Raw genomic sequence first — 72,089 nt, 5'->3', positions numbered from 1 at the left:
AATTTTCATATCAAAATTTTCATTTGACCTTCCTATCGTGATACCAACCATAAAATAAAATAAAATAATTTTTATTTTAACTAAGATTTATGGTCCCAAAACCACTGTTCTGACGTTATCGAAATTGGGCTATCACAGAATGTTCCACTCTGAACATTAATTTTCATTCGTGCGATGCTGAAAAATTGTCTCTCAAGTAGAATATTAGAAGAATTAGTCGAGTTGTTGTCCTCTATGTCAATGATGTAAAAATATACACGAAATATTAGTTTATTTACTTTAATGAGGACATCCTCCAACACCCATTCCGGACACACAATTGACCTATCCGCCAACTGAATGATCACCTCTGTTTTTTTTCAAAAGACCCATGTTTCATAGTTTATAAATAGATAGATGCATGACAATAATAGATGGACCTAAATTACACATAGTATTTTTTTTATGCCAAACTTACCCATTTTGAAAGATATAGCAAACATACCTTGGTCCTTACACATAGGCAGAATTTTCTTTTGCAAAATTGCATAGATATTTTCTCCTACACTTATCTTTTTGTTACCCAGGAGCTTCTTCTTGGTAATACATAATTATTTTAAGAATTTTACATAGTGAGAAACCTATTTTATTGCATTGAGTAGAGGAATGTTAATTTTAACCTTTCAGAATGTCTCTAGGATTTCTTTTTCTTCTGTTTCATTTTTACATTTGATGAACCTTCTAGGGAATGGAGGTGGTACCATGAAAGGCTTTTATGGTGCCGATTCTGTAGTAGTTGTTGGATCAAGTTTTTGTTATTTCTGCCTAGTGTCATGGTCACGACTCATGCTAGGCTCAAAAATCATTCCTCTTTGTAAGGTGATAGTACTTGCACTTTGTCATGGATTCAGTTCTGTTTGAGATGACAACTTTCCTTGAGAGTCCAAACGATTGACCAAATGCACAAGCTTACTCATTTGTTTATCTAGTTCTTATAGCATTTCAGTCTTCTATTGGAATTTTTTGGTACTAACAACTAGTATCCCTTCTATGGCCTCAAGAGACGACTATAGAGGTTGAAATTGTTGAGGCGAAGGTGGTTGTAATAACCTGATTTAGGGCCTAGTCAGAGCAGTGGTTTTGAGACTATGAATTTGACATAGTATAACTTGTTGTAATTACATTTTTATGGTATTGGAATGATTTCGTGAAAATTTTGTTCAAAAATTTTGACGTTTGAGCACTCAATTTAGCAAAAAGGACTAAATTGTAAAAAGTGCAAAAGTTGAGTTCTACATGCTAGAGGTGTCTAATTGTTATGAAATTTTAAATTGAAGGTCTTTATATGGTAATTAGACCATTTGTTAAGTTAATAGACAAAAATGGACATGAAGTAAGAGAAATTTTATGTTTTCAGTTAGGGGCATTTTGGTCATTTGGCTAATAAATGAATTAAAAATCAAATTAAAAGCCAATTTTTTTTCCATATTCTTCCCATGGCCGAAATTCTTAATGGGAACCATAGCTAGGGTTTGTTCATCTTCTAAGTTCGATTGTAAGTCAGTTCTAGCCCCCTTTTTAATGATTTTTATGTTTTGGAGATCCTTGTAACCTAATCTAGCTATTTCAAGGACTAATTTGAAAGAAAATCGAAGTCTAAAATTTTACCCATGAAGAATGTTTGTGCATTTTGATGCCTAATGGTAGAAAATGTATGTTAGATGTAAGATAAACAACTTTTGCTAGGTGATTTTTGATGAAAATGTCAAAAGGACCAATTTGTAAAAAGGTTATAAAATGTGTGTAAAAGAGTGATTAAATGAAAAATTTGGGTTGTTATATGCATAAAAGAGGTTTGAATAGGCTTGGGAATCAAAGAAATTGAATCTATTTCAAATTACGAGCCTAGGGACCGAAGTGTAAAAATGTCAAAGTTTAGGGGGAAAATGTAATTTTTCCATAATGTGATTTTTAAAATGATTTTGAGTAATGTGAATAATAAATGAGTTAAATTTACTATTATAGATCTAGAGAAACGAGTTTTACACCTAGATCGGAGGAAAAACAAGGTGTTTGACAAGTAGGTCCTTTTTCTACTATTTTTGTACCGAGGTAAGTTCTTATTGTAACAGCCTAATTTAAGGCCTAGTCGGAATAGTAGTCTCGGGACCACAAATCCAGAGTCGAATAAATTATTTTATAATTACTTAGATGTTATAGCATGTTTTTAGGAGTGCATGAAAAATTTGGTGAGTTAATTGTGACGTTTGTGAGCCCAATTGTGAAAAAGGACTAAATCGCATACAATGCAAAAGTCCTATTTTGATTTCTAAAAGTGCCCAATAGCTAGAGAACTTAAATTGGAGGTCTTTAAAGGGTAATTAGGCCTTTAGGGAGGCATGGTCGACCATAGGAGACAAAGGTAGTCAAAATTTTCAAAATTTAGTAGGATAGGTGGCTTATTTTGACTAGAATAGGGGTAATTGAAAGAAAGATGATATCATCCCTTTTTCATCTTCTTTTTCCACCAAAAATCAGCCATTGAAGGGGGTTTGAAAGCTTAAAAATGTCAGCAACTTTAAGCCTTCACAAGTAAGTGATTTTCGAACCCATTGTTGAATATTTTTGAACTTTTGAGACCCTTGAAGCATGAGCTTTCAAAGGAGGGTACTATTTTGCAAAATGATTAAGAGTGTAGGGTTTTTCCATGAAAATATTTGTCATGTTTTCTGATTTTCTATGGAAGAAAATAAGTTTTGGGTGTATTATGAACAATTCTTGTGAAAGGTGTTAGCATGAAAATACCTAGAAGGACTATATTGTATAAGTTGTAAAATAGATGTTAAGTATGTGAAATAGTGAGAATTTGGAGTTGCTATAAGAGTAGAAAGGGTTCGGCTAGGCTTAAGATACGAAGAAATTAGATAAAAATTGATTTTCGGGCTTAGGAGTAAAATGGTCATTTTGTAAAACTCTAGGGGAGAATTGGTCATTTTGCCCAATTATGAATTGTAGAGTGCCTAGATTGATAAAGTGACTAAATAAGTGCATTTTATTATTATAGATCAAGAAATACTGAATCCGAACCTAGACTAGGGGAAAGCCAAGCAAAGCCACTACATCGACTAGTTGCCACATTTTGTAATCCGACGTAAGTTGTATGTAAATAATACAACTACATTGATAATATATACGTTTGAATCGCATTGAAATTATTATAGTATGAATTGCTTGATTATGGAAATAAGAGAATATGATGAGAATAGAGATAGTAGAATTCCCAAATGAACCTTAGGAAATAAATCGGATAATCATGCCATGATGTTTGGGTCACTTGCGTGAGCTAGTGTAAGACATGTCTGGGACATGCATCGGCCACATTATGAGAACCAGTGTAAGACCATGTCTGGGACATGGTATCGACATCGAGACGAGTGCTAGTGTAAGACATGTTTGGGACATGCATCGGCCTTGAGATATAAGCCAGTGTAAGACATGTTTGGGACATGCATCGACTACGAGATGTGTCAGTGTAAGACCATGTCTGAGACATAGAATCAGTGCAGATATGCTAGAGCTAGTGTAAGACCATGTTTGGGACATGGCATTGACACCTACACCCATGTTTGAGGCTAAATGAGTATCCGGTAATGTTCCAGATGGTTCAACAGTAGAAGTATGATTTCAAGTTAACAAGGAAAGTATAACCATGTTGTGAGTGACACAGGTACCTATATGGTATGTATGAAATGTGAGCTCAATACATGCTAGATAAGGTGTATTAAATATTGATAAGTAAGTTTTGCTCATGCCTATTGTGTATTATGATACTTGTGGATGGATGGTAAAGTTATGTTGTATATTTAATTACGTGCAACTTACTAAGCTTTATACTTACTCCCTCTCATTTTTCAGTTTCTTATAGTGCCGCCTATCTAGCTTAAGGGCCAAAGGAAGTTAGAGATATCGATCACACTATCAATCAAAGTATTTGGTATAGTTTGATTTATATTTTTGAATATGGCATGTATAGGGCTTAGATATCACTAATTTTTGTGCCATTGAGAACGGGCAAAAATGTGTTGGCTTGGGTTGGAAACCCTCCATTTTGTATTAAGCCTTGAATGATGGCTATTATTCATTTTGATTTATATGAAAAGATGTTATTTTCATGGATGAGTAAAATGCACAAATGGAATGTTGTTTATTGTGGCTGATTTGGTTGTATGAGATAGCCTTATATTGGTTTTGGTTGCCATTGAGCAGGTTGTGTAAATAAGGGTGGCTAAAAGGCTTGGTAAATAGCCTTATATTGTCCACACGGGTGGACACACAGGTGTGTGTCTAGGCCGTGTGTGACACACGGTCTACCTTATGGGCGTGTGGCCCGGCTGTGTGTTCCCTGCACATAAAAATTTCAAGTCAGTATGCATGATAGTAAACACGCAGGCACGATTGTGTGTCTCAGCCGTGTAGGGAACACGGCCTAGCACATGGACGGGTGCCTTGGCCGTGTGACATTTTGGGGACGTTGACACCGGAAACAAAATGTCTATGTTTTTGCACACGGGCTAGGACACGAGCGTGTCATGGTCGTGTGAAGGACACATGCCAGGGACACGAGCGTGTGCCAGGCCGTGTGAAAACCCCTGTAGGTGTGCATTTAGAATTAATGGCTACACGGGCATGTTGCCCTTCTACACGGGCGTGTGCCCTGTTCTAGAGCCAAATTTTCTATAGATGGTTTAAGGACCCCGGTTGATCCTGAATAGTTTTAAATGGTCAATTTGGGGCTCGTATGGCCATAATAAGAAGTTTAAAGTAGGGATTGAAAAGTTATAAAGTGGATCAAGTCTTGACAACTTGGAGAACGTTTAAGTACATGAGATCGAATTAGGTAATGCCTCGTATTCCGCTTCGGAGTGGGTTACGAGTATGGGGTGTTACACTTATGTAAATAATGTAGTGTTTTAATTATGTTTTAAATACTTTACTATTGTATGAACTATGATTGACTATTGAGCGTGTTCGACAAAGTTACGACAAGAGTGAAATCCCGATTCAACCTTAAGAATAGATATGATACAAATGTCATGACATTAGGGTTACTAAGACTATATGTAAGACCATATATGGGATATGGCATCTATATGAGACTTCGTGTAAGACCATATTTGGGATATGGCATCAATATGGGACTTGGTGTATGACCATAGCTGGGCTATTGGTATCGATACGAGATTACATGTAACACCATATCTGGGATATGGCATTGGTATGGTACCGTGTGTACGGAACTCCCGAGTATCCTTTAGTATTCCAAGTGGTTAAACGGGTAATTTAATGAGAATGTTAAAGATGAATTGTAGGTAAATCCAATTCGAGATGACTCAGATATGTACGAAAAACTCATACATAATGAGCTCGTTATGTGATGAACCCTTGGTAAGGTTATGATTGAGTAAGTTATGATTATAAAGTCTTAATGATATTTAATCCAATTATCACCATGTTGATTGTATGTTAAATGTTGGTTTATGATGCCTATTATTTGCATGGGAACATACTAAGCTATATAGCTTACTCCCTTTCTTTTCCCTTGTCATTTAGTGTCACCGAGCTAGCTCAGGGATCAAAGACTGTCAGAGATCCACTTACACTATCAACTGATTATTCTGGGTACCAATGAATTTGACATTTTGAGTTATGGCATGTATAGGGAATTGGTTATTTTGTTATGTGTCATAATTAAATTGGCCTAATGTGTTGGCCTATATTGATTGATAACTCATTTTGTAAATGGCCATTGAAATTGGCTAATATTGGTTTAAGTATATATGCATATGATGATGTTTTCATGGATGTGGAAGTTTGCGTGGTTTAAGTTGATAAGTATGTGATGTTTGTATGTGATAAATGGTAGTATGTGAACAATGTGTGAATGCCTTGATTGTGGCTGAATTGGTTGAATGTAGTTGCTTGGATTGGTGTTATGTTTTGTTGTGTAGGTGTTTGCATGAAAGGGTGACAAAATGGCTTGGTAAATATCCTTATTTTCGTCCACATGGGTAGACACACAGGCATGTGTTGCCCCAAGGGTGTGTGTCTAGACCATGTGTCCCCTGCACCTTAATTGTTGCAAAACAGAATGCTCAGAATTGAGCACACGAGCAGAGACACAAGCATGTGTCTCAGCCGTGTGGGTGACACGGCCTCAGGCACCGGCGTGTGAGGCACGGGAGTGTGTCTTGGGAGTGTGAAGTCTGCATCTATTTTATGAAAAATCATAAATTTTAATTCGACCACATGGCCTAGCACACGGGCGTGTGACTTGGCCGTGTGTCTTCAATTTGTTCTTGGGTGACAAAGAGAGAATTACACGGGTTAGAGATACGGGAGTGTGTGACCACACGGTTTACCTACACGGGCGTGTTCTAAGCCACATGGGCATGTGGCTCTTAAAACATGAAAAATTTTCTAAAGTTCTTGGTTTAGTCCCGAACTGCTTCCAATGCATGTTTCGGACCTCGTAGGTTCATTTTAGGGACGATATGAATCTTTGTGAAAATTTTTAAATTTGGATGGAAATTTACGTCTCAGTTTTGTGTGAGTGCTTGCGTAAAAGTCTGGTAATACTTCGTACCCTATTCTGGCATCGAATACGGGTAAGGGGTGTTATAGTGGTCTTGGTTGATACAGTTGGTTGTATTAAGGATTCGATCCATAGCTCAGATTTGGGCGATCTCTCCACCCTGTATTGTAAGTATTTGAAAGTTGATCATAACGCCTTTGAGGTGACCCCAAAAAGTTCCCAACAATATCCACTTGTGCTATTGTATCCTCATGTAAAACCAGACACGAATCTGTTGGATGATTAGGTACGACACTAATCTTGCACAACTGAGTTGGGTTCTATTTTCCTGCAAGTAAAGTTTGAACTACATTAGTGAGCTTGTCAATTTTATCCTACAAAAATGGAGTACTTAGCCCATGAACCCATCTCGTAGGTTCTGTAGTTGGTTGAAATTGTTGGGAATTTGTAGCCATGGTTGAAATTAATTCCCTTGCTCTTTGAGGGGTGATGTTAACAAGTGCCCCTCTATTGGCAGCATCAATCATCTTCATTTATATGGGGAGTAACCCCTCATAAAAATATTGAAGAAGTGATTGCTCAGTTAGGTCATGTTGTGGGTAGCTTGCACACAACTTCTTGTATTGCTCTCAGTGGCCATAGAGCGGTTTGGTCTCCTTTCATTGTATTCAGATAATATCTCTCCTTAATTTGGTTGCTCGTGCTACTGGAAAGAACCTGCTAAGAAATAAGTGAGTTATGTTAGACCATGTCTTAACTGATCCTTAAGGTAAATAAAACAACCACTCTTTAGCAGAGTCGGCTAACGAGAAAGAAAAAGACCAAAATTTAATTTGATCTTCAGTTACTCCTTGAGGTTTCATGCTCAAGCAAACCATGTGAAACTCTTGAAGATAAGTGTGGGGATTCTTCTTTTATAAACCTTGAAAAGTAGGCAATAAATGAAATAAGCCCGATTTCAACTTAAATGGTGTTCCTTCAATGGAATAAGTTATGCACAACAGCTGTTGCTCATCTTGTGCCACAGCGAGCTGTCGAATGGTTTGATTCACCATTTCTTCAGTATCATCAACTTCTTCCATGTTAGGCAATATTTCGTATTTGGGCTCTTTCACTTGTGGTTGTTTTTTGTATCAAATAGCTTATCTTGGAAATAATAGAGCTAGCTTCTCAATTTTAAGTTTAAACTCAAGGGTTCTTGGTTCTGACCTGGTCATAAATACAAAAAACCAAAAATTAAAATTATTTTCTAGGTCCTCGACAATGGCGCCAAATTTTGATGGTTGTCGAGGCCTTCGAATATAAATTTCCTATGCTCTAACTAAATAAAGAGTAGTACAAAGAGCAAGGTTAATCCCATAGGGATTGGGACTCCTAATAACATTTTTGTTTGACCAGATTTTAACAGTGGTAGCTGTTGTGCCCACAACTTGTCACGTGCTGTGGTGAAAATAAAATGAAGGGGTTTTAGTTTATTAGGATTAAAAATATCAAAATAAATAGAATAAAATAATAGTTGAATTATAAATGTGAAAAATAAAATTAAATAACCAAAATTAAATTAGATAATCAAATATGAGAATTTTTAGCCTTAGACTCGGTGTATTCCAGACTCAAATCGATCCTCGAAGATTGATTTTCCTTTCCAAATGATAAGTTGGCTATAGCAATCAAGGACCCCTTCACCGCCAACTCTTCCTTGTGTAGTTGATTCTGGGATGCCTTGCAAGCCAACCCTTATCAAGTGTTTAACCGTGTGACACGTGTCTGCAATTTAAGATCTTGGTAACCTTGCGGACTAGAAGAGCCCAACTCGAATCAATGGCCTCAACCACGTGGGTCATTAAAATCCAATCATCATCTCTCTTGACAGAATCCAATTGAACTTCTCCACTTGTACATGCCAATTTGTTTGAGAGAACTTGAATGTGGTAGTCGACCGATCCATTTTCCTAATTGAACGTCAAACAATTGCCAACCCATCGGTCCCTTTCTGAGTTGAAATTGAATTAACTTAAAGAGACGATTATACCCATCCCATATTTTGGAGAGATAATGAATACTATGTTGAAGTTTTTTAATGCGAGTTCATTTATCATGATTCTTAGTTGGATTGATTACTTGTCTAAAGCTAAGCGGGGATTAGGTGAACATGAATTTGGTAATGCTTAATGAAATTTTTGAAGTTTAGATAGAATGCAAGGTTATAAAAGTAAATTGAGGGGACTTGTGGAGCAAATTCATCAAAATATAAAAAAAAATACGGCAGCAAATTTCAAGATGTTATTAACACAAATTCTAAAATAAATTCCCAACTTCCGCCCCTCCTCTGAATGCCCAATTAGAACCCTTTTTATACTAGTTCTTAAGGAACCAAATCTCACAATTTATGCCTAAATTCTTGGTAACAACTAAGCACTAACCAATGTTTAAGTAAAAATCAGATTTTTTAAGACTTTTTTTAAACAAAATATTTGAATCCTTCAAAGTCAACATCTGATTTTTTTCAGCAAGCCAAACTATTCTGAATTTGTTCTTTAGCCCTCAAATTCGCTTTTCGCCTCAATTAAGCCAGTATTTGCTTTTTTTTTAAACTTTGACACTCCAACTGGATCCCTAATAAAATTTAAGTAATAAATCAAAAACTTAGTAACATTTTATTCAAAAATGACCAAATTTAGGTACATTAAACATATAAAATTAACTTGCTATCACACGTAGATGGTTATAGATAATGTTAATCTTTTCTTCCATATCGCGAATTAAATCAAGCCCAACCAAATTGCTTTCACTTAATTCTATCCAGCAAACTGTAGACTTACATTTTCTTCCACATAGGGTTTCAAAAGGAGACATGCCGAGACTAGAATGATAACTATTGTTTTAGGAAAACTTCACCAAAAAAGAAGTTATCTATAAAGTCAAGCACACAACCCTACAACATATCTTCCAATACTTGTATCACTCTCTTGGACTGGCTGTCAGTTTGAGGGTGGAAAGTTATGTTAAAATAGAGCTTAGTTCCAAGGGATTCTTGTAATTGCTTCCAGAATCTGGATGTGAACCTTGGATCTCTATCTAACATGATGGATGAAGGAATCCTTTGAAAGTGTACTATCTAAACAATATAAAGCCCTGCTAGTTTCTTCAAGGAATAATCCATGCGGATTGCAACAAAGGGAGTTTATTTGGTGAGTCTATCCACAACTACCCAAACAACATCCTTCCATGATAGTGGGTAGTAAAATAGAAAGAAAACCCATTGTAGTTTTCTCCCACTTCTATTTTAGTATCTTTAAGGGATATAACATTACGGATGGAACTTGATGCTGAACCTTGATTCGTTGATAAGTTAAACATCCCGTGACAAACTCTAATATTTCCCTCTTCATTCTGATCCAGCAAAATAGTTTCTAGAGCTCTCGATAATAAGTGAAAATGATCCCTGATGAGTTTCCTTCAAGATTACCTACCTAAGGTTTCCTCCTTCAAGAACATACAACCTCCCCATATAGCGTAACTTGCCATTTTTTCTGAGGCTAAAATTTTTCGTATCTTCTGCTCAAGTTTGATTTATCCATTCTTTACAGTTTTGATCTTCTAACTAAAACTTAAACTTTTGGAGATAGGTGATTCGCACATTCAATTCTATTAAGAGGGATTTGTGCATTTCTAAATTAATCTGAGCTCTTAAAGATGCTAAAACAACCATTTATTTTTTGCTTAAAGCATCAACTACCACGTTTGCCTTTCCCAGGTGAAATTTGCTTTTCAAATCATAATTTTCCAGTAACTCCATCCAATGACGTTGCCGTAAATTTAAGTCCTTCTGAGAGAGAAGATATTTTAAACTCTTATGGTTTGTGAAGCTATGACATTTCTCACCATACAAGTAATGTCTTTAAATTTTTAATGCCAACATAATTATGACCAATTCAAGATCATGGGTGGGGGAATTTCTTTCATGTGGCTTGAGCTGATGAGACGTGTATGCTATCACCTTCCCAGTTCTCATGAGTACACAACCAAGGCCATTACGTGAGGCGTTCATATATACTACATACTCAAGCCCGAGAACAGGTTGTGATAAGATAAGTGTTTCAATTGAAACAGTGTTTAATTTGTCAAAATGTCTTTGACAAGCTTCAGACCATACAAATTTCTCATCTTTTTGGAGAAGTCGAGTCATAGGTGCGGCTATCATTGAAAAACCCTTCACAAATATTTTGTAATACCCTGCCAATCCCAAGAAGCTATGCACTTTTGTGAAATTACTTGGCAACTTCCACTCCACAACAACTTTTAGTTTTTCAGGATCCACCTTGATTCCATCCACAGAGTTAACATGGCCTAGAAAATTTATTTCTTTCAACCAAAATTCAAATTTTCTAAATTTAACGTAAAATCGATTCTCGCTTAAAATACTTAATAGCACCATTAAATAATCCACATGCTTTGATTCACTTATTGAGTAGACCAATATATCATCCATAAATACTACTACAAACTTGTCTAAGTAAGGTTCAAGTACCCAATTCACCAAGTCCATGAATACCGTTGACATATTAGTTAATCCAAATGGCATCTTTAGAAATTCATAATGTCCATAGCGGGTTTGGAAAGCAGTTTTAGGGATATCATCACGTTTTATCTTTACTTGATAATAGTTAGATCGAAGATAGATCTTAGAGAACACCCTTGTACCACCCAATTGATCAAATATGTATTCAATTCTAAGTAGAGGGTATTTATTTTTATTGGTCACCCTATTCAAATGGTAGTAATCTATGCATAATCGTATCGAGTCGTCCTTCTTCTTTACAAAAAGAATTGGTGCACCCCATAGTGAGATGCTTGGGCAGATAAATCCCTTTTCTAATAGTTCTTGCAACTAGGCCTTCAACTCTTTCAATTCCAAGGGCGTCATTCGATATGAAGCACACAAGATAGGAGCAGTCATTGGAGAAATCTCAATAGGACCCTCCACCTCTCGATCTAACAACACCTTTAGAAGTTCGTCTAGAAAGACATCTCGAAATTGACTCACAATCGACACTTGCTCTAAATCCTTTTGTACCACCGTAGTATTCATTATATATATTAAATAAGCATACACAACTTACAAAACAAGATTTCTTGTCGAGACTGCCAAGACCAATTTATACTTCATGTCATGCCTTGTTCCAGGGATCAATACAAATTCACTAGAATCTGCTAATAACTGCACCTCTCTAGCACATCAATCCAAAACTACGTTGTGCCTAGATAACCAATCCAATACCAAATTTGCATCGAATTCATGAAATTCAAACAAAATTAAATCAGCAGCAAGAACAAAATCCTAAAACTTCAGTGGCCAATCCTTAGCCACTTTATCTACAGCTGTACTCTAACCAAGAGGATTCATAACTAATTCCTTCATTTCTGTGGACTCAACACTTAAACATCCTTCATTGATTAATCTATTACAAATTTATGAGTGCACCGATCCAGATTCAATCAATGTATGGATATTAATGTCAAATAAAAAGAAGTTACCCGTAATAACATCTAGAGCCTTAGCATCTTTCTTGGCATGCATCACATATGCGCAAGCCATGGCTATAGATCTTGATTCGCCAATAGTCATTCTTGCATTTTCCACTTTAGGATTTGATCTCAAGGTAACTCTCGATCTCAACCCTTGTCTTCCAACCCGATTCACTCGTGTGGATTGTATCGTGCCTTCAAATTCTCGTTTTGCACAATCTTTGATCATATGGCCATATTCTTGACATCCAAAACAGGTACCCGTCACTTTCAAGCATGTACCTGTAACACCCTTCAATTCACATCATATACCCTTATCAAGATTCAAACAACATCATTATACATATAAATTTTTTAGCTCAATCACATATACAACCGCAATTGTTTACACTTTCATTTCAAACCATTTTATATCCTATATCTAAACCATATACATTATTTTGCCAACATTTGACATATCATTACCTTTTCATTTAGAATTTTTATGCGATGAAACTTTGTAAAAGAACTCAATACACAGGTGCAAATAATTTTTTATACTCATCCGAGATAATCATATACGTCGATATCAGGTTACCCACCCGAGCTAAGCCTTTAACGACATAGTAAATAGCCTAGCCATTGTTGTATATACATGTAAGGTTACCAGTTTAAGCTAAACCTTTAAAATGAAAATAGACTACCAGTCTAGGCTAAATCTGCGTCACATGTATCTTCGAGTCTGGAAAAATCTAGAGCTCGGTACCATCGGAAATGAACCTGTACCTTTGTGTACGAGATTTTTACTAAGTTCATCGGGATTTAACCTTAACATTTCCATTTTGTATCAACCCATTTCAATTAAATTAAATCCTCAATTTATGTAACAGTTCATATACAATTCAAAATATTAATAAAACATTAATATACATTCAGATGTAATTCAACAACAATTTAAACTTATTTATACTGTGTAGACTTAGCTCACAAAACTGTAGCAATTTAACTAATAGAGACTATTCGGTAATTTTCCATTTCTCGCCTAAGTAAAAAACTTGATCTATATAATAGTTAAGATTCAAAATATCAATACCAATCTCATAATAATACTGAAATTCATGCTTATAATATTTTAATTTCATTTTACACAATTTTCCTAAACTTTTACATTTTATTCAATTTAGTCCGTACAATCAAACTTATCATAAATTCCTAATTTGGACTTCAAACTATAAACCAACTTAAAATACATTCAATTACAACCACCTGTTATAAAATTTTTTGAAAATTACATATCAATTGAAAGATATTAACAATTTAGTCCTTATGTTCGAAATTAACAAAAATCACTTTATGAAATAGTCTTAAACATTTCATAGCTTCCAAATATACCATTTTCTATCAAAAACATCTAAGATTCATTAATGGCAAGTTTTAAAATCTTTAACAATTTTGAAATATGACATACGAGTTAGTTGGAGCTAGTTGCAATGATCTCAAAAACATAAAAATCACAAGAAACGAAATTAATTTGCTTACCATGCAAGAGGGCTGAAGGTTTGATAACTTGAAGCTTTTCATTCTTGTTAACAATGGTGGAAATTCAGGGATGGATCAAAAATGAGAATAAATATCTTTTGTCTTTTCCTTTTGTTTTGTAATTTAACATGTTTTTAAATAATAAAAATTTAAATATTAATAACATAATCATATAAAATGAGCAGAAACCGTTCATTACCAAATAAAAGTGGTTATTTGCCACCTTAGACCTTCAACATTTACCTTTTGAACCCTCAAAACTATTAAAAATCAAATATGATTAACTTTTATAATTTTTACGATTTAGTCCTTTTTCCTTATTTAACTATGAAATCACTAAAATTTTCGAGCCAAACTTCAATAAACCTATATAGTAACTTCGTAAATATTTTTATTAAATATTTACGGACTTAGTTTAAAGAAATGAGGTCTCGATACCTCATTTCCCAAAACCATTTGACTTTAGAGACAACCCATTTGTACTTAACTAATTATCAAATTAAATAAAATTTTCAAGTATAAAATTCACTATATCGTAATACTTGACTTGTAAATATTAAATAATAATATTTACGTACTCACTCATCAGAATTTTGGTCTCAAAACTTGTAAAACCCCTAACCGTATCCATCGCCGGAAAAAGGGTTTCTGAGCATTACCAGAACATTCAGAAACATTTATGAATAACTTAATAAATTACTATTCATATACCGAGATTATTCATAACGTCCCTTGATTGGGCCCTCGAGGCCCAATATGAGCATTAGAATCGAGTCGGGACTTAATCGAAACCTTTAAGAAATTTTCACAAAATTACAAAATTTTTCCAAGGTGCAGGGCTCACACGCCTGTGTGTTCCAAGGGACACACCCGTGTGACCCTAGGACACCCCCGTGTTGGAGGCTGTGTTTGATCCCATGTAACTCTCTGACTTGCACACATGGCTATGCCACACGCACGTGTGCTAGGCCGTGTGGTTAATTAATTCAATTAGAAAATAGGTGCAGGTTTCACACGGCCAAGACACACGCTCGTGTTCTAGGCCGTGTGGCACACATGGCTGAGAGACACGCCCATGTCTCCACCTGTGTTCCCAATTCTGAGCATTCTGTTTCTCAAAATTAGGGTGTAGGGGACACACGGCCTAAGCACATGCTCATGTTACTAGGCTGTGTGTAACACACGGTTTAGAACACGCCTATATGGACAAAATGAAGCCATTTGTAGCTTCATTTCTCACCCAACATTTCACCTAAGACATGCACTTGAAACACACATCCAACACCAACCAATCGAAGCATTCAACTTAAGCAAATTTCATCATTCCCAAGGCATATCACTACAAGCATACATGATCACATATTCTTAACATAACACATTTATATATATGTGTCATAATAATCTACTTAGTAATACCAAAATGAACCATTACTAGCCATTCCAATGGCTAGGTTACAAAACATCATTATCAAGCTACTATTGGTCAAGTTCTCCTATACATGCCATTATACCAAAATGATTTTACTAAGTATACCCAAAATGACTAGTTGATAGTGTGACGATGCTCTAATGATCTCTAACCTTTACGAGCTTCCGAGCACTATAAAATGGGGAAAAAATAAAACAAAGTAAGTAATACATGCTTAGTAAGTTCGTATAATAGAAACTAAACATACCAATCATGTTTATTAAATCTAAGCATACAATGTCATGTTTCCATCCATTTGGCTAAACTGCCTAATCACATACATTCAATCAAACATGTTAGTCTCCAAAATCTTCATATCAATCAAGTAACATAGATGAGCTCATGATGCAATACTCTTTAGTCTCCAAAATCTTCATATCAATCAAGTAACATAGATGAGCTCATGATGCAATACTCTTTCAAGACATTATCAATTTGGATTACCCCTTAGGGCACTTAACCAAGAAACACTCTCTCGAGCCACTTATCGTATAACAGGATTATCAGTCTAGACCAAATCCTTTATATAATGTATGCTCAGAGGAGATCGATTAGGATTACCAGTCCAGGCTAAATCCTAATCATAACGTATGCTCGAGAGGTATTATATCAATATTACCCGTCCAGGCTAAATCCTTTCTATAACAAGGTCAATGGGATTGCTCGTCTGAGCTAACTCCTGTCCGCAACAAATACAGGACCTTATTAGTTTCATGAAAGCACATATAATCATCGGAATTCAGTATTCAATCGGGACCTAACCCTTTATCACCATTTCAAGCATGTATTCAAATTTTCCATTATAGCATACAAGTAAAGCACATCAATATAAATCACATTACATACAAACACAACATTCAATTAACATAATTACATGCTCGATTAAGTTACACGAACTTACCACAATACTTGTTCTCGTTAGAAATTTACTAATCCGAAACCTTTTCTTTTCCTCAATCACCTTGAATTAGTGTTGTTCGAATCTATATAAATGAATTTAATCATCCATTTCACACATTTCATATTAAAATGGACTCAATTTACGTCCTAGGAAAAATTACCATTTTACCCCTAACTTTTCCATAAATTTCAATTTTGTCCTTAGGCTCGAAAAATAAAACTTGTGAAAATTACTCCATATTCCAAGCCTAACCAAAGCCCTATTACAAATTTTACAGCACATGTATTCATAAAATTTCTAAATTTTTCATCAAATTTTACAACTTTTCATTTTAGTCCCTAAATCATGTTTTCATCAAAAATCACTTTGTAAAAGTTGTTTATCTATCAATAATCTTTCATTTTTTACTGTAAATTTCTAATTTCCAACATATACATCCATGACCCATTTTTCATACCTTGGTAACTTTTCAAATTAATCCCTCAAATAGAGAGATTGAGCTATCCCGATTTCAAAAATATCAAAATTACTAAAAACGGGACAATGAAACTTACCCAATTGGTCCTTGCCCTTTTTCTATATTTCCATGGATGAGTCACCAAGAAAAATCTACATACTTTTCTTAATGGTCTAATTACCATAAAAGGAACTTAAGTTTTGAATTTCATACCTGTTTAATCCTTATAACTACTAGAATTAAACTTTCACATTTTATGCGATTTAGGCCTTCTCGTAATTAAAAACTTAATTGATAAAATTTTTGTATCAAAATTTTCGCACGACATGCCTATTATAATACATACCATATAATGAAAAAAAAAATAAACCTTATTTTTGGGTCAAATTTGTGGTCTCGAAACCATTATTTCGATTTCACTGAAAAATAGACTGTTACAAAACTACTATTTCTGACACAACTGAAAAATGAGCTGTTACAGTGCCTGTATGATTATTCCTACATTGTTTGCAAGGAGGGTTGATCACTCTCCTAGAACTCCCTGTGCCTGTATAACAACTCATTTTCGGTAGTGTCAAAAATAGTGGTTTTGGGTCCACAATTTCGATAAGTGAGTCAATATTTTATTATTTATTTAATTCTTATAGTGTTAGTATAGGATCGTATTAAAATTTGGTTAGAAAATTTTAGTGTTTAATTAGTTAATTAAGTAAAAAGGGTTAAATCGTAAATGTTGCAAAAGTTAGTCTCTTTTTGATAATGTGTTAAATAGCTACAAAAAAGGTACATTGATGGACTTAAATGGTAAATACACCATATAGATAAATAGTGGATGATTATGAGCATTGAATTTCTATTTGTTAATTAAATCATTAAGGGTAAATTAGTAATTAGCTAAAATAAACTAAAAGAAATTAAACAAAAGAAAAAAAAAGAACCATTATCTTCTGCATTCTTTCTTTTACCCAAATAAACCATTGAAGGAATAGCTTGGAGGTTCGGCTAGAGTTCTTCTTAGCATGTGAATACATTTGAGGCCTGTTTTTAATGATTTTAATGTTTTTGTGATCATTTTAGCTTAATCTAGTTAACCTAAGGGTAAATTCGTAAAACTGTTAAAAATTTAGGGACTTTCCATGGATATTTATGTAACAGCCCAATTTTAGTGAAATCAGAACAGTGGTTTCGGAACAAAAAATTCGATCCAAAAATGAAGTTTAATTTTACTTCATTATATGGTCCATATTATGATAGACATGTCATGTGAAAATTTTGATATGAAAATTTCATCGATTAAGTGTTTAATTACGAGAAGGACTAAATCGCATAAAATGTGAAAGTTGAATTCTAGTAGCTATAAGGATTAAATAGTTATGTAATTCAAAACTAGAGGTCTTTATATGGAATTAGACCATTAAAGAAAGTATGTAGATTTTTAGTGACTCATCCACGAAAAAATTAGAAAAGAGTAAGGACTAAATTGGAAATCAAAAAAGTTAAAGATGATAATTAGTTAAAAAAATTATCATTTTATTTTCATGTCTTCCCCAAAATTTCTATGGAAACCCTAGGAGAGAGGGAGAAAACTTTCCAAGCTTAAAAAGGTATGAAATCAAGTCCCATTTTTAGTAATTTTTATATTTTTAGAATCGGGATAGTTTAATCTATCTATTTGGGGGATTAAGTTGAAAAGTTATCATGGTATGAAATTTGGGCCATGGATGAATATGCTGAAAATTAGAAATTTATGGTCGAAAATGAAAGGTTGTTGATAGATAAATAACTTTTACAAAGTGATTTTTGATGGAAACATGATTTAGGGACTAAAATGTAAAGTTGTGAAATTTGATGAAAAAATTCTAGATTTTTATGAATACATGTTATGTAAATTTTGTAATGTGATTTTGGTTAGGCTTGGAATAAAGAGTAAATTGCACAAGTTTCATTTTCTGAGCCTAGGGACGAAATTAAAATTTATGGAAAAGTTAGGGCAAAATGGTAATTTTGCCTAGGACGTAAATTGAGTCCAAATGAGTATGATATATGATAAATTGATGATTAAAGCCACTTATATAGATTCGATCAACTCACATTTGAGGTTAGATCGAGATAAAGAAAATGTTATGGATTAGTATATTACTTAAGCGAACAAGTGTCGAGGTAAGTTCGTGAAACTTAATTGAACATGTAATTATGTTAATTGAATGTTGTGTTTGTATGTAATGTGACATATATTGAAATGTATTACTTGAAGGCTATAATGAAAATTTTAATACATGCTTGAAATGGTGAAAAAGGGTTAAGTCTTGATTGAATATTGAATTTCGATGAATATATGTGCTTTCCTGAAAGGGATGAGGTCCTGCATTTGTTTCGGACGGGATTTAGCTTGGAAAAGTAATCCTATTGAGCTCATTATAGAAAGGATTTAGCTCGGGTGGATAATCCTGATATTACACCTCTCGAGTATACGTTATGATTAGGGGTTAGCCTAGAGTGGTAATCCTAATTGAGCTTTTTTGAGCATGTTATACAAAGGATTTAGCCTGGACTGGTAATCCTGTTATATGATATGTGCTCGAGAGTGTGATCTTTGATTTAATGCCCTAAAGGTACTCTTGAATAAGAATTGATGGGTTATTGAATCATACACCTCGAGTGTACTACTTGAGTATCTATTGTAATTTCAATGATTCAACGAACAAAACTCTTGGCATGATGAGAGAATTATGAGATAAAATGATAATGTCTTGAAAGAATATTGCATGATGAGCTCATCTATGTTGACTTGATTGATATTAAGATTTTGGTGACTAATATGTGTGATTGAATGCATGTGTTTAGGCGATTTTGCTAATGGATGGAAAGCATGATATTGTATGCTTAGATTTAATAAATGGGATTGTTAAGTTTAGTTTCCATTATATTGTAACACCCTGAATTTGGGCCTAGAAGTATTAGGTTTTGAGTAAGGGTACAACTAGGAGATTGTACATAAATATTTAATTGTGCAAGGAAGTGACACAATTGACTGTTTGGCTTAGTGGTTGTGTGCTCTGGAAGTGTTTGGGACGTCATGGGTTCAAGTCCAGGCTTCCACAAAATTTTTCTTTTTATGGATAAAACCCCTATCTTTGGCCAGTAGGGTTATAAGTTTATTTTGGTAAAAACATGACAGAATGAGTCTGCTGGTCTAGTGGATAGTGGCGTGTGGAATGTGCTAGTGGTCTGAGGTTCGAATCCCTGTTTGTGCAAATGGAAACTATTTTTGCTGGTGGCCATGGGTGGAAGTTTTGTTTGACCGAAACACCAAGAGTTTGAACAGATTTTAATGGGGTTGTTGTGAGCCGAATTTGAAGATATGGATGGGAGGAAATTAAGGAAAAAATCAAGCAAGTTCAAATTTGGAGAAGAGTCTTGCCGGGTTTGAACTCTGGCACTTAGTGTTTCGGTTGTGTAGGGATGTTGGGGAAGGTGTTTAGTGTGTGGAAGGTTGAACGAAATTTGGGAGTTCTTTTGGGGTAAAATTCGGTTATGTATTGGTCATTCCATTTCTGGTTTTCGCCAAATTGTGGTTTTGGTCTCCATTTCAGAAACGATTACCACTTGCTGTTCATTTTTTTTTTACCTTTTCAGTATTGTTTGTTTGGTAGCCAAATACCACTAGCGTCCATTTGGGTAGTTTGGTTTTATTTTGCTCTCCATTATCGTGCTTTGCTTGATCAACTTTTTCTCTCTCCCTCACTTTTCTCCTTTTGAATATTATTGGTACTTTGCTTTTACTCACATTCGATTTTGTGTAACCGAACATTTTCCTCTTTTGTGGCCAAATATTATTTTGCCCTATCAATACTCTCCCACTCTCTCAAGCCTTGATGGATTACCCTCTCATCTCTCTCCCGATTTTATCCTCTCTGCCCTTTCACTCGATCATTTTTCGTTGGCTAGATATCGGTTGGTAAGTATCTGTGACTCTGCTCTTTTGACTTATTTCCTCTATTTCTCTAAATACCAAATCTTATATTCTTATTTATTTCGGTTATATTGATCTTTTGGGTTTAAGTGATTCACGAGGAGTGGAGGAGTTCTCTAGTGCTGCAGAAACGATTGGAACCTTTTCGTTCATTCTTGATCGAACATAATACTATTCGTAGTGATTGATCTGAACTAGAATATGTTGGCTTGGGCTGGTATTGGCCGAATATTCCTTTTTCTTGCTTTGGGGTTTACGTTTGCTATAGGCTGGTATATGTGGATTCAACCCATATGTATAAGTAACGTGAGTAATGAATTCGCTTTATGTACAAATAACCATTAAAGAGGTTGTTAGCAATCTTTGTCAGTGTGTTGGGTGGGCTGAAACCACACTCATTCAGTCAAGGCAAGTATCGGTATATTTTAGAGATGGGTGTTTAAATGAGGGTGTTAATCTTGTTGATTATATGACTAACCGAGGGTCCTGATTGGATATAGGTGTGTAACACTACCATTAGGTGTAAAACTGCAAAGGTTGAAAAGTCGAAAAGCTAAAAAGTGGATTGTCGACACCACACAAGCATTGGGCACCCGTGTGGCTGGCCGTGTGACAAAAAATGGCCATGTGGTCGAAGAGATGGCCATGAACGTTTTCAAGGGCCGAATTGGTATTGGGCAATTTTGGGCCGAACTGGGCCATGTAAGCCCAATGGGTCTGTGGACCCCACACAAAAGCGATAAAAAAAAGTGTGGGTACTATTGAGCTGGGCTGTGTGAACCACACGGTTAAGGCCATTTTTGGGCTATGTGGGCCATACGAGAGTGTGGCCTACATGGGCTCGCAATATGGGCTATAGGCCTATTAGCACAGATTTACTGTTAAGGTTGCACGGGTCGCTCAAGATGATTGTTGACTTACTGTTGGGTCAGTAAGTATACTTAGACCCATACTAATGAAATGACAGTTATACCGCTGTGAGGTAAATTGACTGAAATACCCCTGTATGATGTATGATTGTTTTTGAGCATGTCATTTCTGCATAAACGTTTAATATTATGTTGCATTACATGCGGTCGGATATATGATTTTGGAGGAAGTGTACTGAAAGGCTATAAGCCTATTAACGGCAGCTCTGCTGCAATTACTGTTTTAGTACCGTAACCGGTATGACTTGGTGTGTAGGGTTGGTTGGGTCAATTTTATCCCCAAATGGTGTGTAGGGTTGGTTGGGTCAATTTTATCCCCAAATGGTACAAAGATAATGTATAGAAGTTGGATTGGGTAGGAATTTCTGATTGCAGACTGCACTGATTCTGTAATGGGCTTAAACCCCACTGATACTGTTATTGGATTGGGCTTAGGCCAACATTGTTTCTGATTCTGAAATGGGCTATGGCCCTAACTGAAACTAAAGGGCTTAGGCTTAAATTGTGTTTACTCTGATTTTTTGTTTATATGGGATTACACACTGAGTTTTCGTAAACTCACCCATTTGTTTTAACTGTACAGGTAATCCCTAGTCGTAGGCGGATCGGTGCTGTGAGGGACTCAAGGGTGGCCACACAACCACTCTTGCTTTCATATTTGTCTTTAATTTATAAGTAGTTTTATTTGGGTATTGTTATGTAATAAGGCCTATGTTATTTTGAATTTTGGGGTTTTATTTATTTTTTGTTTATATTTGCTAGTAGTAGTATGCGGGTTTTCAAAAGATATGCATGATTTACCAAAATACCGCGGATACAGAAAACCATTTCAAAAGCTTTCGCGATTAATGAGATTTTGAAATAGATAACGTTTTAAAGTAAATACTTTTAATAGTGACGCAAGTTTTAAAATTATTTTCTAGATCACATAAATAGGCTTAATAAAAATTGGGCTTTTCAAACGATATCATGTTTTATGAAAACCACTTCAATGTGACATCGCCAGATTCGGTCATAACGTCCAGGCCAGGTTTGGGGTGTTGCATTTAGTGGTATTAAAGCCAAGTTCCAAAACTCAGCTGTGGTTTGGGTTTATTTAAAACTTAAAATTTTGAAAAAAAAACTGTTTTAAATGATTTGAAATACTTGGAAATGTTTCATTGATTGTGTCGTGCATCGAGTCTCCGGCACTGATTCTGTAAGTTCTCTAAAACTTCTGTCTGTTTAAATTGAAATACTGAGACTACTGTAGGTTGTAGACTTACTCAAATATTCTATCTACGACAACTAAAACTGTAGTGAAACTTCGATCTGCGAAAACAAAACTCTGAACAATTGATACTAGTTTTCATAAAATATCTGTTAACAAACATTGGAACTATAAGCTGATGCATAAAACTATTAAGAAAGATAAAACGTAATTTGATTATGAACATCGGAGGTACTTACGGAAGGGGTACAAGAGGTTGTGGTAGAGGCCATGGAGGTGCTTGAGCTGGGTCTCATAATCGTTCGATTGAGTATTGGATTGATGTAATGTTTCAGTCTATCTATAGACTGTACTTGAATCATTCAGGTTAAAGGTGGTATTTTGGAACTAGAGCGCGCAGCGAAAGCGTAGTGGGGTAGTTTGTGTTAAGCGACTATTCTGATAGTTGGAAATTCGGGGGACGCAATTTCTTTAAGGTGGTGTAAGTTGTAACGCCTCGAATTTGGGCCTAGCATTAGGTTTTGAGTAGGAGTGCAGTTAGGAGACTGCACATAAATATTTAATTGTGCAAGGAAGTGACACAATTGAATGTTTGGCTTAATGGTTGTGTGCTCTGGAAGTGTCCGGGAAGTCATGGGTTCAAGTCCTAGCTTCCACACAATTTTGCTTTTTAAGGATAAAACCCTTATTTTTGGCCAGTAGGGTTATAAGTTTATTTTGGTAAAAACATGACAGAATGGGCATGCTGGTCTAGTGGATAGTGGCGTGTGGAATGTGCTAGTGGTCTGACGTTTGAATCCCTGCTTGTGCAAATGGAGACTATTTTTGTTGGTGGCCATGGGAGGAAGTTGTGTTTGACTGGAACACCAAGAGTTTGAATAGATTTTAATGAGGTTGTTGTTAACTGAATTTGAAGAGATGGATTAGAGGAAATTAAGGAGAAAATCAAGCAAGTTCGAATTTGGAGAAGAGTCCTGCCGGGTTTGAACTCTGGCACTTAGTGTTTCGATTGTGTAGGGGTGTTGGGGAAAGTGTTTAGTGTGTGGAAGGTTGAACGAAATTGGGGAGTTCTTTTGGGGTAAAATTCGGCTATGTATTGGTCATTCCATTTTGGGTTTTTTCCAAATTGTGGTGTTGGTCTCCATTTCAGAAACGATTACCACTTGTTGTTGAACTTTTTTTACCTTTTGAGTATTGTTTGTTTGGTAGCCAAATACCACTAGTGTCCATTCGGGTAGTTTGGTTTTCTTTTGCTCTTCATTATCTTTCTTTGCTTGATCAACTTTTTCTTTCTCCCTCACTTTTCTCCTCTTGAATATTATTGGTAGTTTTCCTCTGCTCACATTCGGTTTTGTGTAATCGAACATTTTCCTCCCTTGTGGCCGAATATTGTTTTGCCCTATCAATCTTTTCCCTAGTCCTTTATTGCCGATTCTCTTCTACTCTCCCTCTCTCTCAAGCCTTGATGGAGTACTTTCTCATCTCTCTCTCAGTTTTATCCTCTCTTCCCTTTTACTTGATCATTTTTCGTTGGCTAGATATCGGTTGGTAAGTATCTGTGACTCTACTCTTTCCGCTTTTTTGCTCTATTTCTCTAAATGTCGATTCTTATCTTCTTCTTTCTTCCGGTTATGTTGTTCTTTCGGGTTGAAGTGATTCACGAGGAGTGGAGGAGTTCTCTAGTGCTGCAGAAACGATTGGAACCATTTAGTTCAATATGGACCGAAGGTAATACTATTTGTAGTGATTGATCTGAACTAGAATATGTTGGCTTTGGTTGGTATTGGCCGAATATTCCTTTTCTTCGCTTTGGGGTTTGCGTTTGCTATAGGCTGGTATATGTGGATTCAACCCATATGTATAAGTAACGTAAGTAATGAATTCGATTTATGTGCAGATAACCATCAAGGAGGTTATTAGCAATCTTTGTCAGCGTGTTGGGTGGGCTGAAACCACATTCATTCAGTCAAGGCAAGTATCGGTATATTTTAGTGATGGGTGTTTAAGAAAGGGTGTTAATCTTGTTTATTATAAGACTAACTGAGTGTCTTGATTGGATATAGGTTGGTGGTCGTGGTTTTCAGCGCGTTCTTGTAAATAGGTGTGTGTAACACTGTCATTAGGTGTAAAATTGCAAAGGTTGAAAAGCCGAAAAGTGGGTTGTCAACACCATATAGGAGTGTGAGCGCCCGTGTGACAAAACATGGCCGTGTGGTCGAAGGGATGGCCATGAGCGTTTTCATGGGTCGAATTTGTATTGGGTTATTTTGGGTCGAATTTGGCCATGTAAGTCTAATAGGCCTATGGGCCCCACACGGTAGCGATCACAAAAGTGTGGTTACTATTGAGCTAGGCTGTGTGAACTACACGGTTAAGGCCATTTTTAGGCTGTGGGCCAGACGAGAGTATGGGCCCAAATAGGCCCGCAATATGGGCTATAGGCGTATTAGCACCGATTGACTGTTAAGGTTGCACGGGTCGCTCAAGACGACTGTGGACCTACTATTGGGTCGGTAAGTATACTTAAACCTCATACTAATGAAATGACCGTTATACCCTTGTGAGGTAAATTGACTGAAATACCCTGTATGATCTATGACTGTTTTTGAGCAAGGCATTTCTGATTACACATTTGATATTATGTTGCATTACATGGGGTGGGATATATGATTTTGGAGGAAGTGTACTAAAAGGCTATAAGCCTATTACTGGCAGCTCTGTTGCAATTACTGTTTTAGTACCGTAACCGATACGACTTTGAGTGTAGGGTTGGATGGATCGATTTCATCCCCACATAGTGTGTAGGGTTGGTATGGAGATGGTGTGCTGAGCCTAGATTAGGTAGGATTTTCTAATTGCATACTGCACTGATTCTGTAATGGGCTTAGACCCCACTGATACTGTTACTGGATTGGGCTTAGGCTCACACTATTTCTGATTCTGAAATAGGCTATAGCCCTAACTGAAACTAAAGGGCTCAAGCCTAAATTGTGTTTACTCTGATTTTAAGCTTATATGTGATTACACACTGAGTTTTCGTAAACTCACCCATTTGTTTTAACTGTACAGGTAATCCCTAGTTGTAGGCGGATTGGTGCTACGAGGGACTCAAGTGTGGCCACACAACTGCTCTTGCTTCCATATTTGTTTTTAATTTATAAGTAGTTTTATTTGGGTATTGTTATGTAATAAGGCCTCTATTATTTTGAATTTTGGGGTTTTATTTATTTTTATTTATATTTTCTAGTAGTAGGATACGGGTTTTTAAAAGATATGCATGATTTACCAAAATACCGCGAATACAGAAAACCGTTTCAAAAGCTTCTACGATAAATGAGATTTTGAAATAAATAACATTTTAAGGTAAATACTTTTGATAGTGACACAATATTTAAAGTTATTTTCTAGATCACACAAAGACGCTAAATAAAGATTGGGCTTTTCAAACGATATCATGTTTTACGAAAAACAATTCAATGTGACATCGCCAGATTCGGCCATAACGTCCAGGCCGGGTCTGGGGTGTTACATATACAAACTTACTAAGCAAGTATTGCTTAGTCCGTCTTATTTTCCCTGTTTTATAGTGCCCAGAAGCTCTCGAAGTTTGGACATCATTAGAGCATAGTCACAGTATCAACTAGCTTATTTTGGGTATACTTAGTAAAATAATTTTGGTGTAATAGCATGTATAGGACAACTTGACCATTAGTGGCTTGATAATGATGCTTGTAATCTAGCTATTAGAATGACTAATAATGGTGGTTTTTGTAACAGCCCGGTTTTAGCTTAAATTAGAACAGTAGTTTTCGAACCATAAATTTGAAATCGAAAAATTATTTTAATATGATTTTTGGTGTTTACAGCATATGAATATATATGTGTGAAAATTTCGTGAGCTAATTTTATCATTTAATAGCTCAATTTGAGAAAAATGGCTTAATCGCATAAAATGTAAAAGTGACATTCTATTTGATAAATGAGTCTAATTGCTACGGCTTATTAAATGAATGGTCCTTATGTTGTAATTAGAACATTTATAGTGGAATTTGACATAAATGGCCATTAAATAGGTGATATTAAATGTAACAGCCCTTACCCATATCCATTGTACACGACATTTCCAGGCTAAAACGTAAACATACATACAGAACCAAGCCATAAAATTTATTCTGAACACATAATTGTACACACACATTCAAATCATCCCTAATATGGGTCTACAAGACCCAAAGCATACATCAGGGGTGGTTCGGGACTAAACCGTGAAAATTTTTTCCTAAAACAGGGTCACATGCCCTTGTGGGTACAAGGACAAGCCAGTATGCCCTTGACACGCCCGTGTCCCCAGGCCGTGCAACTCTCTGTTTATGACATCAACATCAATTAAGGGTCACACGGCCAAGTCACACGCCCATGTTCCAGGTCGTGTTGCGAATTGAATTTTCGCAATTAAGGTGTAGACTTTACACAGCCTAGGCACACGCCTATGTCTTGAGGCCGTGCCCTTCACTAAGCTGAGACACACAACTGTGTCTCTGCTCGTGTGTTTACTACCATGTATACTGACTTGTAAAACTAGAGTGCAGGGGACATACGGCCGGACTACACGCCCATGGGACAGACTGTGTGTCACACATGCCTGTGTGTCTACCCGTGTGGATAATTTTGAGGCTATTTTCCAAGCTCTCTTGTCACCCTTAACAACCCCTACATGCACTCATATGCCAATGGTGATTTTCATGGCATAAAAGGGTTACTTAAATGTCCATAGCTTTAACTCATTCATGATAAATTAATATCAAATATACTTAATTAGGAACTCCTTGATTTGTTAAGTTCATTCAATCCATCCCTTTTGCCTTTATTCATATTATGACCATGCCAATCAACACCCTTTTTCATCAAGCATAAATTTCACATTTCATCATCCACTGTTAACCACCAATTAGGCACACATCACAAGAATAATAACACATTTCATGCATGTGCCAATATTTAGGGAATCTAACCCCATAATCAATATGAGCCATATTTCTTAGCCATATACAAAATGGAATAATATACCAAAATGAGCCATCACTTTGGCTAAAAAATATGACACATATAACAAAATACTAAGTCCCTTATACATGCCATACTTAAATGTAGTGAACTAATTTACCCCAAAAGATTTGTTGATAGTGTGACTCGAGCTCCGGCATCCACGATCCCCGAGCTAGCTTGACAATGCTATAAGAAAGGAAAAAAGAGAGAAAGGTAAGCATATAGCTTAGTAAGTCATGTGCAAATAATGAACAGCATAAGTCATGAAATTCATAGATTAAAGATGCTATCTATTACTAACACATTATCATATTACACATATTGAACACATTGAGAATTGGCAATAATTGCCTTTGAACATTATGCTTATCTTACTCTTTCATAACCATACCAAATTTCCTAACATGAATTGAGACCAATACACACGAAGTTTACGTACATACTTGTACCATACATTCTTACTCGTTCTACACCACTTCTTAACCATAATATTGAACGGCTCGTTGAATCACCCGGAATACTAAAGGGCGTTCGAAATCAACATACACCATGTAGAATGCCAAAGCCATGTCCCAGACATGGTCTTACATGGGTCTACATATCGATGCCATATCCCAGATATGGTTTTATACGAAATCTCACATCGGTGCTGATGCCATGTCCCAAACATGGTCTTACACGGGACCTCACATCGGTGGCATGTCCTTGACATGGTCTTATACGAAATTTCACCTCAATACCATATCCCAAATATGGTCTTACATGAAATCACATATCGAGGCCGATGTCATATCCCAGATATGGTCTTATACTGGCACAGATATCGATGTCGATGCCATGTCCCAGACATGGTTTTACACTGGCTATCATATCAATGCTGATGCCATGTCCCAAACATGGTCTTACGCTGGCTCTTATTAATCATGGTGTCATGATATCCGAATCCTAAGCATTCCTCGGGGTCATCCGGGACTTCCAAGATATGAAGCTATCACCAATCTTTCAATAAATCGTCACAAGCCAATTTCATTACGACATTCATACTTACATCATAGAACATCAATTATTAAACGCATGGTAATGAAATTGTTGAATTACTTACACACAACTAGAGGTGATCATGGGCCAGGCCGGGCCCAGAAAAAATTTTAGGCCTATTTTCTTGGCCCAGGCCCTACCCGGCTCAAAATATAGGCCTAAAAATTTATCCAAGCCTAGCCCAAAATAAAATTGCTAAGCCCGAGCCCGGCTCGGCCTGGCCCATATTAATTTTTTTAGCTTATTTCATTAAATAAAAAAAGTTAAAAATATAATAAATCAAATACATTTAAAAACATAAAAACAAATATTAAAATAAGAAACAAATAAAAAATGAGACTAAAATAATTCTTAAAACAATACACAAATTGAAAATATAAGAAAAAGTGGTTATATTAAAATTGAAAATAAAAAAGTAAATATGATTAAAAATAAAAAAATTTATTTAGTATATAATTCGGGCCGGCACGGGCCCAAAAAAGTTTTACCCAAGGCCCGGTCCGTTTTCTAAATAAGCCTGATTTTTTCCCCAAACCCATATTTCAGGCCTATATTTTTGCCCGAACCCTCCCATTTTTCGACGGGCCTTTGGGCCGGGCCAGGTAGCCCAACCTATGATCACCTCTACACACAACTTACCTAGGTGCAAAATATGACAATTAGCGATTTAGTCCACAACCTTGCCTTTTTCTCGGTCAAGATCTATACCTCGTCCCTCTCAATCTATAATGGCACATTTAGCTCATTTAATACACACATTATTCAATTCAGTCCAAAAATCACGATGTGGCAAAATTACAATTTTGCCCCTAAATTTTCATAAAATTACGAAATTGCCCCTAGGCTGGTAAAATGAAAAGTACCCATTTTTCTCATTATTCAAGCCTAGCCGAATCATTTTCCCTCTTATATCAACCCACATTCTTCATTTATTCACACATTTACACAATTTCTACAACTTTTACAATTAGGTCCTTTTTATCAATTTCACCAAAAACCACCCAGTAAAAGTTGTTCATCACACCTCAAGCTTTCATATTATTCCATTAGAAATCAAATCACAAGCATATAATTCATGGGTGTATTTTTGAACATGAACCCTAGCTCAAATTAAGGGTAGAAATAACTAAATCGAGCTACGATGATTTCAAAAATATAAAGAACATAAAAAATGGGGCTAGGATGCACTTACTTTGAGCTTGAAAGATGAAAGAAACCCTAGCTATGGATTCTTGTGAAATTCAGCTAAGGGCAATGAATATGGACATAATTTTTTACTATTTTTCCCTTTTAATTCTTTTAATAACCAATGGACCAAAATACCCTTCCTTTAAAGCTTTGTATTTCATCCCTCTTATGTCTATTTTTGTCCATAATGACATATAATGGTTTAATTGCCAAATAAGGACTTCAAATTTCAAATTTCATCACAATTAAGACTTTCAATCAACTAGAACACATGTTTTTCACTTATTGCAATTTAGTCTTAATAACTCAATTGGACACCTTATCAGTAGAATTTCTCACTGATATTTTCACACAGGCTTGTATATATATCGTGGACCTCATAATATCCATAAAGCAATTATTTTTATCTCAGATTTGTGGTCTTGAAACCACTGTTTCGACTAGGCCCTAATTCGAGATGTTACATTAAATGCTTTATATCAAGGTTAAAATGGTAATTAGGTTATTAAGTTAATATTAAATAAAAAAGATTAAAACATGTTCATCTTTGGCTATTTCAACTGAATATTAGAGAAAAAATAGGGTTTTGGAGCTTTCATTCATTCGGCCCTCGTTCATCTTGATTAAGGTATGTTTTGAGCTCAATTTTTGATGATTTCTATGTTTTTGTAATTGTTGTATCGAGTACTAACTACCCTAGGGACTAATTTGCAAAATTTCTTAATGTTTTGAAAGTTTCCATTGATGAATTCATGTGTTTTTGAGTATTTGATGGTGAATTATGAAAGCTTAGTGATAGATATCTATGTTTTGTAAATGATTTTGAGAAAAAAATGTATATTAGGGATTAAATTGAGAAATTTGTAAATTGAGGAGTTGAAATGTGAAATAAATGAAAAATATGGGCTGCTAGGGACCTATATGAAATTTGGCTAGGCTTGGGTTTAATGAAATTTCATGAATGTTGTGTATTTGTGAAATAAGGGCTAAATTATAAGAAATGTGAAAGTTTAAGGCTAAAGTGTAAAAATGCCCAAATATGTGTTTAAAGATTAAATTGAATGAGTAGTTGACTAAATGGGTTAATTTTGAATACATATAGATCAAGAAAGAAAGAATTTGGATTTAGATCAGGGGAAATCAAAAGTTATCGAGTAATCGATCCAATTCGTCAATTCCGAGTATGAGGTAAGTTGGTATGTGATAATTTCATTATAAATGTATGCCATATGCTTTGGTATTGCAATAAAATGTGATTGTGGGATTTCAGATAATGTTTGAGTTGTGAATACGACTAAACGGATGTGTTCGATGATGAAACCGATAAGTGAAACTCCCAGTTGAACCTTAGGAATAATTTAGGATGCTAATGACATGTCATTAGGTTAATGTATTAGCTTCGTGCCATGATATTGGCACTTTGGGTGCAATTAATACCTTGATTTGGCTACGGGCCATGGTATAGGTATTCAGAAAAGAGTTACTTTGACTTTGTTACGGGCCATGGTATAGGTACTCCGAGGTAAGTTACATTGATTTGGCTACAGGCCATGGTATAGGTACTTTTCAACTTTGATCCTTGAGTATCTGATTCTATTTGAAATGGTTGAACGGGTAAAAGAAATGACGTGGTTGAGGAAGTGGTTATTACGAGGTGATACAAGTACGTACGAAACCTACTCGAGTATTAGATTGAGAAAGTTCAGTGAGATGGTATTTGATCATGTTTTGAGATGTGAGAAAGGTTTGTGATAATGTGATTTTGATTTGGTAATGTGAAAATAGTTAAATTACATTTATTTGATGAATTGAGTTATTCACTTACAAACTTACAATACTATGAAGCTTATTGGGTGTTATTTGTTTATGTTTTATAGATAATTAAAGCTAACTTGGATCTAGGAGTCGTCAGGAACATCATCACACTATCAAACACCTAAGTTGGTACTTTTGAGATATGTATATATGGTATATGGCATGTATAGGCTAGTTAAGGTACTTTGGTTGTGAATATGGCTATGAGATTTGGCTTATAAATGTTTATGTTTGGAATGGTACGTATAGTCTTGAATGATGACTTATTTTGGTATGTTTTGGTATAAATGTGGCCAAGGTTTCATAGTTGATAAATGGTTATGTTTTGAGTTTGGTAAATAATCTTTATGGTATGATTGAAGTAAAGAAATTGAGAAGTTATGTGCTTTTGAATAGATGCTTATGATATAAGCTTTGGATATTTATTTGGTATTGACCAGGAATTGAATTTGGTTGAATTGGATATTGTATAAATGATGTAATGAATGATGATTTTGGGCTGCCAATTATACGATGAAATCATTTTTGTTGTTAGGTGTGCATGAGAAAAAAAGTGGCAAATTAGCCTTACATATGACCTATTTTTGTCCACACGGGCAGAGACACGGGTGCGTGTCTCAGTCGTGTATGACCCACAATCATACTACACGGTCGTGTGTCCCCTGGCGTACCATTTTGAATTAAGTCAGTATACCCTACAAGTTTGGCATGGCCTAGACACACGGGCATGTCTACTGGCCGTGTGTGGCACATGGGCTGGCACATGGGCATGTGTTGGGCCGTGTGACCCAAGTCAGTAACCCCTCTAGATTTTACATGGCCTAGCACACAGGCATGTCCTCGACTGTGTGGTGCAAGTCAGTATGTATGCTCTGCTTTCACACATTTTGTGACACGGGCGTGTCTGGTGGCCGTGTGAGGCACACAGCCTGTTGACATGGGCGTGTGACCCTTGAATGTTTGAAAATTTTATGTGTTTCTTAAAGTTTGCATACATTATCGGTTTAGTCCCGAACCACTTCTAATCATGTCTTAAGCTCTCGTAAAGCCTTATAAGGGACATTGATATTATATCGGATTGATGTTTATGTGAAAATATATGGTTTATCTTGTGATTGATCGATAATGACTCGTAACCCTATTCCGACTATGAATACGTGATAGGGGTGTTACATTTTATTGGTATCAAAACTGCGGTTTAGTCAATTCTAGGACTAACATAGCGAGTGAGAGTTTAGCTATACATGCCATATATATACTCTGCGATAGTGTGATGATTCTTGACAGTTTAAAGTGTGTTTTCATATAGTAAATGGATCCTGATCAAGCTTTAGTTGACGATGTGGAAAGTAATGTGCCCGCTCCCGCTCAAGGGAAAATGTCGGCTGATTCTAGACTGATTTCAAGTAGTCAAGGGGGAGAAGCTAAGCAAGCCTTCTTCTAGATGATGAGCGAGTGGTTTGTGGATTTCGTTCGACCGAATCCGGCTACTCAACAACGTCCACCCCCGCCCATTCCTCAACAAATCCCAGCTATGCCACAGGTGAGATCCGATTCGATTAAGTAAGCCGCCAGTAGGTAAGATTCGAAAACACGAGGCTGAGGAGTTCTGGGCTACCGTTGATGATGATGCTGAGAGAGCCGAGTTTTGGCTCGAAATACAATCTGAGTATTTGATAAATTGTCTTGTACTCTTGATGAATGTATAAAATATGCGGTATCTTTACTTAGAGATAATGCGTACCATTGGTGGAAAACGTTGATATCTGTAGTTCCAATGGAACGGGTCACTTAGGAGTTCTTCCAATCTGAATTCCGAGATAAGTACATAAGTTAGTGATTTCTTGATCAGAAACATAAAGAGTTTCTAGAATTGAAACAAGTTCGAATAACTACGGTCGAGTACGAAAGAGAATTTGTACAATTGAGCAAATATGCTTGGGAATATGTTTCTACCGAAAAGATTATGTGTAAGCAATTCATTGATGGGTTGAGTGAAGATATAAAACTTCTAGTCAGAATTTTGGAAATCAAAGAATTCATTGTTTTAGTTGAAAGGGCTGTAAAGCCGAAGAACTGAACAAAGAAAAGAGGAAAGTAGATTCAGAGGCTAGAGACACCAGAAGAAGATTGATGAGTAAACTGTATCAATCTTCATCAAAGAAATCCTGAGATTTGTATAATCACTCGAATGCTTCGATTGGATATCCGAACAAGGATTGTGCTGAACAATATTTTGATTCCAAAGCTCAAGCTACATCAGTAGCTAGTGTTGGCAGTGTAAGAGACAATAAACCCGAATGTCAGTACTGTAAACAACGACATTTCGAAGAAATGTTGGAATAAAAGTAATAAATCTTGTTACAAATGTAGGTCGTTAGAACTCTTCATTCGAGATTGCCTGGAGTTAGATGAGAAAGACAAAGTTTAGAATATGAGATCAAGTAATACTGTTGTTAGAAGGAGACCACCCTGAAACACTGGAAATACGAGTGGTAACCAAAGTGTTGTGAGAGATTTTGCTGTGAGATCTGAGGCACAAGCACCTACTTAAGCTTACGCTATCCGTGCACAGGAGAAAGCATCCTCGCCAGACATTATAACCAGTACTTTTACTCTCTATGATACTAAAGTTATTGCATTGATAGATCCAGGATCAACTCATTCTTATATATGCATGAATTTAGTATCCAGTAAGATTTTGCTTGTAAAGTCTACTGAATTTGTGATTATAGTACCCAAACACTTAGGCAAGTATGTGTTAGTTGATAAAGTGTGCAAGAACTGTCTATTGATGATTCGATATTTCTTCTTCCTAGCCCATCTGATGCTGTTACCATTTGATGAATTTGATTTAATTTTGGGTATGAATTGGTTAACGTTACATGATGCTATAGTAAACTATAAACGAAAGATGATTGATCTGAGATGTCAGAATAATGAGATTATCCGGATTGAGTCAGATGATTTGAATGGTTTACCAACAGTGATTTCTTCAATGTTAGCTCAAAAATATGTGAGAAAGGGTTGTGAAGCTTATTTTGCTTATGTGCTTGATACGAAAGTGACAGAAAAGAAGATTGAATTAGTGCGAATTATGTGTGAGTATTCAGATGTGTTTCCTAAAAAATTACCGGGTTTACCACCAATCTGAAAGGTTGAATTTAGCATTGAGTTAGTGCCGGGAACTACGTTGATATTTATAGCTTTGACAAAATTGAAAGAATTAAAAGCTCAGTTGCAAGAATTAACTGACAGAGGGTTTACAAGATTGAGTTTCTCACCCTAGTGTGCTCCCGTGTTGTTTGTGAAAAAGAAAGATGAACGATGAGGATGTGTATTAACCATAGAAAGTTGAATAAAGTGACTATAAAGAATAAGTATCCTCTACCCTGAATAGATGATTTTTTTGATCAATTAAAAGGGGCTACAGTGTTTTCAAAGATAGATTTGAGATCGGGCTATTACCAGTTGTGAGTTAAAGACTCCGACGTGCTAAAAACCGCATTTCGAATGACGTATAGTCTTTATTAATTCTTAGTTATGCCTTTTGGACTAACGAATGCACCTGCTGTCTTTATGGATTTAGTGAATCAAATATTCAGACTGTGCCTAGATTGATTTTTTGTTTTGTTTATTGATAACATATTGATATATTCGCGAAGTGAATCCAAGCATGCTGAGAATCTGAGAATTGTATTACAGACTCTATGAGATAAGTAGTTATTTGCAAAGTTTAGCAAATGTGAATTATGGTTGTGCGAGGTTGGTTTTCTAGGGCATATTGTGTCAGGATCAGGTATTCGAGTCAATTCGAGCAAGATATCTGCGATTATAGATTAGAAGATTCAGAGAAATGTTTTTGAGGTTTGCAGCTTTTTGGGACTAGCGAGATATATAGATGATTTGTGAAAGGCTTTTCAATGATTGTGACTCTGTTGACGAGATTGCTTCAGAAAGATGTAAAGTTCGAATGGTCTGAGAAATGTCAGAAAAGTTTTGATCAGCTGAAAGCTCTTTTGACTGAAGCTCCACTGTTAGTACAACCAGAATCGGGTAAAGAATTTGTGATCTATAGTGATGAATTGTTGAATGGTTTGGGCTGTATTTTGATGAAGAAAGGCAAAGTCATAGCTTATGCCTCGAGACAGTTGAAGTCGCATGAAAAGAATTGCTCGAAGCATGATTTAAAGTTAGTAGCCATTGTGTTTCCGTTAAAGATTTGGCGCCATTATCTGTTCAGTGAGAAATGTCATATTTATTCAAATCACAAGAGTTTGAAATATTTGATGACTCAGAAAGATTTGAATTTGCGACAGCGGAGATGGCTAGAATTGCTAAAAGATTTTGAATTAGTGATTGACTACCATCCAGGAAACACAAATGTTGTTGCTGATGCATTAAGCCGAAAATCTTTGTTCGTCTATGTGCGATGAATACTCAAATAGCTTTGTGTAATGATGGTTCGATTGTGGCCGAGATGAAAGCAAGACCATTATTTTGTCAATAGATTTACGAAGCTCAGAAAGTTGATAATGAAATGTTAGCAAACGAGCTCAATGTGATTCGAACCTTGGTTCAGAATTTCAAGTTGACGCTAATGATTGTTTAAGATTCAGAGGTCTAATATGTGTTCCGAGAAATTCAGAGTTAATTCAGATGATTTTGAATGAAGCACATAGTATTCGTTTCTCTGTTCATCTGGGAAGCATGAAAATGTATAACGATTTGAAACAGCTCTATTGTTGGTCTGGTATGAAACCTGATTTCTCAGGGTTCGTTTCCAAATGTTTGATTTTTAGCAAGTTAAAGGTGAGCATCAGGTACCGTCTGGTTTATTGTAGCCGATTATGATTCCCGAGTGGAAGTGGGATAGAGTAAATATGGATTTTGTATTGGGATTGCCCCTATCTCTGAGAAAGAAAGATACGATCTGGGTTATAGTGGATAGATTGACAAAATCGGCTCATTTCATTTTGGCACAAACGGATTATTCACTTGAAAAGTTAGTTGAGTTGTATATCTCCTAGGTTGTGAGATTACATGGAGTACCTGTTTCTATTGTTTTGGATAGAGATCTGAGGTTCACATCTAGGTTTTGAAAGAAACTGCAAGATGCACTGGGTAAAAAACTACATTTTAGTACCGCATTTCACCCGCAGACGGATGGTCAATCTGAGTGATTTATACAGATACTCGAGGATATGTTGAGATGTTGCATTCTTGAGTTCGAAGGAACGTGGGAAAAGTATTTGCCGTTGATTGAATTCACGTATAACATGTAACAATCCGATTTAGACCCTAATCAAATAGTGGTTTCGGGACCACGAATCATAGTCAAAAAAATATTTTAAAATTTATTTTCTATGTTTATTATGTGTGAATTTATATGTGTGAAATTTTCGTGATTTAATTTTGTCATTTGAGTGCTCGATTAAATAAAAGGGCTTAATCGCGTAAAATGAAAATTTGATGGTTAAATAAAGAAGGGTCGAATTGTAGTTGTCTTTATAAATGGAGGTAGTTATGTTGCAATTTGCCCATGATAACATGCAGTGGATGGCAGTGGCCTTATTATATCATGATTTTATATTTTAATTCAAAGGTTAATTAGGTAAATTAATTAATAAGTTATAATATAATAAAGCATATAATTAAAACCATTGTTCGTCTTTTTCTTTCATGTTAAAAATACATAAAGAAAGAAAAGAAAACAAAGCTAGGGCATTCGACCATTGTTGAGTTTGATTAAGGTATGTAACTAGCTCGGTTTTTTATATTTTTTACGTTTTCGAGATCGTTGCTATGTTATCTACAAAGCCCATGCTTGAATTTCTAATTTTGGTGAATATTTTGAGTTACGCCATTGATGAATATTTGAGTTTTGTGACATTAGTTGGTGAATTATGAAAGATATGTTTTGGATTGATATGTTTTGTATTGGAATTTTTGATGATTTTGAGTAATTAGGACTAAATTGAAAAAATAATAAATTGAGGGACTAAAATGTGAAATAAATGAAATGTATGGACTTGTATGAACACTAGGAATAATCGGCCTACGCATAGTGTGTGCAAATTTTGCAAATTTTGTGTTCTGTGCAATAGGGACTAAATTGTAAAAAGTGTAAAATGTCAGTGGTAAAATGGTAATTTGCCTATTTATGTGTTTTTGGACTAAAATGAATGAAAATAAGTTTGATTGAGTTTAATTTGTATATGTTTAGATCAAGAACCAAAGAAATCAGATTTGGATCAGGGGAAAACTAAAGTTGTCGACTAGTTGTCCCATTTCGTTTTTCATCATCCGAGGTAAGTTTATAATCATATAGACATTGTTAATTTTAATTAAATGTAAGTTTTATATGCTGAAATGAAATATGTGAATATATATATATATGAGTTAGTAGAATGTGTCCAAGCTTGGCAACTATGTTTATGAATTTGTTTGAATGAGTTATGACGTCCAAAAGCCTCGTAGGAACCATAGGATTTCGATATATGTGATTTCGTGTAAGACCACGTCTGGGACATTAGCATCGATATATGTGGTTACGTGTAAGACCATGTCTGGGACATCGGCATCGTATTCGATTCGTGTAAGACCCTGTCTGGGACAGTGGCATCGATATGAGATAGAATGTAAGACCACGTCTAGTACGTTGGCATTGTTTGATATATGTGATTATCTGAGTGTCCTACTCGATTCTGAATGGTTCGACGGGCAATGATAAATTGTGATCAAAGATGTAAAATGAGCTAAAATGATCAAGTATGAGTTTGTTAATTACTTATTTGAAAATAAGGTAAGATGGTTATTTGATATGAAATACAAAGTATACAAGTTACCTAAGTAAACATATGAGCATTGTATAGTATATTTGGCCATATGCTATGTGTATCCATATGATGTTATATTTTGATTTATGAGCTTATGTATATGAATGTAAGTATACTTGGTTATAAAATGACATTTGGCTTTGAAAGTTAAATGATAGTTGTTAATATATTATATATGAGCATTCGATCAAGTTAACATTTATATGTGAAAGTATATGATATATATATATAAAATCATAAGTTTGAGACTAAATGTGATACTGATATTATAATTTGGTTTTGTTTAAATAAATTGATTATATCTTTGAGTTGTTTATTTGCTTATGACTTACTAAGCTATGATAGCTTATTGTTTTTGAATGTTTGTCTTTGGTTTATAGATTTTGGATCAAGTTACGAGCTTGGGGATTGTTAGCAAAGTCTATCACACTATCGACTATTTCGGTACTTTATAAGTTGAACTCGAATTTATGGCATGTATAGGCTAGCCTCGGAGTTACTTTATTTTGAATGTACATGTATATAAAGCCATGCGAAAATGGCTAATATGTTATTTGAGAATATGAAATTTTGGTTAAGCTTATAAGTGTTATATGCTTTGGAAATGGTTGATGATTTTTGATGAAATTATGGTTGATTTGGCTATAGCTATGCATAGACAAAATATACATGTAAACTTGATTGTTAAATTCAGTTAGGGAATTACATGTGATTTAGCATTGACGAATAGTTGATTATGTTCGAACATGGTAAGAGATTATTTTGATATATTTGTTTCATGGTATGCAAGTTTTGTGTTTGGGTAAATATATATTTTTTGGTTAGATGATGAAATGTAAGTGATGGTTATGAACTAATTATGATTTGACAATTGTATATGTATATGTATATGTATATTAATTCAGTTCCATGGTAGGATATATGCATATGAAATGATTGGGTAAAATGAAGAAAATGTAACCTTGAGCATCGCATGAATATTAAGCATGTTTATATTCGGTTAATGCTTGGAATAAATGACCAAATGAATAGTGATTTGTGCATTAGTAAACCAAGAAGATTATATGAGTTTTATGTGATGTAAAAATGTCCGAATTGGTCAAAAATAGATTCGTCGTGTATATGCTTATTAGGTATGATAATTGGCATGTAAATTGAGTGTACTTTAAGTCATTACTGGTGATATAAAATGGTTAACTATATATATAGATGATTTGGGTATATGTGAACTAGGCTTGATATGTTGTATTATTAATGTTCGAAAATGGTCCAAATTTGATATGGTTAAATATGAAAAAGGATTTGTTTGTTTAATGAAACATGTTTGATCATTTGGTGAAATTATTAATGTCGTATATGTTAATGGACTAAATGCCATGTGATATGTTTTACTTGATTTAATATGTACATGTATAGAAATATGAATTAAAATGTTTGATGTTTATTAGGTATTCGAATATCATTAAAGTGTTGAATATATGATTTGTAGATATCTATTATCAATTAATAAAATCATGAGTAATATTTAATTGAACATTTGCTTATTTATATGAATATGACTTGTATAAATATATGAATGTTCAGAATTGTGCTTTTGTTCAGTAATGCCTCATAACCCTAATCCGGCGACGGATACGGGTTAGGGGTGTTACATAAAAATAGCTTTCAATCGAGTATAAAGGTGGCACTATACGAAGCTCTATACGGTCGTAAATGTAGAACACCGTTGTACTGGATTGAGCTAAATGAGAATAAGATTCACAAGGTTGATCTGGTCAGAGAGACAGAAAAGAAAGTGAAAGTAATTCGCGATAGTTTGAAAGCAGCTTCGGATCGACATAAATCTTATGCAGATTTGAAATGGAGAGATATTGAATTCCAGATTAGGGATAGAGTATTTTTGAAAGTTACGCCTTGGAAAAAGATATTACGGTTTGGTCGGAAAGGGAAATTGAGTCCGTGATTCATTGGACCGTACGAGATTATAGAGCGAGTCAGACCAGTTGCTTATCAGCTAGCATTGTCGTCTGAGTTAGAAAAGATTCATAATGTATTCCATGTATCGATGCTTCGACGATACTGATCCGATACTTCACATGTTATTTCCCCGACTGAGGTCAAAATTTAGTCTGATATGTCGTATGCTGAAGAACCGATTCCAATTCTAGCTCGTGAAATGAAAGAGTTGAGAAATAAAATAATAGCATTAGTGAAAGTATTATGACATTGACATGGAGTTGAAAAAGCTACGTGGGAACCCGAGGATGCTATGAGAAATCAATACCCTAACCTATCCACTGTAAGATTTTCGGGAACGAAAATCCCTGATGGGGAGAGTTATAATGGCCCAATTTTAGCCTAAATCGTAATAGTGGCTTCGAAACCACAAATTTGAGATCAAAAAATTATTTTAATATTATTTTTAGTGTTTACAGCATGTGAATATATATCTGTGAAAATTTCGCGAGCTAATTTTATCGTTTAATAGCTCAATTTGAGAAAAATAACTTAATCGCATAAAATGCAAAAGTGGCATTCTATTTGATAAAGGTGTCTAATTGCTATGACCTATTAAATGAAAGGTCCTTATGTTGTAATTAGACCATTGATAGTGGAATTTGACATAAATGGGCATTAAATGGATGATATTAAATGTTTTATATCCAGGTTAAAATGGTAATTAGGTTATTAAGTTAATTAAATAAAATAAAAGATGAAAACATGTTCATCTTTGGTTATTTCAATCGAATAATAGAGTAAAAAATTGGGTTTTGGAGCTTTCATTCATTTGGCCCTTGTTCATCTTGATTAAGGTATATTTTAGGCTCGATTTTTTATGATTTCTATGTTTTTGTAATTGTTGTATCGAGTACTAGCTAGCCCAGGGACTAATTTGCAAAATTGCTTAATTATTTGAAAGTTCCCATTGATGAATTCATGTGTTTTTGAGTGTTTTATGATGAATTATGAAAACTTAGTGATAGATATCTATGTTTTGTAAAGTGATTTTGAGTAAAAATGTATATTAGGGACTAAATTGAGAAATTTGTAAATTGAGGGGTTGAAATGTGAAATAAATGAAAAATATGGGCTGCGAGGGACCTATATGAAATTTTGCTAGGCTTGGGTTTAATGAAATTTCATGAATTTTGTGTATTTGTGAAATAGGGACTAAATTGTAAGAAATGTGAAAGTTTAGGGCTGAAGTGTAAAAATGCCCAAATATGTGTTTAAGGATTAAACTGAATGAGATTTTGAATACATATAGATCAAGAAAGAAAGAATTCGGATTTAGACCGGGGGAAATCGAAAGTTATCAAGTAATCAATTCGATTCGTCAATTTCTAGTACGATGTAAGTTCGTATGTGATAATTTCATTATAAATGTATGTTATATGCTTTGGTATTGCATAAAAATGTGATTGTGAGATTTCGGATAATGTTTGAATTGTGAATACGACTAAACGGATATGTTCAACGATGAAATCCACAAGTGAAACTCCTAGTTGAACCTTAGGAATAATTTAGGATGCTAATGACATGTCATTAGGTTAATGTATTGGCCTTGGTCCATGATATCGGCACTTCGGGTGCGAATAATACCTTGAGTTGGCTACGGGCCATGGTATAGGTACTTATCGATTGTGATCCTTGATTATCCGATTTCTATTCCAAATGGTTCAATGGGTAAAATAAACTTCGTGGTTGAGAAAGAGGTTAGTACGAGGTGATACAGGTACGTACGAAACCTACTCAAGTATTATATTGAGAAAGTTCAGTGAGATGGTATTTGATCATGTTTTGAGACATGAGAAAGGTTTGTGATGAATGTGATTTTGATTTGGTAATGTGAAAATAGTTAAATTATATTTATTTGATGAATTGAGTTATTCACTTACGAACTTACTAAGCTATGAAGCTTACTATGTGCTATTTGTCTATGTTTTATAGATAATTAAAGCTAGCTTGGATCCGGGAGTCATCAAGAACATCATCGCACTATCAAACACCTAAGTTGGTGCTTTTAAGATATGTATATATTGTATATGGCATGTATAGGCTAGTTAAGGTACTTTGGTTGTGAATATGGCTATGAGATTTGGCTTATTAATGTTTATGTTTGGAATGGTATGTATAGTCATGAATAATGGCTTATTTTGGTATGTTTTGGTATAAATGTGGCCAAGGTTTCATAGTTGATAAATGGTTATCTTTTGAGTTTGGTAAATGATCTTTATGGTATGATTGAAGTAAAGAAATTGAGAAGTTATATGCTTTTGAATAGATGCTTATCATATAAGCTTTGGATATTTATTTGGTATTGATCGAGTATTGAATTTGGTTGAATTGAATATTGTATAAATGATGTAATGAATGATGATTTTGGGTTGCCTATGATATGATGAAATGGTATCATTTTGGTTGTTAGGTGTGCATGAGAAAAAGAGTGGCAAATTAGCCTTAATATGACCTATTTTTGTCCACACAGGCGTGTGTCTCAGCCATGTGCGACCCACGGTCATGCTACATGGCTATGTGCCCCCTCGGGTACCCTTTCGAATTAAGTCAGTATACCCAACAGGTTTGGCACGGCCTAGACACATAAGCGTGTCTACTGGCCGTGTATGGCATACGGGCTGGCACATGGGCATGTGGTTGGCCGTGTGACCCAAGTCAGTAACCCCTCTAGATTTCACACGGCCTGGCACATAGGCATGACCTCGGCCATGTGGTGCAAGTCAGTATGTATGCCCTGTGCTCACACAGTCTGTGACACGGGCGTATGACCCTTGAATGTTTGAAAATTTTATGTGTTTCTGAAAGTTTGCAAACGTTATCGATTTAGTCCTAAACCACTTCTAATCATGTTTTAAGGTCTTGTAGAGCGTTATAATGGTCATTGAGATTCTATTGGATTGATGTTTATATGAAAATCCATGATTGATGTTGTGATTGATCGGTAATTCCTCATAACCCTACCTCGGCTATGAATATGGGTTAGGGGTGTTACAATTTTGATATACTTGTAATGTCATGCTATGGTAGGTAAATATTTGTCAAGTAGTTGATCAAATTATGTCTAATATATGGATTGAACTAAGGTAAGATTTTAAGCATGTATGCATGTAATGGTATGCCATTATGAAGGATGGAACTTGTTTAATTTGAATGCTTGGAATAGTTGGTATTGGATATGTGTTTCAGGTGCAGGTCATGGGTGTGATTTTGGATGAGAAATGAAGCTAGAAATGGCTTTATTTTGTCCACATGGGCAGAAACATGGGCGTGTGTCTAGACCGTGTGTGACACACGGCTGAGTACATGTGCTTGTAGTTAGGCCGTGTGTCCCCTGCACCTTAATTTTGAGAAACAAAATGCTCAAAATTGAGAACACAGGTAGAGACACGGGTGTGTACTACACGGTCTAGAACACGGGCGTGTGTCTTGGTCATGTGAAACCTACACCTAATTTTGAATTGAATTTATTAACCATATGGCCTAGCACACGGGCATTTGGCATGGCCGTGTGCACAAGTCATAGTGTTACACGGGGTTGAACACGACCTGTAGCACAGGCGTGTAAGCCCTGTAACTTAGAAATTTTTTGAAATTTAGAGAAAACTTCTTAGAGGTCCCAATTAAGTCCTGACTCGACTCTAATGTTCGTGTTGGGCCTCGAGGGTCTAATCAAGGGACGTTTTGAATGATCTTGGTTAATCAATAGTAATATACATAAATTATTTGTAAAATGTTCTGAAAGTTCTGGTAATGCTCTGTAACCTGTTCCGGCGACGGATACGGGTTAAGGGGTGTTACAATTTAGGTGTGTCTGTGAATTTAGTTGGTAGATTCTTTAGTTTCACAGTTAAATAGAAGTATTTTGCTAAGTGATTTTTAGTAATTTTAATGTTTAAAGATTAATTTGTTAATTAGTAAAACTCCATGGTAATATTTTGAAATCGTGATAAATATGGTTTGACGGGGTACTCTAGGAAATTCGACTAGCATGAATTTTAGGTAATCGTCGTTAATTTGGAAGTTTAAGGACTAAATTGCTTAAAGGTGAAAATGTAAGGGTAATTTTGTAAATTCATATTGATAAGGCTTTTAGGCTTGAATTAATTATGTAAGCTATTTTAATTATTTAGTTGAATGAAAATTATTATTTAGATCAGAAACGGGCCAGTCGGACTTAAATCATGGAAAAGTTAAATATCGAACTAGTCGCCGACTTTGTTATTGCAACTATTTTCGTTGAAGTAAGTTCGTATAATGGTTAAATTATTTCTCGTGGAATTGATTAAATGTTAGTGAACAATTATGATAGGAACTTCAATGGTTATTATGTACTATATGCTAAATTGGATTATAAATTGCCATAGTGATTAATTGATGAATTGGTTGAAATTTGTGAATTTCATGAATGTGAGTATGAAATGTTGTAATGGAAATGGAATTTAAGGATAAGGTTATATAATGTGTCCCGTTGGTACCTTCTGAATACCTAGGATACAAATGACATATCATTAAGGGTTCTATGATTTTAGGTGCTGGTCTTGGATATCCTACCGATGGTTGAGGTCTTGCATTTGTTGTGGATTCTCCACAGCTCGTGTGACCAGCAACATGTAGCTTAACATCTTGACCCACAGCTCATGTGAGTGGACCCATTTCACAACTCGTGTGAGCATTACAGATATGATTACAGTTACAAATAGAAGCACACTTTGTGTGAGCATGTTTCCTGGGTATCCGACATTGTTTCATTTGGTTCAACGAGTAATAAAGGCCTAAAGGAGAAAATTCAATTATATAAAATGTTATGTAACACCCCGTACCCGAGACCGTTGCCGGAGTCGAACACGAGGTATTTACGGACTTATTTCGTTGATTTTTACAGTCCATTTTAAAAATTTCCAGACAAGCTGGTTAACTGCGTCACTATTACCTTAAAAATCATATCTTGAGTTCCAGAACTCGGAAACCAGTTTCGTAAATTTTACCTGAAACTAGACTCATATATCCATCTACAAATTTTTTTCTAGAATTTTTGGTCAAGCCAATTAGTACAGTTTATTAGTTAAAGTCTCCCCTGTTTCAGGGTTCGACTGCTCTGACCATCATGCATTACGACTTATATATCTTCCTGTACAGGGCTTCATTACTTATGCCGTTTATTTCTAACGAAACTAGACTCAAAAATAAATCTATAAATATATGGCATGACCTCTAATTATCTCTGTTTAATTTATAGTGAATTTCCAAAGTCAGATCAGGGGATCCAGAAATCGCTCTGGCCCTGTTCCACGAAAACTTAAATATCTCTTAAAATACAACTCATATGATCGTTTCGTTTCTTCCATATGAAAGTATATTTATCAAGGTTCGATTACATAATTTATTCACTATTTAATTCCATTCTTACTATTTTTAGTGATTTTTCAAATCCGCACCACTGCTGCTGTCAGCATCTGTTTTTAAGGTAAACTTTACTTATTTCATGGTTTTCCATGAATCAACTAGAATTTGTCATACAAAGCACCAAAATGATCATGATTAACCATTCCAATGGCTAATCGTTACCAAACATTTCCATACCTCTCAATGAACAACATACAAAACGATTATAATGCTATGCTCAAAGTGTGTATAAGCCATTTTCGGATGGCTATCCAAATTTATACAAAACCAAAGGGTACGTGACCAACAACAAAAAGGGGTAGTCCTATACATGCCACTTTCAGAGTTCAACCAAAAGTGTACCAAAAGGGCTTTGATAGTGTGGACGACTTCGACTTCGACAATCCCGAGTCCGATAGCTGACGAACCAAAATCTATAAAACAGAGAATCAAAGAAACGGAATAAGCATTTAATGCTTAGTAAGTTTTGAGCAATGAAATCATGCACAACTGAAGTATAGCATTCATACGACTAAACGAATAATTTCATATACACATATTCTCACAATCATACCTACTTCACATTTCCAACCCTTATATTCATACATAAGAAATCAACTTGACTAAAAGCCGGAAGCTTGTTAATCGATTGAGCAAATTCTATTTAGAAGGAATCAATTATCTCAATGCACATACGAAACATACCTCATCGTTGGGATTTTTCGAGCGTATTAATTGAAATTATTACAGCAAGATCGCTCATTCCCAAACCCAATTATCTTCGAGATTTAGCCGGATATAACCACTCGCACAAGGCCGTCGGGTCTTAGCCCGGATATGGTCACTAGCACAAATGTCTTCGGGACTTAGCCCGGATATAGTAACTCGCACAAATGCCTTCGGGACTTAGCCCGGAATTAATCACTAGCACAAATGTCTTCAGGACTTAACCCCGTTAGCATCCGAATATTCATGCACATATCAGTAAATCATGACACATCTTTATTTCATTTTCATAACTAGAATTCAAACACAAATCAATTATTAAGCATACCCATTTTCGGCTCAATAGCCACATACGAACAGCATGATTCGGTTTGCTTCATGACACGATTTCTATGCACATACGGCTACTCATCATACGTATAGACTAATTAACTCAACATATAATTCAAGTAGAATCATTATATCACCGTATATTTGTTATGATTATACGTCATGACTTAATCAAATCGTAAACTAAGTTTCATTACTCGAAAACTTACCTCGGATGTTGTTGAACGATTTCGATGGCTATTCGATCACTTTTTCCTTCCCTTTATCGGATTTAGTTCCCCTTTGCTCTTGAGCTTAATTTAACAAAAAAATTGATTTAATCATTTGAACATCAAAAAGAGAAACTCAAGGTACTTAACCCATATATACATTAGACATTAGAGTCACATATATATGAAATCATGATTCAACTCAACATATTAGCCCACACTCTCTTTTAGCCGATTATCTAAGCCAAGATAAAAGCATCAATATGCTTGCCTCTAACTGAATACATGCAACATCAATCTACCTCATGTGGCCGAATGTGCATGTCTATGTTGAGGCCGATTCTATACTTAATACATTCTACAAATATGGTTACTTGTATTGACTACATACCATTTCGTTTCAAGTTCAAAACTCGCCTAATACACATATATACACTAATAATCAAATGCTAATATTTGCACTTCACCTTACTGTCAATTCTCATCTACTTCCTACCATGGCCGAATGCATCAAGACACCATACCATTTCAATTTTGGTCATGGGTTAAACAAAGAACTTAATGTCTAACTCAAAAATGCTAAAAAGAAAATCCAAGAGTCATCAATCACCATCACATGTATCATTACAAAGCTTCACACTTAGCATGCAAATGACATCAACACAAGTCCTCCTTAGCTGAAACTTAGCTCATCTTCATGTCTCATCACCACAACATCAACCACCAACCAAGAAGGCAACACCCATGGCCGAATATCATCTCCATCTCATAGCAAAGATTTAGACCATGGGGTAGGTAGAACTCAAGCTAACAACTAAAAATATGCATGAATCTCATGGAACAACATTAACATACCTTAGCCTAGTGAACCACCATAGCCGATTTTCTCCAAGCTCTTTTCCCCCTCTTTCTTTCTTCTATTCGGCCAAGTTCACAACATGAGAACTTTTTTTTCTTTTTTTTTCTTCATCATATTCCTTTTCATTATTTTATTACCATGCTCCTTATTTTATCATTTCTAACATAAACCATTAACACAACATGTTTATGACATGTTTTACCCATCACACTTTGTCCACCCTTATTGTCATGGCCGGCCACTACTAATTAAATGGGGGAAATTGACATGCAAGTCCACCCCTTTGATTACATGCACTAATAGATCCTTATAGATTAACCTATCACATTTCAAAAGTGTCACACATAAGTCCTATTAACTAAATTCACATGCAATTAACTAAATCAAAGCTTAAAACTTTGACACATTCATATTCACATATTTTAGACAATAATTATCATATTCAAATAATTTGGTGACTCGGTTTAGCGGTCCCGAAACCGCTTTCCGACTAGGGTCACTTTAGGGCTGTCACATGTTACGTGAAGATGATAGTGAAATAGAAAGTGTTGAAATATTTGGCTTGATTGGAATGAATAAATGACACATGTTAGAAAGGTGATAATGTAATGTAAATTGCTACGATTCTAGTTTATGTGCATGATATGTATGAATCACATGTTTCATGTATGCATTCACTAACTGATGAGTTTAGTGATGTAAATAGCAGTTGGATAAACTTATGAGCATGGTAATGGTGTTATACATGAATTATATAAAATAAGCCTAATAGATAAGTTTATGTTTATGATTATGCGAGCTTACTAAGCATTATTTACTTATGTAGTTGTTTTTCCTTTATTGTAGATCATCAAGAAGCTCGATCTGTGGAATCTAGTTAGAGCACTGACTGCCTCTGGACGTACTAATGTCCAGAGTATGAATAATGCAATAAAATATAGAAGTACGAGGCGGTATTCGCAAGTATAAGGTCAAGTTGTAATATAGTTTTACAATGAAGTAGGTGAGTACTAGAAGGATCGTACCCAAAGCAGACGAGTTCTAGATCAATTCTAACCTAAACACTAAAAGATCTAATTAGTACTCTAAATCAAGTATAGTACAAGAACATAATCAAAGGGTTTTCAAGGTTTCTATAATGATAAAATAAAATAACATAAAATAAAATTCAAGAGACAGAAGTTTAGAATGAATCAAATCTTGATTATGTGTGATTAGCTCGATTCGGTAATCCCAATCAACTGTCGTTTCGGGTTCCTTGTCAATCAAATAGTCATTACCCTAGCAGGACCTTTTGATCTTCCAATAAAAGAATGAGTCAGAAAGGACTACTTATCTTTCGACCTCATAGTCCAAACTGGCTTGGGGTGAAGGTGTTCACTGATGGGCAATACCAATTTTGGGTTAATTCTCATCTTGATGACTTCCTGAGGTTGTTAGGCTTAGAGTTTGTTTCACGTTCTTCCTTTTCCAAATAGTTGATCCTTTGAGTAACCATATAAAACAATTAATAGATCATACCTCCACTCGCTAATCCTCCATATGAGGATTAGTTCCTTATTGCTTTTATAAACAATATGAAATAGATGAAAAGAGAAAACATGATAAATGGATTAAAGTGTAAAATTTAAGAAAACGTTTGATTTGTATTAAAGATGGAAACGAATCCACAAAGTTTGACGATCTCTACAAATTAGAACCCTTGAAATAAAGAACAACTGAAAATAAATTCTAAAAACCTAAAAAAGAAAGAAAACTAAACTAAATTTAAAAGAGAGAATCTAGGTTAATTGAATGATGTCTATAACATGTGCCAAACGAGCCTATTTATAGATTATAAGTGGCCGTCGTCTTTAACCCTAGGTTAGCTGACGTTCTCGAGGATTAAGTTTGATTGTGTAGACCAAAACGACACTGTTTCATGTTTATCTCCCATCTAGAGTTGATGTCGCGACATAACAGGACCTATGTCGCGACATAATAGTTAGTGTACTCCTCTTGGTATATCTTCAGGGGTATTTTGCGACACCCTTGGTTTGTGGCGTGACATTGAAGGCAGAATTAAGCTTTCTCCATTTTGATCCTCTATGTTGCAACATCGGACATCCCATGTTGCAACGTAGTGACCATTATCAATTTAGTATGCCTTCTAATGGTCTTCTGCGCACTCACAAAGTGCGTTAGCTCACCTTTAGGCTTGATTCGACCTTTAAGGTCAATAAAAGACTCAATTTGCACATTTTATTAACTAAGTGGAAATTTTAAGATAACATAATTAAAACTTAATAAAACACTTGTCTTCAAGCTCCTAAAGTGCAAAAATTAGTTTAATATGCTACACTAAATTACGGCAGGTCAAGCACATTCACACTATCCGTCCATCACTTTGGTAGATGTTTTGTTATTTTGTTGATGGTTATAAATGGCATGTAATAGGGGATTTATGCTATTTTTTAAATATGGTATGGTTTGAGCTTATTTCAAGCTTACTTGTATATATGTCCTTGATTTTTGGCTTGTAAATGTTTATGAAAATATGTGGTGTTGATCACTTCATTATGCCTCTTGAATGTAGATGGCTTTTGGTATAATGAAACATGTATGAAATGGTTATTTGGTATGTTTGCTATATGTTTAAGGTGTGAACTTATAGCATTGTAATTGAATTGATTTGGTGTATGAATTGTGGTGCCAAGTGATGGCATATTGGTTAGGCACATAGGTTGAATGAATTTGGTGTGTTTTAGGTGTGTTTGATTGTGTTTTGATGAGTGAAATTATTTGGAAATGGTTTGTCTTGGTGTTTGACAAAGGTTTGATAAATTGGCTTGCATTAGGGGTCATTTTGGAAGCATATGGCCTGGGACACAGGCTTTCACACGGTCGTGTGCCACACACGGTTATACCATGCAACCATGTGTGTTATTGATTTTAATTGTAGGTTGGTCTACACAGCCACAGAGAGTTACATGACCTGGCGACATGGTCGTGTGACCTTATTTCGAATACCCACACGGGCTAGAGCATGGTCGTGTGACCTATATTTTGAATTGTACATAGTTGGCCTCACGACAATGTTTCTGACCCAACAGCATAGCCACACGGCCGTGTGACCCTTGTTTCTAGAATTTTTAGATTTATCTAAAATTTTCTTTTTTGTTTCAAATTAGTCCTTGACTATTTCCAAACTAATTGTAAGGTCCCGTAGGCTCAGTTTAAGGCTAGTAAATGCATTTATGCCATGAATAAACTTGAAATTGAGTGCTACTATTTAAAAATTGATTAATTGTTTCTATATGAAGTTAATTATTTCGATATGTACTGTAATACTCTGTAACCGTAATTCGGTGATAGAGATGGGCTAGAGGTGTTACATTTAGTGGTACCAGAGCTACAGTTTAGTCGATTCTCGAACTGAATGTAGCATGCATAGAGTTTAGAAATACATGCCATTTTATAACTCTCTGACTTGGTTCACAAGGCTAACACACACGCCCGTGTGGCTAGCCCATGTGCCCTAAGAAATGGCCACACGTGCCTGTGTGCCAGGCCCTGTGCTAGGCCATGCCAATCCTGTTGGGCCGTTTGGAGCATACTAACTTGAGTTCTAATTTAACACTAGGGGGCACACGGCCGTGTAACCTGACCGTGTATCACACACGGCTGAGACACATACCCATATCTCTGACCGTGTGGACAAAAATAGGCTATTTACCAAGCCATATTGCCACCCAATTTGCATACACCTACACCAAACCAAATGACACCAAAACATGGCATAAAAAAGCATTTAAACCAACTAAATCAAGCCTAATTCATGCTAGTTATATACAATCATCCAAATACAAACAAGTAACAAAATTGGCTATTCCATTTACACCAAATTCACATTCGCAATTCAACTAAATAGATACTTTAAAACATGCATTATTTTTCCCAAATTCACAAGCATATAACTTCTCAAATATCAACCATTCACCACAAGCATTAATTTAGCAATTACCAATACAAGACAAAGGCCATTTGTATATATATTTACACAACCAAAACAACCAAAATAAGCGAAATCTCATGGCTATACACAAAACCAAATTCTTAACATTTACAAGCCATTTCAAATGACCAAATTCATTACCAAACTATCTATTAAAATGACCATAATCCTATACATGAACTATCTATTAAAATGACCATAATCCTATACATGCCATATACTCGAAATACTTAAGTTTAAAAGTACCAAAGTGATAGTTGGATAGTGTGATGAAGTCTCTAACGATTCCCGAATCCAAGCTAGCTTTGATTTCACTATAATACATAGAAAAATAAACAAAGTAAGCTATAAAGCTTAGTAAGTTTGTATAGCATTAAAATCAACTTACCATATATGCACAATTTAAGCAAATAAAACATAAAATAACATATCTCATATTGAATCACCAACCTACCACATTTTTCATTCACAAAGTTAGATAACTTTCATAAATTCTCTCATTTCAATAGTTGTTCGGTTCATGAACATACCTGTACTATCTTGTAACAAACTTATACTCATCCACATCTTTGATATACCCGTTGAACCACTCGAAATACTATCAGATACTTGGGAAACTCTCACCCTAAGTGCCATATATATAGTTGAACCTATCTCAATCTCATATCACATATAATACTCACTCTCGAGCTATCAACGGGTTTGCTCACACAAGCTAACGTTCATGATGACACTATATGGTGCTGCTCACACAAGCTGGCAAGTATCCGCAACACATGCCAGATAACTTAGCCATCGGTAGGACATACAGACTAGTACCCAAATCACATAACCCTTAACGACATATCATTTGTATCCTAATCTATTCCTAAGGTTCAACCGGGATTTTACACTTGCCAAATCATCATTGAATAGTTCCGCAAGGTCGTATTCACAATTTATACAATATCAAAGCGTTTAAAACACAAAATATACAATTTGTATTCCATACGAACTTACCTCGAATGCAAAAACGATGAAATAAGTTGATTAGTCCGAAACCTTATTCTTTCTTCGATCTAAATCCATATTTCACTTTTCTTGATCTAAATGAATCTAAATTAACTTATTTAATTATCACTCTATTCAATTTAGTCCGAAATACACATTAAGGAAACTTTACACTTTTCCCCTAATATTTCAACATTTTTACAATTTAGTCCTTATCTAATAAAAATACAAATTCATGCAATTCAACCTAAACCCATGTTAGACAAATTTGAATTAGGTCCCTAGTAGCCCAAATTTTTCATTTATTTCACAAAATAACCATGAATTTTACACATTTCACAATTTAATCCCTATTTGGACATTTTACTAAAAATCACTTAACAAAAGTTATTTATTTAACAATAAGCATACATTTTCTACCATTAAACATCAAAATACACATAGATTCATCAATGGCAAAACCCTAAACCTTTAATAGTTTTGCAAAATAGTCCTTGGGCTAGCTAGATTAAGCGACAATGATCTCAAAAACATAGAAATCATTAAAAACGGGACAAAAACCATACTTAAATGAGCAAAACAGGGTTGGCCGAACATAAGGCTGCCATGGCTTCTTTTTCTCATTAATTTTTGGTTGAAGCTAATGTTTAAAAATGAATATTTGTTTTATTTTATTTTAATTAACCATTATTTATTAAATACCAAAATTAACCTTTTAATTAATTAACAAAGATCACTTAAAAGATGTCCATAAATGTCCACTTAAGCAACCAATGGTCTATTTACCACATAAGGACCTCTACTATTTAATACCTTTAGCTATTAGAACATAACTTTTACACTTTATGCGATTCAGTCCTTTTTATTAATTAAACATTTAAATGATAAAATTTCTTAACGAAAATTTCACACAATCAAACTATCATGCTGTAGACATTAAAATAATAATAAAATAATTATTTTGACTTTAGATTTGTGGTCTCGAAACCACTGTTCTGTTTTGACTAAAAATAGGCTATTACATGTTTTTCATATATAAAAGATGTAATCCAAGGAAGCTAATTTCGATGAAGCATAAAGCATTGCTCAAGCTTCTGTACAATGGGTTGTTCATAGTGAGCTTGTTTTTGAGGGTCGGGGAAGTGAGACACGAGGAGCCTTCTTCCATATGATGTCTGAGTGGTTTACAGACTATATGAGAACAAACCTGACGGCTCAACAACCTCCACCCTTTTTGTACCCCAACTAACTCCCCCTATTCCTCAAGGTTTAGAACAAGTACATGTAAACAAGCCTCCTGCTAACTAAATTCGCAAATATAGAGCTGAAGAATTTCTTGGTAACGTTGAGGATGATCCAAAAAAGGTTGAGTTCTGGTTAGAAAATACTACAAGATTTTTAAAGGAATTATCATGTTCTCCCAAAGACTATCTGAAATGTGCATTTTTTTGTTGAAAGATGAAGCATACCAGTGGTGGAATACTCTGATAGTGGTGTATCAAAAGATCGTGTAAGTTTGGAACTTTTCCAAACTGAGTTTAGGAAGAAATACGTCAGTCAGCGATATTTTGATAAAAAGCATAAATAGTTTCTTGAATTGAAGTAGAATCATATAACTATAGCTGAATATAAGAGAGGGTTAGTATGGCTCAGTAAGTATGCTCGGAATGCATTCCATTAGAAGCTATTATGTGTACTCGATCTGAAGAGGGCTTGAATGAAGACATCCAATTGCTTGTTGGGATACTAGAGTTGAACGAGTTTGTTGTTTTAATATACCGAGCACATAAAGCGGAAGAACTTAGCAAAACAAAGAAAAAGGTAGAGTCTGAAGTCTGAGACTCGGGTAAAAGACAAATAGGAAAATTTGTTTCTTCTTCTTCAAAGAAAATGAAAGAATATCATAGTCAAATATCAGCTCCGTCTAGATTTTTGAGTAAGGATCGAGGAAAGCAAGCTAGTTCGAGACCTTAGACTACCTCTATAGCTAGTGTAGGTAGTGTTCATAATAATTATAAGCCAGAATGTTAGGAATGCAATAGAATACATTTTGGGGAGTGTCAACTGAAGGAAGAGCCATGCTTTAAATGTGGTTCGTTCAACCATTTTCTTCGAGACTTCTTAGACAGGTCCGATAGGGATAAAGTTCAAAATGTTTCATCAGGGAATGTGCCTTGTAGCACCCCCAAACCCGGCCCAGACGTTAAGGCCGAATCCGACGTGCCACATTGAAGTCAAAAACCCGTGTTCCCTTTTTAGTGTTTTAAAAGCTGACTTTTGTTAAACTAACAAGTGAATGGAAGCTGGGCACCAGGTAGGTATCCATAACAGAAGAGGTGAGCCATGAAGGCTGCTTAAGTACCAAGCTCTCCGATTGGATCCAATCCTAGACATGTCCACATCCATTGCCACACTTGGTTATAACAAGTTGAAATTTCTTTGAGTGGTTATCTTTGGTAAATCGAGTATTTATTACGTCATGTTATTTTAAAAAAAACAAGTATCATTTTGAAATCACGCCCTAAGTCTAGCCCATTTCAATTATTATCCATCAATTTAAAGTTTTTTAAAATAATATAATCCCAGAAAATCAAAGAAGAAAATAAAGTTAAAATGGCCTTATTACAACCCAAAAATTAAATAGTAATTAAAAATAACTTAAGAAAACTAGTCTCTTTTTCAAACCCTAAAGTATTCACCATGGCCACTCTGAATCCCCTCCAGCTCCAAGTCACCCACATCAAGGCTCACCTGCAAGGTTAAAGAAAGGGTGAGTTTGGAAACTCAGTGTGTAAGAAAAACCCATTCAAAGCCCAAGTCAGCTCAAGCCCATTGGGCCTAAGCCCATTCAGGTAACAGTGGTACTGGGCCAGAGCCCTTTTTAGATTACAATAAACTGGGCCTTAGCCCCTTATTCAGATAACAGTATGGCCCATAGACCCATTTCAAAATACATGCAACATCAATAACATATGCAAGCCCATTTGGGGAGACTACTCAACCCACCAACCACTACACTCCACCCGTACCGGCCATACACTCCATGTGGGGAATAGCCTAACCCACCCAGCCCAACACTCCACAGTTGCAGCCTTGCTGCTCAGTTAACAGTAAATTGAGGCAAAGCCTCCAGTACGTGGACAAGCCACTTTCAGTACTTCCTCCGTCAATATCCCAGTCCCATGCATCAGATAATAACAACATGGCATGCAGTAAATAACAACAGTCAAACATGCATTTACGTCAATTTAACCCTAGGGGTATTTCGGTAATTTATCTCCTAGGGGTAAAACTATAAATTTTCCACTTTTAAAGCTATTTCAGTAATTTATCTATTTTAGGGTTTTTCGTGCATATTCCTACCTTTCACGTACTAATAGAATCACTACCGAGGGTTCTTACCGAATTGGGCCCGTTGGCCCATTATTCCAATTTTGGCCCATTAAGCCCAAAAATATCGAGGGCACAAAAATCATGCACTTTGTAGTCCAAACATTGCAGCTTACCAAAAACATTAATCGATTTACCTCACGAGCATTCACACACCCGAAAATCTACAAAATACCGGTTTTTGGCATTTCGGCTTTTCGACTTTTGCCGATCTAGACTAAGAAAGAGGGTGTTAGTTACACCTATTTGCGACGATATGCTGACGAGATCCACACACGAACTGCCTACAATTGGATTACTAACTCGTTAATCTAACTATTCAAATACGAACTACGTATTAACCCCTTACAATATTCGGCCAACCACACCTACAGATCATAGTAAGCTTATAAGAAACCAATAAGCAACTCATTAACAATTTTTTTGTCAATGTTTACCACATAATCAAAATTTCACTGCAAGCTATCTTCCTGAGCAACAGTCACTAAATCATTTATAAATAGAGATATGAAACTCCAAATCAAGTGCCGTTAATTTTCCCTGAAAATAGACTCATATATCTTCTATGCATAAAATTTTCAGAATTTTTGGTTTAGCCAATCAATACCAGATTTGTCTCAAAAGTTTCCCATGTTTCACTGTTTGACTAATCTGACCACTCTTCATTACAAATCAAATTTATCATTGTACAGAATTAAAAATATGTTCTTGTTTATTTCATTTGAAACTAGACTCATTAAGCTTTAATTACATAGTTTATTCAGCTTCTAATTCATCTCCCACAATTTATGGTGATTTTCCAAATTCACATTACTGCTGCTGTCCCAAGCAGATTTATTACCAAATCACTCTTTCACAACCCTAACTTGCATGCATGTTATTTAAACATGCATATCACCAATCAATCATCACATATCTATGATTTTACTTAAGTATAATCTCCATTTCATCATTTTAAAGCACAACATATTAGCCGATTTTTCCCCTTGGCATCTAAGGCACATGCATGCTCATTTGTTTGGCTCAACTTCACCTATCTTCCATTTTTCATCAAAAGAACATGAAACAACAACCATTTCCTTCATTTTAATTCATGACTAAATGCTCACAACACAACTAAAAACTAAAATATGCTTCAAAAGTTAAGGTAGAATCAAGAAGAACTCATGAACATCAAGATAGAAACAAACTATCATGAACTTACCTTCAATTTTCTTCCCCAAGTGACCGAACATTCAAGAGCTTTCTCCTCTCCTTTCTCTTCTCTAACTTTCGGCTATGATGAACAAAGATGGAAAAAACTTTGTTCTTTTCACCCCTTTTTCTTTTAATAAAATTTCATATTTCATCCATTTAATTCTTTAATACAAAAGACATGAAATGCCCATCATGGAACATTTACCTAACCCATTATCAATTTTTATCAATTTGTACCATAAATTATGGATATCAAGTGCACATATTGTCTTCAACAACATGATGGCTGGCCACTTCATGTAAAATGGGAGGTTTGTCATGCAAAGCCTCCTATTTTGCACTCTATTTGTTTGACCACTTCAATTTAGCATATAGCATTTTCAAACATTTTCACATAGGTCCTATTTCATAATTTCACTCACAAATGACAAAAATCAAAGCATGAAATTTTTCCAATATTCACAGAATTCCCGAAAATTGGGGCATTACAACTCTACCCCCTTAAAGAAATTTCGGCCTCGAAATTTACCTGATCCAAATAGTTGAGGGTATTGTTGACGCATAGTCTCTTCTGATTCCCAAGTAGCTTCTTCCCTTCCATGATTACGCCACAGTACTTTTACCAACGGAACTGACTTCCTTCTTAGAACTTAAACCTCTCGATCTAAAATTTGTATGGGTTCTTTCTCAAAGGTCAAATCAGTCCTTACTTCAATCTCCTCCACTGGCACAACATGTGAGGGATCCGATCGATATCGTCTTAACATAGACACATGAAAAACGTCATGGATTCTGTCTAACTCTGGTGGTAACTCTAACTGATACGCTACTGGCCCTACCCGCTTAAGAACCCGATAAGGCCCTTTAGATCTTCTTCTAAGGTGAAACCTTTAAGAAAACCATATCCCCAACAGCGAACTATCTCTTTGCGCTTTAGATCCGCATACGACTTCTGTCTATCAGATGCCTCCTTTAATCGATCTCTTATCAACTTAACCTTACTTTCAGTATCTACAACCAACTCCGGTCCAATCACTTGTCGTTCACCCAACTCTATCCAACACGTAGGCGTACGACATCTCCGCCCATAAAGTGCCTCATATGGAGCCATCTGAATACTTGCTTGGTAGCTGTTATTGTATGCAAACTTCGCCAATGGCAAGTAGTCCTCCCAACTCCCAAGAAAATCGATGATACAACCCCTTAACATATCCTCCAAAATCTGAATAACCCTCTCCGACTGTCCATCTGTCTGTGGGTGAAAGGCAATACTGAAATCCAAACGTGTACCCAATGCCTCCTGCAACTTCTTCCAGAACCGAGATGCAAACCTAGGGTCTCGGTCGGAAATAATCAACACTGGCACTCCATGTAGTCGCACTATCTCTGCCACATACAACCTAGCCAACTTTTGCAGGGAGTAATCAGTATGAACTGGTATGAAATGGGCAGATTTTGTTAACCTATCCACCACTACCCACACAGAATCTTTCTTGATGGGTGTCAAAGTAGCCCACTCACAAAGTCTATAGTGACTCTCTCCCACTTCCACAATGGAATTTTCACCGGTTGCAGTAATCCAGAAGGAAATTGATGTTCAGCTTTCACTTGCTGGCATGTCAAACATTTCCTCACGAACTCCGTTGCTTCTCGTTTAAGCCCAGGCCACCAGTACAGTTCTCACAAGTCGTGGTACAACTTATTCCCTCCAGGATGCATGGCACAAAGTCCTCCATGAGCTTCCTTCAATATTGACTTTCTCAAGTCAGAATCCTTCGGAACACAAATTCTTCCTCGGAAGCATAAAACTCCTTTAGTATTCAGTCCAAAATCTTCATTCTCACCCTTCTCAACTTGCTGAAACTGAAGAACCAACGAGTTATCCTTCAACTATTTTTCTTTAATCTACTCAGTCCAAATAGGCCTCACTTGCAATTCTGCTAATAGGCTTCCATCATCAAATAGACTCAAACGTGCAAACAAGGCTCTCAAATCAGAAACAACCCTTCGACTCAATGCATCAGCCAACACGTTAGCCTTACCTGGGTGGTACCCAATCGAACAGTCGTAATCCTTAAGCAACTCTACCCATCTTCGTTGCCTAAGGTTTAACTCCTTCTGAGTTAACAGATACTTTAGGCTCTTATGGTCTGTGTATATGATACACTTTTCTCCATATAAGTAATGTCTCCAGATTTTCAACGCGAAGATCACTGCTGCTAGCTCTAAGTCGTACGTAGGGTAGTTCACTTCATGAGACTTAAGCTGCCGCGAAGCATAAGCGACCACCTTACCCTCTTGCATCAGTACACATCCTAACCCTACATGCGACGCATCGCTATACACAGTGAAGTCCTTCCCAGACTCCGGTTGAATCAACACTGGTGCTTCAATCAATACCTTTTTGAAATGGTCAAAAGCTTTTTGCTGACTCTCAGTCCAGACAAATGTTACCCCTTTCCTTAACAGTTTCGTCAATGGTGCAGCAATCAGAGAAAATCCTTCTACGAACCTTCGGTAATAGCCTGCCAAACCCAGAAAACTCTAAATTTCCGATACTGATTTTGGTGGCTTCCATCCCAGAACTGCCTCAACATTTCGAGGATCCACTCTAATTCCTTCAGCAGAAACCACATGACCTAGAAAAGCCACTTCTCGCAACAAAAATTCACACTTACTAAACTTTGCATACAGTTCTTTCTCTCTCAGCACTTGCAGCACAATACGTAGATGCTCCTCATGTTTCTCCTAGGTTTCCGAGTATACCAGAATATCATCGATGAAAACTACCACGAATCGGTCCAAGTAAGTTTGGAACACTTGATACATCAGATCCATGAAAGCGGCAGGTGCGTTCGTCAACCCAAACGGCATAACCAGGAACTCGTAATGACCATATCGAGTCCTGAATGCTGTCTTATGAATATCCACTTCCTTTACCCTTAACTGATGGTATCCAGATCGAAGGTCAATCTTGGAAAATACCGAAGCTCCTCTAAGTTGGTCAAATAAATCATCAATCCTTGGCAGTGGGTATTTGTTCTTTATCGTCAGTTTGTTCAACTGGCGGTAATCGATGCACATGTGCATTGTCCCATCCTTTTTCTTCACAAATAGCACCGGTGCTCCCCATGGAGACACGCTTGGCCTAATGAAGCCCCTATCTAACAACTCTTGAATTTGAGCCTTTAACTTCACTAACTCCTTCGGTGCCATCTTATACGGTGCGATGGACATAGGTGCCGTTCCAGGCAACAAATCTATTCCAAACCCAACTTCTCGGTTTGGAGGCAATCCTGGAAGCTCCTTGGAAAAAACATCTTGGAACTCCTTTACGGTCTTAACCTTATACACTGTCAGTCCCTCCTCTTCTGACTGACTTACAAATGCCAAATAGACCTCACAACCTTTTCGAATCCACTTTTCGGCTCTTAATGCCAACACCGCATTAGACAAATAATCCCTTCGCTCACCTATCACCATAACCTCCTCATCCTTTGTGGTTCTTAACATCATTCGTTTAGCAGCACAATCCAGAGTCGCCTTATGCTTAACAAGCCAGTCCATTCCCAAAATGAGATCAAACTCTCCGAACGGTAACTCTATCAGATCTCCAGGGAAAATCTTACCTTGAGTTTCTAAGGGTACATCCCTATAAGTTTGTCTACTGTAACCGAGTGACCCAAAGGACTTAGTACAGATACCCCACTGACAATCTCCTCAGAGTAGTCCAAGTCGTCCATAATTTGTTCTGTGGCCTCCAACCAATATTCTGCCACATTCGAGGCTATACAAGACACGCCCCTAAAGATCTCCGCTCCGTTAGCCCAGAGTCATTCAGAAATAGATCCCCGAATTTCGTTGCTCGTACTTGCTCCGGCAACCCTTTCCAGAACACGAAGTATTACCTGTGACAAGGCATCATCCTTGGCACTACGGTCATGAGACTCTACCTCTGTTGCCGGTGGTACCGGTGCATCCACCGCCGGCATATGTCCCGAAGACAAAAATCTCGCTCGAGCACTTCCTCGGCCCCGTCCACGGCCTCTTCCACGAGCGGCTCTTGTACTCATATCGTATTATCCGATTACGAATTTTTATGCATTAATTTACTGTTTCCACTGTTTATTACAGAATAGCTTATGAACAGATAAGGTTTCAGAGTTGTTCTCGCGTAACCACAGTTTAGCTATTGTCTCAGTTTCCTAGGGCTTAGTTTACCCTACAGTCTCAGTTTCGTAGCTTTTACGCTACATTATCTATAGTACTATCTCTAAGGTTTAGTACTAACTACAGTACAGTTCAGTATATAAAACAGAATAGTACTTACAGCCTTGGTGCTGGGGATTCAGTGTGCCACCTCATCAGTTTTCAGATAAACTCAAAAGATTTAGGCTTTTTGAAATCCATTTTCCAAACATTTGTGTTAAAAAAAACAAGCTCGGAGATTATCTCCTTTAAACAGGAAATTTTCAAAAGTCAGGTTTTTCCAAAAATACCCTCTTTTTTTGGCATAAAGTTTTGAAAACCCTTTTTGGACCCGATCCACAGCCGAGTTGTTGCAACTGGGCTCTAATACCACTAAATGTAGAACCCCTAAACCCGACCCAGACGTTAAGGCTGAATCCGACATGCCACATTGAAGTAAAAAACCCGTGTTCCCTTTTTAGTGTTTTAAAAGCTGACTTTTGTTAAACTAATCAAGTGAATGGAAGCTGGGCACCAGGTAGGTATCCATAACAGAGGAGGTGAGCCATGAAGGCTGCTTAAGTACCAATCTCTCCGATTGGATCCAATCCTAGACATGTCCACATCCATTGCCACACTTGGTTATAACAAGTTGAAATTTCTTTGAGTGGTTATCTTTGGTAAATTGAGTATTCGTGACGTCGTGTTATTTTAAAAAAAAACAAGTATCGTTTTGAAATCACGCCCTAAGTCTAGCCCATTTGAATTATTATCCATCAATTTAAAGTTGTTTAAAATAATATAATCCCAGAAAATCAAAGAAGAAAATAAAGTTAAAATGGCCTTATTACAACCCAAAAATTAAATAGTAATTAAAACTAACTTAAGAAAACCAGTATTTTTTTCAAACCCAAAAGTATTCACCATGGCCACTCTGAATCCCCTCCGGCTCCAAGTCACCCACATCAAGGCTCACCTGCAAGGTTAAAGAAGGGGTGAGTTTGGAAACTCAGTGTGTAAGGAAAACCCATTCAAAGCCCAAGTCAGCTCAAGCCCATTGGGCCTAAGCCCATTCAGGTAACAGTGGTACTGGGCCAGAGCCCTTTTTAGATTACAACAAACTTGGCCTTAGCCCCTTATTCAGATAACAGTATGGCCCATAGACCCATTTCAAAATACATGCAACATCAATAACATATGCAAGCCCATTTGGGGAGACTACTCAACCCACCAACCACTACACTCCACCCATACCAGCATACACTCCATGTGGGGAATAGCTCAACCCACCCAGCCCAACACTCCACAGTTGCAGCCTTGCTGCTCAGTTAACAGTAAATTGAGGCAAAGCCTCCAGTACGTGGACAAGCCACTTTCAGTACTTCCTCCGTCAATATCCCAGTCCCATGCATCAGATAATAACAACATGGCATGCAGTAAATAACAACAGTCAAACATTCATTTACGTCAATTTAACCCTAGGGGTATTTCGATAATTTATCTCCTAGGGGTAAAACTGTAAATTTTCCACTTTTAAAGGTATTTCAGTAATTTATCTATATTAGGGTTTTTCGTGCATATTCCTACCTTTCATGTACTAACAGAATCACTACCGAGGGTTCTTACCGAATTGGGCTCGTTGGCCCATCATTCCAATTTTGGCCCATTAAGCCCAAAAATATCGAGGGCACAGAAATCACGCACTTTGCAGTCCAAACATTGTAGCTTACCAAAAAAATTAATCGATTTACCTCACGAGCAATCGCACACTCGTAAATCTACAAAATACCGGTTTTTGGCATTTCGGCTTTTTGACTTTTACCGATCTAGACTAAGAAAGAGGGTGTTAGCTACACACCTGTTTGCGACGATATCCTGACGAGATCCACACACGAACTGCCTACAATTGGATTACTAACACGTTAATCTAACTATTCCAATACGAACTACGTATTAACCCCTTACAATATTCGGCCAACCACACCTACAGATCATAGTAAGCTTATAAGAAATCAATAAGCAACTCATTAACAATTTTTTTTGTCAATGTTTACCACATAATCAAAATTTCACTGCAAGCTGTCTTCCTGAGAAACAATCACTAAATCATTTATAACTGGAGGTACGAAACTACAAATCAAGTGCCGTTAATTTTCCCTAAAAATAGACTCATATATCTTCTATCCTTAAAATTTTCAGAATTTTTGGTTTAGCCAATCAATACCAGATTTGTCTCAAAATTTTCCCATGTTTCACTGTTTGACTAATCTGACCACTCTTCATTACAAATCAAATTTCTCATTGTACAGAATTCAAAATATGTTCTTGTTTATTTCATTTGAAACTAGACTCATTAAGATTTAATTACATAGTTTATTCAGCTTCTAACTCATCTCCCACAACTTATGGTGATTTTCCAAAGTCACGTTACTGCTGCAGTCCCAGGCAGATTTATTACCAAATCACTCTTTCACACCCCTAACTTGCATGCATGTTATTTAAACATGTATATCACCAATCAATCATCACATATCTAATATTTTACTTAAGTATAATCTCCATTTCATCATTTTAAAGCACAACATATTAGCCGATTTTCCCCCTTGGCATCTAAGGCACATGCATGCTCATTTGTTTGGCTCAACTTCACCTATCTTCCATTTTTCATCAAAAGAACATGAAACAACAACCATTTCCTTCATTTTAATTCATGACTAAATGCTCACAACACAACTAAAAACCAAAATATGCTTCAAGAGTTAAGGTAGAATCAAGAAGAACTCATGAACATCAAGATAGAAACAAACTACCATGAACTTACCTTCAATTTTCTTCCCCAAGTGACCGAACATTCAAGAGCTTTCTCCTCTCATTTCTCTTCTCTAACTTTCGGCTATGATGAACAAAGATGGACAAAACTTTGTTCTTTTCACCCCTTTTTCTTTTAATAAAGTTTCATATTTCATCCATTTAATTCTTTAATACAAAAGACATGAAATGCCCATCATGGAACATTTACCTAACCCATTATCAATTTTTATCAATTTGTACCATAAATTATGGATATCAAGTGCACATATTGTCTTCAAAAACATGATGGCTGGCCACTTCATGTAAAATGGGAGGTTTGTCATGCAAATCCTCCTATTTTGCACTCCTATTTTTTTGGCCACTTCAATCTAGCATATAGTATTTTCAAACATTTTCACATAGGTCCTATTTCATAATTTCACTCGCAAATGACAAAAATCAAAGCATGAAATTTTGCTAATATTCACAGAATTCTCGAAAATTGGGGCGTTACATGCCTTCTAAAGGTAGACCACCGAAGAATAGTGGAAATACAGTAGTTAGGAAAAGTGGAACGAAAAACACTATAGTTCAATTTGAGGCACAAGCACTAACTAGGGCTTATGTGATTCGATCTCGGGAAGATGCTTCAGCACTTGATGTGATTGTTAGTATATTTTCTCTTTTTAATGTTACTATTTATGCTTTGATTAATCAGGTCAACACACTCATGCATATGCACTACATTAGTAATAGATAAGAACAAACTAGTAGAGTCAATTGAATTTGTGGTCAAAGTTTGTGTTAGTTGATAAAGTTTGTAAAAATTGCCCACTGAAAATTCAGGATTTCAACTTTCAAGCTGATTTGATGCTATTACCGTTTGACAAAATTGATGTTATTCTCGGCATGGATTGGTTGACTATGCATGATACAATTGTGAATTGTAGGCGGAAGCAGATTATTTTGAAATGTCAAAATGGTGAAACAGTCAGATTTGAATCAAATAGATTAAATAGTGCCACCAATATTATGTCTACTTTGGCAGCTCCAAATTTTGTTCGAAAAGGGTGTGAGACATATTTATCATATACAACAAATACCAGAGCTTTAGGATCAAAGTTGGAATCAGTTCTGACTGTTTGTGATTACGCTGATGTATTTCTATAAAAGTTTCAGGGTTACCGCCAGTCAGAGAAGTTGAGTGAAGTTGAGTTTGTAATTTAAATAGTACCGGGAACTTCTCCGATATCGATTGCTCCATATAAAATGGAATCGGTTGAGTTAAAAAGTTAAAAGCACAGTTGCAAGAGTTGACATATAGAGAGTTTTTTTGGCGTAGTGTTTCTCCCTGGAGGCGCTTGTATTATTTGTTAAGAAAAAGGATAGATCGATGTGTTTGTGTATTGATTATCGACACCTTAATACAGTCACAATCAAGAATAGTTATCCATTGCCTCGTATTGATGATTGGTTTGATCAACTGAAAGGTGCGATAGTATTTTTTAAAATCGATCTCCACTCTAAATATTATTAATTTTGGGTTAAAGATTCTAATGTACCAAAAACAAACTTTCAGAATCAGGTACGAACACTATGAATTATTAGTTATGTTGTTTAGGTTTAACGAATGCACCTGTTGTATTTCTAGACCTGATGTGTAACACCTCTAACCTGTTTTTGTCACCAAAATAGGGTTACGAGGCATTACGAGATAATACACATCATTCACATACATTTATGCATTAATAATCAATATACATTCAAGTCATCCACATTGTCCCTTATAAGGTCCTACGAAACCTTAAATCATGCTTAAAAGTGATTAGGGACTAAACCGATAACATTTGCAAACTTTGAGAAACTTAGAAAATTTTCATACATTTAAGGGTCACATGCCCGTGTGCACAGGCTGTGTGCCTCACATGGCCATCAGACACACCCATGCCATAGGCCGTGTGAAAATAGGGCATACATATTGTGTAACACCCCGTGCCCGAGACCGTTGCCGGAGTCGAACACGAGGTGCTGACCGACTTACTTCATTTACTTGCACAGTTCATTTTAAAAATTTCCAGACAGCTGGCTAACTGTGTTGCTGTCACCTTAAAAATCATATCTTGAGTTCCACAACTCGAAAATCAGTTTCGTGATTTTTCCCTGAAACTACACTCATATATGCATCTACAATTTTTTTTCTATAATTTTTGGTCGGGCCAATTAGTACAGTTTATTAGTTAAAGTCTCCCATGTTACAGGGATCGACTACACTGACCTTCGCGCATTACGACTTGGATATCTCCCTGTACAGGGATTCAATACTGATGCCGTTTGTTTCTATAGAAACTAGACTCAAAGAGGAATCTATACATATATGGAATGACTCCTAATTATCCCCGGTTAATTTATAATGAATTTCCAAAGTCGGAACAGAGAATCCAGAAACCGTTCTGGCCCTGTTTCATGAAAACCTAATTATCTCTTAACATACAACTCATATGACCGTTTCGTTTCTTCCATATGAAAGTGGATTCATCAAGGTTCATTTACATAATTTATTCACTATTTAATTCCATTCCTACTATTTTTAGTGATTTTTCACATCCACATCGCTGCTGCTGTCAGCATCTGCCTTTAAGGTAGACTTTACCTATTTCATGGTTTCCATGATTCAATTAGCCCCTTTTTTTTTGCATACATAGCACAAAGTATAATCATGATTAACCATTCCAATGGCTAATCGTTTCCAAACATTTCCATACCTCTCGACGGACAACATACAAAACGATTATAGTACTATGCTAAAAACGTATATAAGCCATTTTCGCATGGCTATCCAAATTTACACAAAATCCATGGGTACATGACCAACAACAAGAAGGGTAGTCCTATACATGCCATATCCAGAGTTCAACTAAAAGAGTACCAAAAGGGCTTTGATAGTGTGGATGACTTCGACTTCGATGATCCCGAATCCGATAGCTCACGAACAAAATCTATAAAACAGAGAGCCAAAGCAACGGGGTAAGCATTTTAAAGCTTAGTAAGTTTCAAGTAATGAAATTGGCTTTGACTAAAGTATTACATTCACATAGCTAAATGAATCACTTTATTAATACACATTCTCATAAACATACTTACTTCACACTTCATCAGCATATACACACACAAGGTATTAACCTATCTAAAAGCCGAAAGTTCGTTAGTCGATTGAACGAATACTATTTAAAACAAATCGACTTTTCCGATGCACATGCAACCATACCTTATCGTTTGGGTTTTTCGAGCGTATTAATTGAATTTATTACAGCACAAAACGCTCACCTTCAAACCCAAGTTTCTTCGGAATTTAGCCGGATATAACCACAAGCACAATTGCCTTCGGGTCTTAACCGGGGTATAGCAACTCGCACAAATGCCTTCGGGTCTTAGCCCGGATATATCAACTCGCACAAATGCCTTCGGGTCTTAGCCCGGATAAAATCACTAGCATAAATGCCTTCGGGACTTAGCCCGGATAAAATCACTAGCATAAATGCCTTCGGGACTTAGCCCGGATATCATTCAAATGCTCATGCACCCATATATCAATAATCATGACACATCCATATTTCATTTTCGTTACTAAGGCTCAAACACAAAACATTTATTAAACCTTTCCAATTCCGGCTCAATAGCCACACACAAAGAGCATGATTTCAATTGGCTTTATAACATAGTCTCTATGCACATTCGGCTATCCGTCATAGTATGACTAATCATTTCAATATAATTCAAGTAGGGTCATTACTCGAAGACTTACCTCGGATGTTGTCGAACGATTCCGATGGCTATTCGACCACTTTTTCCTTCCCTTTATCGGATTTAGTTCCCCTTTGCTCTTGAGCTTAATTTAACAAATAAATTGATTTAATCATTTGAGCATCGAAAAGAAGAACTCAAGGTACTTGGCCCACATATATTCATTAGACATTAAAGTCACATATGTACGGAATCATGAATCAAACTCAATACATTAGTTAATACTCTCCTTAGCCGAATTTTCTAAGTCAAGATAAAGCCTTCGATATGCTTACCTATGGCCGAACAACACATCAACCTATGTACTCATTCATGTGGCCGATTATGCATGTCTATGTTGAGGCCAATTATATACTCAATACCACACACAAATGGCATACCTTTTACTAACTAACGCATTACATATTATAACTCAATACGCATCCATCATGTACTCCATAACCGAAACACCATCATATGTAAATATATACCTTGAGATATTGTATATGTCATACCAATACGTCATGTGCAAACATATATATATATGTGCAAGAGCCGAATCTCAAAGTTGACTATAACTAAACATGAACATAAATCCAAAACACAAATCTTACCTACCATGCAATAAGCATAAATCATACTTATGGATATACCATGGCCGAATACATCACAACACCATACCATTTCAAATTTGGTCATGGTTAAACAAAGAACTTAATGTCTCACTCAAAAATGCTAAAAAGAAAATCCAAGAGTCATCAATCCACCATCACATGTATCATTAACAAGCTTCATATTTAGCATGCAATGGCATTAACACAAAATCCACCTAGGCCGAATATCATCCCCATGACATAGCAAAGATTTGAACCATGGACTAATTAGAACTCAAGCTAGCAACTTAAAACATGCATGAATCTCATGGCACAACCTCAAACATACCTTAATCTAGATACAAGTATGGCCAAACCTCCTCCTAGTCCTCTTCCAAACCAAACATGAAGCAAGAACTCCTCCTTTCTTCCTTAGGATTTTCGGCCAAAAGAAATGAAAAAAGATGAACAAATTTTCTTTTTTTTCTTTTCTTCACTCACGGCAATGGGGGGGACACTCACACACATTCTTTTCTTTTTTTTTGTTTTCTTCCTTCCATTCCTTATTAGTTTATTGCCCATGCTTCTTATTTTATTTTTCCATTAACACAACATGTTTCATGACATGTTTTGCCCATCATCCCTTGTCATGGCCAGCCACTAGTACTTAAATGGGGGGGGCGAAATTGACATGCAAGTCCACCCCTTTGATTACATGCACTATTAGGCCACTTGCATTTGCCTAGCACATTTTTAAATTTTCTCACATAAGTCCTATCAACTAAATTCACATGCAATTAACTAAATTGAAGCTTAAAACATTCACACATTTATATTCACATATTTTAGGCAATAATTATCACATTCAAATAATTTGGTGACTCGGTCTAGCGGTCCCGAGACCGCTTTCCGACTAGGGTCACTTTAGGGCTGTCACAACTCTCCCCCACTTAAGAAATTTTCGTCCCCGAAAATCTTACCGGTAAATAGGTTTAGGTATCGTTCTTTCATCGAGCTCTCGTTTCCCAAGTAGCTTCCTCGATCCCGTGTTTGAGCCATAACACCTTTACTAACGGAACCCTTTTGCTTAGCAACTCTTTCACTTCACGAGCTAGGATACGGATCGGTTCTTCTTCATAACTCATATCGGCTTGAATTTCAACCTCTGATGGGCTAATTATGTGCGATGGATCAGATATATAGCGTCGAAGCATCGAAACATGAAAGACGTCGTGAATCTTTTCAAGTTCAGGGGGCAAAATCAATCGATACGCAACTGGACCGACTCGTTCGGATATTTCATTTGACCCGATGAACCTCGGACTCAATTTGCCCTTACGCCCAAATCTGAGTATCTTTTTCCAAGGTGAAACTTTAAGAAACACCTTATCTCCCACCTGATACTCAATGTCTTTTCGTTTTAGATCCGCGTACGACTTCTGGCGATCTGAGGCTATCTTTAGACTTTCACGGATTACTTTTACTTTCTGTTCAGCATCTTTAATCAAATCCACTCCGAAAATTTTACTTTTACCGAGCTCGGTCCAAAACAATGGTGTACGGCATTTACGCCCGTACAAAGCCTCGTAAGGTGCCATCTTAATACTTGATTGAAAACTATTATTGTAAGCGAATTCAATCAATGGTAAATACCGTTCCCATGAACCACTAAACTCAAGGATGCAACATCTCAACATATCCTCAAGTATCTGAATTACCCGCTCGGATTGACCATCGGTTTGTGGATGAAAAGCGGTGCTAAAATGCAGCTTGGTACCCAAAGCTTCTTGCAATTTCTTCCAAAATCGCGAGGTGAATCTCGGATCTCTATCCGACATAATAGAAATCGGTACCCCGTGTAATCTCACAATCTGAGAAACGTACAATTCAGCTAGTTTATCCAATGAAAAATTCGTACGCACGGGGATAAAGTGAGCCGACTTAGTCAGTCTATCAACAACAACCCAAATCGCATCCTTCTTGCTTGCTGACAATGGCAGTCCGGACACAAAGTCCATTGTGACTCGATCCCATTTCCACTCGGGTATCATGATCGGCTGAAGTAATCCTGAAGGCACTTGATGTTCCGCTTTCACTTGTTGACATATTAAATATCTCGAAAAAAAGTCGGAGATGTCTCATTTCATACCATGCCACCAAAACCGATGTTTCAAATTGTTGTACATTTTCGTACTCCCCGGGTGAATTGACATTCGGCTACAATGGGCTTCGTTCAGAATCATCGAAATGAGTTCCGAATTCCTTGGAACACACAAACGACTTCTGAACCTCAAACAATCATCATCATCAATTTGAAACTCCGATTCCTTGTTCGGAACACACTCAGCCCGTTTTGCAACCAATTCATCATCAACTTTCTGAGCTTCACGAATTTGATGAATCAATAATGGTTTGGCTTTTAATTCAGCTACTAATACATTGTCGGGTAGAACAGACAAGTGTACATTCATCGCTCGCAAAGCAAACAGTGATTTCCGGCTTAAGGCGTCCGCAACCACATTAGCCTTTCCCGGGTGATAATTAATGACAAGCTCATAATCTTTCAACAACTCAAGCCAACGCCTTTGTCGTAGATTCAAGTCTCAATGGGTCATCAAATATTTGAGACTTTTGTGATCCGAAAATACATGGCACTTCTCACCAAACAAATAATGTCACCATATTTTCAAAGCAAATACGATGGCGGCTAGTTCGAGATCATGGGTCGGATAATTTCTCTCATGTGGCTTCAATTGTCTCGACGCATAGGCCACAACTAGACCTTCTTGCATCATTACGCAACCCAACCCAAGTAGGGATGCATCACTATAAATGACAAACTCTTTGCCTGATTCGGGTTGCACTAAAATTGGAGCTTCAGTCAAATAAGTTTTCAGTTGATCGAAACTTTTCTGACATTTCTCCGTCCATTCGAACTTAACATCCTTTTGAAGTAGCTTCGTCATTGGTGTGGCTATCATCGAGAAACCTTTTACAAATCGTCGGTAATAACCGGCGAGCCCAGGAAGCTCCGAACTTCGGTAATATTTCTTGGAGGCTTCCAGTTAAGTATGGCTGAAATTTTGCTCGGTCAACTCGAATACCCGATGCGGATACCACATGACCCAAGAAGCTAACCTCTCTTAACCAGAACTCACAC

Source organism: Gossypium hirsutum, chromosome A08 (assembly GCF_007990345.1).
Source record: "Gossypium hirsutum isolate 1008001.06 chromosome A08, Gossypium_hirsutum_v2.1, whole genome shotgun sequence".
Taxonomy (NCBI): Eukaryota; Viridiplantae; Streptophyta; class Magnoliopsida; order Malvales; family Malvaceae; genus Gossypium; species Gossypium hirsutum.
This window is presented reverse-complemented; position numbering follows the sequence as displayed.